The sequence below is a fragment of the Pieris rapae genome, chromosome 11, assembly GCF_905147795.1.
Source record: "Pieris rapae chromosome 11, ilPieRapa1.1, whole genome shotgun sequence".
NCBI classification, from domain to species: domain Eukaryota; kingdom Metazoa; phylum Arthropoda; class Insecta; order Lepidoptera; family Pieridae; genus Pieris; species Pieris rapae.
In genome coordinates, this window is record NC_059519.1 from 6,981,628 (window position 1) to 7,032,135 (window position 50,508).

The following is a 50,508-nucleotide window of genomic DNA, read 5'->3' on the forward strand; positions in this document are numbered from 1 at the left end:
TATAACTTGGAATTCGGTTAGAAATTAAAGTTGCGAGCAACAGGTGGGGATATAGGGTATGGAACGTTAATTACCCTTAGGATATTATAAATATGAAGTACAGAAGTTTCTAGAGTCGCTAATTAATGTTCTGTTCAGTGTGAAGCATGAGTCTATTTTATTAATTCCATTTTTTATTTGCTACGCTTTGATTTCTATATTAAACATAAGTATATTCACTTTGAGACTAATATTTAACGTTATATATAACAAAGCTGAAAATATGTGTTTTACGCATTTTATGTTAAAACATTTGAAGATATCTTAATACAGTTATAAAACACACACTGGCCCCTTCTCATCTTCATGGAACCAACAACAGAGCTGGTGCGGCTTGTTATGCGGCTGAAATAGCTAAATCCTGCAAATACAGGGGTCTAGGCTTTAAATATGATTTTGTCCCATTCGGTATAAGTTTGTGGTCCGTGGGGTCCTAGTGCTATAAGGCTATTTAGGGAAATATCAAAAAGGTTAGTCGACATCACAGGAGAACGAAGAGCTGGCAGCTACCTCGGACAAAGAATTAGTCTAGCTATTCAAAGGGGGATAATATATTTTAATTATTAAATTTTAAGGTAAGTATAGGTATATTAGAATTAACTATCTTTAATAACTTTTTTTTTATTTAACTATATTAAGTATATGTAACTTGTTATAAAACTGAATACAAATAAATTTACAAAATTTAATGAAAATCTTTGTATTTTGCTCATGCGTCTAAGCGATATTTACAAAAAGGTACATATGACCCGAGTCGAAACTAGTCACATCTTAAATTAACATGCTAATAGATTTCTAGAAACTTACGCTTTCCAAACATCTGCATTCCTATGCCGGTTTTGTTGAATTTTCATTTGTACTAAATGTTCTTTAAAATATTTGTGGTCTCCAAAGATTATAACCGAAAAGAAATGTTATCTATTTATTTATTAAGTTTACCACAGCATACATAATAAATCTACGGCATATCTTATATCTATATCTTATATCTATCTATCTATACAAAATCTTCCATCTAAATGTATAACAGATGAAGTATGTATACAAAAATAAAAGTAACAGTTACAAAAAAGTAGAAATAAAAAATACAATTAAAACATATGAGATAAAATAAACTCAAAACGATATATAATAAGATATATAACAGGAATAGTTGCTAAAAGTATTATAAAATTACATTCTTCTATAGACATCACCAATATCCAAAAACAGGGTGCAATCACACCTCAACCATAACCAATAAAGTGCTTGAAGATACAGTTTTCCTACATCGAACCACTGCACCACACGGCACTACCAATACGTAGACTACAATTATACATAATATCGGACGTGACTGCCTTTTTTCTTCAGTGTGACGAACTAGAAAATCTAGTGTCTGATTTTATTGCACTACAGAAGATTCAAATTACATTCCTATGTAGATGTTTACATAGAAAAAATATTAATACTAGAGTGTGTGTGTGTGATTATAAAGGTCAACTTTGTAAATCAACGAACAAATAAAACAAGGCCTTTAAAAATAGGTGACAAGGAAAATAACCTATTTTTCCGTCTCAGATAAACCAGGCCATAGAAAATGCAACTGACAGGAAGATTTTTATTGTTAGTCTGAAGCAACGGGGTGGAAAATTTAGAAGATGCTCGTATTTTATAGAATGGCGTCGTAGCAAGATATAACATAGAACTCATTAGTTATCCTAATTATTATTAGTATTCTGCAAGAACTCATTGTATTTGTACGAAACGCACTTGAAACGGCGGAAACGAATCTTATCCTCTCTTTAAAAAGACCTTTCGCGTGCTTAAAATATTTTAATATGTGCAGAAGAAATTCCCAAAACTAATTTGAAGGTATCAATAATAAGCCTATGCCATATGGCTATTACTTTTCTATGTTTTAAGATTGTTGTATTGTTGGTAATAAATAAAACTTCGACAAATCTAGAATTCGAACAGTAGGTTAGCTATGCAAACTCCTTGCATTATCTTGTTAAAAAGACATCTTAAGTATTTAATTAATAATAATAATAAAATAAAATCAAGGATTTGACCTCATGGATCACGGTTTACACACAGACTTATTAAATTATTTTACCAAATGAATATAACAAAGATGTTCTTGCAAAAGAAATATACTATATGCGCAACAAAAAAAGTTTGCAAAACAAACTCTTCTATGATAACTATTTTTAATACTTTATCTAACTAATCGTTTGTTATATTAATGGATCTTGTAAGACAGCAAGTTTCACAGACTGTCTAGACTCAAAAATTTATTCAGGTTCATTATTCAGCAGGTTAACATTATGTTAATAATACTTTTCTTTCCTGTGATATACATCAATTTAAGTTTATTTTCTGAATTCAAATACTTTCTTATTATGTTCAAATCTTATTATGTTCTATACTTGTACAACTTAACATCAATCGCCCCCGTGTTTTCTATTCCTGGCTAAGATCTCAAATGGAAATACCATTTTCCATCTTCGCCAGGAATAGAACAACCAATAAAAGGATTTGTATAAAATATAAGGTAATATATTTTGAATATAACAAATTGTACCTGGGCGGCTGAATATGATAGCTCAGAATATAATAGATATTGCTAGAGTACTGAACGTGGGCGAAAAAATTATTTTTACAATATAAATTTAAAAAAAAACATATATTTCTGCTAGTGAGAGGATTTAAAAGGACAAAACCATTAGAATTAGGGAATTAGTGTTAATGCACTTTATTGTTAAGTACTAAACAGCGACAAAATAGAATACAAGACCAGAGTGTCTTCCCCTTAATATAGACTGTAAGTATTATTGGACACTTTTTTATCCTAAAAATACTTGATAGTAAATTAGGTAATACTTGAATTACTTATTAATCTTAAGGCTAGAATTTTCCATGATGTCTCAGTTAATACACATATATTAAAAACGTAAAAAACCTTTTAATGATATATTTTAGTTAATATATTCTTTAAGTTTTAGATTAATTGTTCTAGTTTATATGAATAAACATCAGTAAGTAATAATATATTAAATTTGTGTCTTTGGTTGGCTAACCAAGTATTTTAAAACTGCAATACATTTAACGCAACCGCTCAACCATTAACCGCGAATCATTAAAATATAGTTCACCAAAATCTTATTCGTGTTTTATACTAATTAATATGAATTAATAAATATTTTTGATTTGATTTGAATTTACAATTTTAATGAACTACAATTTCGTAACAGTATAGTATTTTATTGAATGCTGCAATTATTATTGACACCGGCATTTTCAGAAGCCCAACCCTAGATCCGTCATCATTCCAAGGAGTCAAAAACTGTGACTTTGTAGAATATTTAATGTAACGGTTAAATTTAAGCTAAGTAATTATTTTCGGGACTATCCAGGAAAAAGCAAAAATGCTCTGCGGGTGCAAATGTGGTCTTCTCCTTTAATATTTTTTTTTTTAATTTGCCTTGACATTGAAATTGTTTACCACGAACAAGCCGAATGTCATACTTACATCGTCCAAATATTAATGACTATTAAAGTTACACGGCATGATATTGCGTGATGGAGGTAAGTATGCAATACTTGCTACAGGTCCTTATACAAAATTGAATATTTAGAAAAATATGCAAAAAAATTGGCGAAGACTATATAACGGCTTGTATATATGGAGGTCAAGAACCTTTTTTCTCAGTGAAGTCGCAATTCATGCAATGCAATGCGAGCCGTTCACTCGGTATCTTGTTTATTTTTAACCTTTTTGCTAGAATAGAATGCAATTGTGTCTATTAAAACTTTATTATAGATTTTACCGTGCAAATGTAGCCCCGCTGAGTTTGGTATTACTTCTAAATGCCAATAAGAATTATAGAGTAAGAAGATAAAAGTAAAAGATAAATTAAGAATAAGAGTTATTCAGTAAATAGTTGACTCGACGATTTCCGCGGACACAAAGCACACGACGTTAATAATGTAATCCGCGTTTACATCAAATAAAATCGTTTTAGATATTTCTATGCGGGTTGGTAATTCCTTGAAAATTGCCATTATTATAAATATATCATAGTCTTTAATTAATATAACAGGGAGCAAAGAAGCAGGTGGAGCACTTGATATATGATACCGCCTCCCATAGGCACATTTCCAGAGGACTCGCCACTTACTTTAAGTCTAGATTATATAAAAATAATTAGCTGACCTGGCAAACGTCGTTTTGCCATATATATCATTTATAAAAAAAATAGGGGTTGATCGTAGAGGGGTGAAAATTAGGGGTTATATGTATTTACTAATGCTATATCATAAAAAAATATTTTATCTAAAATTGAAAAAAAAAACATTTACAGGGATGAAAAATAGATGTTGTCCGATTCTCAGACCTACCCAATATGCACACAAAATTTCATGAGAATCGGGAAAGCCGTTTCGGAGGAGTTTAATCACAAACACCGCAACACGCAACACGATGGTGTTACGAAAACCATTATCGGTTTCTTTGATACATTCCTTGCACAGAATACTAAGGCCGTCGACTTTTGTTTCTCATACGGGGTTTTCTTACAAACGCTTTCACCGAATGAGTAATTAATATTGTTCACAGACCAAAATCCATTGGCTGGAATGTTCACCTTGGCTCTTAGTGTCGACTTCAGCTATTGATAACGTGGAATTGGCACTAAAAGCCTTTTCTCTCTGTAATCTCTGTGAATAGAAATTTCTGAAGCGAGCTTAAACCAGAAATTGTCAAAATTTATTTTAGATTTGTATAAAATTTTGTTTGTTTTTATTATGTTTGATATACATGTGATAAATTTAAAAATTTTATTTGTTGTTGTTATGTGAATCACTTTTTATGACTCTGGTTAAAAACTACTATCGTTTACTATAATATCTTATAACTAATATAAAATGAGGGTAGTAGAATTGCGACGCTACAACTAACCTTGCCTTTTATATGGTTCATGAATCTTAACTCAAAAGTTAAGTCTGAGCAAAGTGTAAGTGCGCTCTATAGATCTTGCCCTTAGTGACACTTAAATACAAATGCAGTTGAACTGTTTGCACATTATCGGAAACAATAATGTTGTATTACAATTTCATGTTATCTTACATTTGGTTTACGCTTCTTATTATTTACTTACATTATATATATAATGTTAGGTTACATGTCCTGACTCTATGAACTTATTGTGAAATGTAAGTATTCATTACCGTGGTTACTTTAAAGATAAAAATCGTAACAATCGTTAGTTATAGTTCATACCTAGTGACCATTTATTCTTTGACTTAAAAACCCTTAATTTAGGTCAAATAATAATAGGCATACCTACATATTATAAAAATTAGGTCGAATAAAAAAATACACTCTTATAAAGTTTTTTTTAAATTAGTTAAAAGTTACGAATCACAAAATCTAGGTATCCATAATGTTTAGTTACATTTATATTTATCAGAAGGACATATTTATTTTAAAATAGCTGGTGGTGATTTGAAATAAGAATTAAACTCTTGGTACGTGTTTTTATATTCCGCTGCTCAAATCTGTTTCAAAGTTCATCTCAGGGACACCGGGACTCGTAATTGGAAATGGAAAATCCCGTTCAAAACGTTATTGATACCTCTCTTAATTTATAAAAAGGCCCTAACATGCGTTATATCTGCGTTAAACCTTTTATTTCTAAACGCTTTCTTGTCTATTGAATTTGCAATACGTGCTTCTAATAATCATATGCATTCACGCACAATAGAAAGGTAAAAGAACGTTATAAAATGATTACTCAAGACCCTAGCAAGGTAACAGCATTATTATACATTCATCGTAAAAACTACAACCAAAAAACGTCTACTTTCACTTTCAACCACTGCGCATACAAAACTGAACGCGACTTTTACGATTTTATTACGACTGTTTTATTATTCACGTGCCTACATCTAGTAAATTGAAGTTATTAATCACACGAAAGGTGGCCAATGTAACTTGGGCATGCGACGTTTAAAACAGTGGTTTGTACTTGTTTTTATCAAGCTGATGCGATATTTGTTTTAAAACAAGTGTTATTTGATGATTTGCTATTTTAAAAGAGTACCAAGAGTTTTTTAAGATGGCTTTTTCTCTCGGCCTACACACTCTGTCTTTTTTGCCGATGAGTAGGGATGCCCATTTAAATTTAATGACATGGAACAAGTGATACCTTATATTCCAAAATAACATATTTATTTATTGATATACGACCACGAATCATGCTCAATAAAAAGATATTGTATATTTTTTTCAAAAAGAACTTAGAGAAAAAAGGATAACTTTTACATTTTAGTTGAATCTGGTAATGATAGAGCAATTTCGTTTTTTGTTGTGCTGCGCACAATAGAGGTCAATTGTGAATCGCTTAAAGTAATGAATGACAATAAAATACTAAACTTTTATATGATTCAGGTTTAATAGTTTCTATTGTTGAATTTTTTCTCGCGCGCCAGGTGCAGGCAGCGCTGTCTCGTTATTTAATCTTATCCTAAATACTACTCTCATGTGTTAAAACTTAAGATACAATTACTGCAACAAAATCAAATAACGTATACGTTACATACATACATACGTACATACATGTAATTACCATGATTTTACGTTTATACTACTATTATATTATTAATAGCATAGATAATTAACCATCTATTGTTAGCTACCATTTTTTAAAACATTTATACAACTACAGAGATTGTATGAATATGTTTTATAACATTGTTAACTTGATAATAGCAGTATGACGGTAAAAGTCAAGAGTGGGGCGCGTGGCGAGTGGCCATGACAGTGGAACTCTATCTGCGCGAGAGGTGACTGTATAGAAAAGTGTAGTGTTTACAAAATTGTGAGTGTTGTGTATTCGAAAGTGAATTTGGATTCTATTTTGCTATGGATCTTTTCTTAACTGAATAGGGTAAGTTTTATATTTTTTTTAATACATATAAATGTAAATACATATAAAAATTTAAAACTTATTGAGAAAGTTTAACATATTCAATGTTTTAAGAAAACTTTCTAAGGACTATTTTTACAAATCCGGTTTTGCAAGGAAGTGACCTCCATTAATTTATGAGCCAGATGCAGTACATACTAGAATTATATGTGAAGCTCCGACTGGTTTTCACCAGGATTTTCCTATTAAATGTGTGTACTAAGATAAATAAATATTGGGACCTTATTTCATTTTTATAATCGAGTAAATGAAATAAAAAAAGGAATCGGAAAAATGAAATAAATTATTATTTTCGAAATTCAAATGCACTAGTAAATAGATGTAAAAAATTAATTTGAAATCCAAACAGGACATGGTACAACAAAACGTCAATTTCATAACGACCTAGGAGGAGAAGTTTTGACCAAGAGGAAACTAAAGATGCAATCTAAAACTATATAAAACTAGTAGAATACATATACATTACAAGTGAATTCAATTTGTATTCTATTAACATAGTTTGTGTCTAATAAATAATAAATATAATAAGAAATTGTAAGAACAAGTTACTTCTATGTATTGAAAGACAAAAATTATCCTATATGTGTTTTTTACTTGGAATGGCATGCATACGCAATTGTCATCCCGAATTAAATTGAAACTATAATAGTAAGCTAAGCCCTGCTATTAAAACATAACGATTTAAACACTCGATTAATATAATAATACACATTAGATAACAATGTTAATAACTATAATTTAACACAATTATGTGCAATGCCATTGACAATGGCACACTAGCACAGATTACGGAAACATTGTGAGAAGAAAGTTAATATTTACTTGGCCATACCTGTTAAGTTGTTTGGTTTGCAGATTAGCTCGGACAAACATTGACTATTAGAAAATCGTTTCCTTTAACTTTCCTTTTAGTTTCAAGTACCATCAATTTTAATTATCTTTAATCTGCCTACTAACCTGACAAAAAAAAGTATACACTAACCCAGGGCTTTTGTTTAATCATCCGCAATACTTATGGGAACCATAAGCATCATTCGCCATCCCAATAACGCGCAACGGACCAATAATGAGTGTAAGAGCGGAAACTGGGTCCACCAACTAAACCATCCCAATCTATCTCGTGCAAGTTGCTTTAAATTATGAACATCTTTGTTTCGAGGTCAATGACCTTAAATCTACGAGTCAACCGGTAGCAAGAGAAAAAAACCATTTAAGTTATATTTGTGCCTTAGCTTATGTTTTACACAGGCAATTGCATTAGTTAAAACAGTGCAAAATATATATTTTATCAGCATATAAGAAGGCCCATCCCGCGAAAGTGATTTTTTGTCAAAGAGATTTTTTTAGACTAACTTATTTAAGTTTTCCTTGAATATATTCAGTAACGTAACACATCTGAGTGTATTAAGTGTATCGTACCAAGCATATCCCTTTATTGCACGGCTAACCATTTCTTTTTAAAATTTTGGTAATATATATCTATAAATCTAAATCGTTCCAGGACTTTTTTAGGGTATTCATGTAGATTGTACATACTAATATTTAATGTTTATAATACAAACATTTCCTGTTTATAATATTAGTTAGAATTGTAAATATTACTCCGGAACAATCTTACTTTAATTAGATTGCGTATAGAAAATCCAATTTCCGCTACTCCATTCACATATATTGAAAACAGGGAAACAGAGATGTTCATTTTGGTTTTCCATTACTGTAATTATCTAAGGTACTGAAACTGGTGATGACCAATCCAAAACTTAAATTAAAACGAATATTAAAGAATGCTTGAGATGTATGCCATTTTGTATAGGTTTTTTTTTGTACCGCAATATTTCAAGCACATCGTTATTATTGCAAAATTTTAAATAATGTCCTCATGTGTATCATCATCAGCTCTCATCAGCATAAATACATTTTGACAGAAGACGAAAGAGTAGCAAAAAGTTCTAGTGTTTAAGCTTTTACGAATTAGCAGAAAACTAATTATAAGTACGTAGTGATTAAGTTAGATTTAGTTTTTTGTAAATAAAAACACCAATTTAGTATTTATTATTTATTTAGCATTGTTATATCACTAGCCTGAATTCTGATTTACGATTAAAACGTTGAGTTTCTGTCAAGGGCCTGCTCGTTACGAGTCAAATTAAATTCGGCCATCTAACTGTATCTTTTTGAAAATGTAAGCTCATTAAATTAACAAAAGACTCCATCTGGTAATTAAAAAGTTTTCTTTAGGCTCTGAATATCGCACATAGAAATTTTATGCTAATTCTTTTATAAATTTTTTCAAAGAGACGAAACTCAACTAAATTACAAATAATTAAAAGTTTATAAAAAATAACGATCACTCAGGTAGATGGCATGGGTTTTTACATATTAGTAAATTTGAATCTGTGACGTTATAATTACGAACAAACAATATGTCTTTAGAACTACTAAAGCACCAAAGTTTTCTTATAAATAAAGATTATTTAAACAAATAGTTTTAAGAGACAAACATTACTCATATTTCTCAGTCAATTTCATTTATTTCGTCGTAAGTGAATTCTGTGTTCAAATTCGGACCCAGGACGTCTAGCTTTACCCAATATCAGTTGAGGCTCACCTATTTCTATTTCCACTACTGCAGGTGATAACTGACGATGAATCATGGCTTTTTAACTAAAGCTTGAGCATCTTATATCCTATAAAATTGAAGTCCCCAAGTATATTTGATAAATAAGAAAAACACAGAGAAGCTAAAATAATATGAAGATAATATTCAGTCGTAAAACTAAATTAATATATTCTGATATATAAAGATGTGTGTAAGCTGAAAAGAAAGTGCACACTTGCTATTAGTGAAGTTCATTAAAACCGGTGCCAAGTGTGTCAGGCAATACGGAAATGCTGAATCACGTTTTAACACTGGAGAAAATTGGATACAGAATTTATTGCTTTCCAGTATTGCCTGAGGGAAAAATGAGAAACAGACCACTTTGTTCAGGGCGTGAAATTTAATATCAACTTTGGAACTGACTCACTTAAGTCTTTTTACAATATCTGCAATTAAGTCTAAATTGCTTCTTTTTTGAGGCTTGTTTTTGCGAACCCTTTTTCGTGTTACTGTTTCATTTCGCTATTCGTGTCCATATTTTATATATACGGTACCATTTTAATATTTGTTCTTATAACAAATGTTCGTAATAGAATCATTTTTATTATCATAAAATTTAATGAGGTTCATGATTGATCCCAAAAATATTTTAACTCGGCTGATTCGCGCAATGTTAATGAGTCGTTGTTGAGCTTTAGTTGGGTAAAGTAAGATGCAGTTTTATATATAGTGTTTTTGTTATTGTAAGGCAAGGTACAGTATCAGTCTAACCTCTTTTTGTTCCCAAACTAACAATTTCTCCACATCCTTACGGCTGACGTCATTTTGTGCCTTTCGTCCTAATAAGGATCACTACATTGAGGTATGTACTCAGGGCTTAGTATAAGATTATGCATCGACGGCCACCGAACCGTTCTTTGTGATACAAAATGTTTGTTTTAATTTTGTGGGTTCAAAAAATAGAGATTTAAAGCTTAAATTAACTAATGCGTGCTGTCGCTTAGTGGTACGTAAAAAGTTCAGTTTCAATCTCTACGAGAAATATTGGTGGTTGGCTTTAAATTTTAAATTGTCCAACCTCGTAATCGTTTCGTTTGATCCATATAGATTATGCTACCCAAACAGTATTCATTTGTTCACATATTTACGTAAAACAAAGTTATCCTCTAATTTTTATTTCCTTACACAAAGACTAAGAATGTGAACAAAATTTATGTGTAATTCTGTATAAATTGTATTTTATTGAATCAGGGTCACAATGTTTAATTTGACACAATTTTAATGTAGCAACCAACAAAAGCTAATATAACAGTAACAACAAAACCCTGGACAGACCAAGGTAGGCCATAATGCCACAATGACACCTGGGTCTGCCTGTATCTATAGTCAAGATTATTAAAATAACTATTTGTCAAGCGCTTCTAAGCATAGCATATTTTATATACGTTGCATTCTTAAGAGGTAATTAATTTTGCTAAGTGTATAATTAATATTCCATACTCAGCAGAAATTACTATCTCTAGTGCTAAGAGGCATATAATAAATTTTTAAAATAAATATTATAAATGCGAATACTTTTCTCGGCCGTATTATAAACCGCATATTTATTTATTAACAGAAATAGTAAATGGTTTTACATATTATTTACCAATATTTACAAAAACTATTAGAACGTTGTATTTATTTTAGTAGTTAATACAACTTAAACAACGGCAACGCACTCGCGAGTCCTCTGGCATTAAGAGTGTCCATGGGCGGCGGTATCACTCCTGCCCGTTTGCCCCCTATTATATAAAAAAGTGCGTGCGTCAAAGTACACATGTCAGAATTGAAACTTCTTTGTACATTAATTATTACTAAGGTCAAAGCCCCAATAGATGATGATGTAATAGTTTATCACTCTATGTATTTATATATCTATATTCACACTGTTACATTATAAATACATAAAAATTGTAAGTTTACTGCACAAGACGTTACAGAATTGTCATCTAAAGTTCTATGTAACTAATAAACGAATACGTCAACAAATAGCGTGATTTTTTTCTCGATCTCCCTTTCTCACTCTGTCTCAATCAGTTTAATTCCACTTTCTTCGACAAAAACGCTGCCCATCTTCGTGACGTTACATGTGTAAAAAATTTACTCTCATGCACCTTAAGAAGTTTCACTTCAAAATAACTTCAACATTGAGGAGGCTATCTATACGACGTTAATTTAAACTAACAAAGCACACACAAACGTGTTCTAGTGGCTGTTAACAGTCAAGTAATAACATAACACATTTTACGCTTGTCGATGAACTTTTTAATAATTGGTTAAAATATATCAAATTGAACGATGGTTGTGATCAAGTAACAATTGTGAGCCTTATAAATTGCCTAGCTGAGAATAGACACGGAAACTGACGTGTACTGACAGATAAATAATAGTTTATTGGAGATATCAATTCCTTTCAATTAATAATTGTGAGCAATACCAGAGATTTTGGTCGAAACGTAAATTACCAAATATTTCTATTTTCCGAATATATACGCCTGAAATTTGACTTTGAAAATCATATCTCGCAGTAAAACTATCGCTGGGCTTGTGCAATGAATTCAACACAAGGGTCATAATCCTTTATCTGTTTTATTCTAAAGCGACATTTCACTCATAAACGTGTTCTGTGAATGCCGGTCAATGGGACGAGACTATCAAACCGGGTTAAGCTAGTTATAAGCGGTGGAATTAAGAAAAATAGCTAAATGATCATTGATTACTTGCAGATATGTAGTTTTATAAACGTGTTGTATGGAAACTGGATCATGAGTTGTTTACACGTTGTAATTGAAGCCATGTTTATTTAAAAAAAAATATTTTATTTATTTATTTATCACTACATTGGCTTGTAATGTCTGAATGTTAGCGCCGGTGAACAAAACCATATAACAGCAGCAACAAAATTTTGTTACGGCATTTAAAATATATACTATTTGTCATACTAAAATAGAGGAAGATGGATTTCTCAGAAATGGATGTGAGAGGTAACTGATATTGTTTATATGATGGCAAATGCGTCGCGAGGCGCGCGAAATTTGGGAATTAAACCCGATGTACACGGCCAAACAACAAAATTGTCCTTTATAATTACATATAGTATCAAAGGTAAAAACCTTATAACTAGTGTAACGTACTCTTACCGAAGTCATAGTTTGAATCCTTCTAAGAAAGCTTTCCAGGATGTTTTTAATATCGTTTTGGTTTCAACTCTTCTGCGATGACTCTTTCGGCTCACTGATATTTTGTGGATCAGGTTGCACTGATCTTACTTCCTTTAGAACATTCTAGACATGCTCAATTGGATTGCGGTCATGACTTAGAGCTAGTCAATTTAAACGAGGGATCTCAACTTCTTGCATGTCGTCCATAACAATGGAATCTTATAAACGCGTTTATATCTAGTAAATTATTTAATTTATTACATAATCTAATGGAATTTTTTCCTATTTCATAGCAATTCACAAAAACAAGACTGCTTATTTATTACAAAATATGAATAATGAGATCGAGGGTCAGATCTTTATTTAATATTCAGTTCTCGTTCTTAATATAAAAAATATCGCCTTACGTCGAGATAAACTGCCCAGGCATTGACTTTACGAGGTTAGTCAGCCTCATTAGAGCAAGAAATATTTTGAAAAGGAAGTCCGATGCTCCATTTTAATGAATAGCTTAATGATAAAATGTATTAAATTTTAGTTCTCATTTGAATGTAGTGACTCTATTTGTGTGCTTAAATGAACAATTATCCGCTAACAAATATTAATATTACGACGTGTCCACTAGAATCATCATTATTTAACCTTCATCTGTTTCTCTTCAGATTGACCTTATCAAAAATCGGCATGTACAAAAATATCAACACGTGTCAAGCACAGAGGATTGATAATTCACAATGAAACAAACGGAAATGTATCTATTCTATTGGGGATACACACAACTCGGACAATTCAAAAAGTAGCCGGCCGAGTAACGTTATTCTGTAACAGTCGATAACTTTTAAATTGCGCTGTCAATCCCGTAAACTGACACTTGTCTCGAATGAAAGTTTAATTGAATGTCTGAAAAGCAAAAAGGAATTTTTACCTTAAATCTGAATAAGTATGTTAGAACTTAGTTACTTATTGAGTTACAGTATGTATTAGTGGCTTTTTATTGATGGTTTTCTGAAATCTTGCTATTTTCATAGCAAGTATATTTGAAAAAGGTGTAGTCAGGTTTTTATATGAGTTTGTTGATTGCGTCTCATTAGAAGGCAAGCACATAATAATGTGCTTACATACGTCATATAATTGACGATAGTTTACTCGCGATTTTCATTATTGTTTGAGTATATTGAGAGTCTAAGAAATTATTACTCTTCATTAGTCACAAAATGTATATTGTAACATCAATGCGAGCTACCTGCACTTTTGTAAATAATATTGTACATATTGTTAGAAACTAATATTTTTATTTTATATAGCTTATCTTCAAATAATTTCCACATGTACATAACTGACCTACTCTAAATTTTCTCGTTAAGTGAATGTAATTCTTTGAGAAATAAAGTATGTGTGAACCGAACAAGTATTAAAAGCACAATTTCATAGAAAAATCTATTGCAGTTGGATTCGGATATATACGACCTCAAACTTGAGAGTTGCACTGCAAATTGCACTGCAAAACGGCGCTGGTCTAATTAAAAAAAGAAGTTGGCTTGCGAATTGAAAACCGAACACGAGGAAAATATTCGAAGAAAAGTGAAAGTAAACGAGTAAAAAAACAACCTATGAAATTGGATGTTTGTATGTAAATTTAAAAAAATACGTTTGTTATATCAGCTAATAAAGTACTGGCCTAATTTATCTAAACAATTGCCATATGATTGCAGTTTCTTTATCCCTTTTATACTTATATTTTCTACTACCTATATTTTCTACCACAATTTCATAAATACGATCGAAAACTTAAACCAAATTTAAAAACACGGCTCTCAAACAAAATTCATTTGAATTGCGAATTGCGCGCTAATCCACAGATAATTAAATCTGTAAATGTTGGAGTTAAATCTCCAATTACAGAGGACCATACCTTAGTCACGTATGACTACATGAAAACCAACCAACGATCTTTCCGGGTTGTATAATATGTTTTAACATACAACCCTTATCAGCGCATCTAATAATCGCTTTTACGGTAAAGCAAAACATACTGCGAAAACCGGAAGAATCTCCAACTTGTCAAAACTCGTCAAAAAAAGCCATATGCCCATGAATAATAATGATATCAAATGTTAGGTGAATATGTGAATTGGAAAACGAAGAAATTGTCGCCAATTAACGATAGCATTATTGCCAGTGAAAGTGTTGTTAATTTATCTTAAACCCTTTCAGTGCCAATTTCTCAATTTTGAATGTGAATAGGGAGGCTTGATGATATATATCCATGATTAATGATAGGCGAACGATCTGTTGTTAATTCATAAGAGTATTTTCCACTTTCCTGCCCGCTGTTAGCATTCCAATATCATGTGCTCACTCGACGAAAACCACCTTTCACTGACGCGTGACGTCACAGTCTGATCATTACATTGACTACTAGTGACTACTAGTTTCCTAGTACTCTGTAGATAAAGTTGCATGCCCAACACAAAGGGAAGTAAGTAAATAAATCTTTTCGAGGAAAATTTTGTTCCTGAAAATGTAGGCTTTTCAAAAACATCCATCGTCACATTAATAGATAATTATTACTTCACAATACTTAAATATATACTTTTTAATAACCTCCCGTTTTTCTATCGACAAAGTGTAAATAAATATATCATCTGATGCCGTCAGCAAAATATAATACATTCGGTACTCTGTCGTTTAAGTCGTATTTTGCATAATTACTAATAGACCAGTGTCGATAATTTTTGAAACCAAAAAAAATTACAGTAGGATGAAACCCATCAGAAATGCAGGGGAATATGATCAAAATGAAAGGAAAAATAAATTACGGTCGATCCGAGTTCGGGAAGTGGGAGGGGGGTGACTTTTAAGGGGGAAAAATTGTTTATCTTGATTTCCGGCGAAACTACCAGTCCTATGGAAAAAAGTTAAATGGCAAAGTTGTAGGTCATAAAAAGATCTACAACTTTGGTATTTACAATTTTTTCACATAACCTCAAAATTTAGGTGAAAAATTTAAAAAACCAAGTTTTTGGTTTTTTATTTATATCTTTTTTAAAAAGTTTTTTTTTTCTACGAAATTTGGTGAAAACTTACCTTATTATGTCCCAAATATACTGTAATTTATTTGATTAAAAATATTTATTTTTTCGCCTCATTTTTACTTAATATCAAAAAAGCACCCTTATTTTCAATCGAAAATTCTGACGTCAAAATTTCAGCTTTTTTCAAAAAGTTTGGGGGCTTTTTGTTCGTTGAAATATCTACTTTCTGATGGTGTAAAAAAAAATATACATTACTATAGGAAATATTATTAGAAATTGCAAAAAATTGAAAAAACCTCAAATTCGAAAATTTTCTTTTAATTATGTACAATTTTGAGGTATTTATTAAAATTTACACTTTAATTACTCAAAAACCGTAAGATTTCATGCTTCATTGATAAACGAAAAAATTGCAAATTAAAATATACTTCTATAATTAACAAACAAATAAGTTAATAAAGTTAATATTTAATAAGACATCTACAATATTTTGAAAAAGTTGTAGAATCTTCTGTAAATAATATTTGTAGATGCCTATTTATTGCTGTTTTAAGATAATTTATATACCTGAGTGACCTTCGGTGAATTTTAGCCCAGTGTAAGTTATTTCATTGAGAAGTGGGGATGGACCTAGGAGGGTCTGGGCCTTACTGCTACCTGCTATTTCGTAGCAGCTGTAAAAACCGTTAGCCAGTATTCGAGATACAGAGTAGTGTACAACATCGTTTTTAAAAATACACCTGCAGGCTGAGTTACTCTAAGTGATTTGTGAGAAATTTACTTTATTCAAAGAAAAATTCAAAATTCACCGAAGGTCACTCAGGTATATAAATTATCTTAAAACAGCAATAAATAGGCATCTACAAATATTATTTACAGAAGATTCTACAACTTTTTCAAAATATTGTAGAAGTCTTATTAAATATTAACTTTATTAACTTATTTGTTTGTTAATTATAGAAGTATATTTTAATTTGCAATTTTTTCGTTTATCAATGAAGCACGAAATCTTACGTTTTTTGAGTAATTAAAGTGTAAATTTTAATAAATACCTCAAAATTGTACATAATTAAAAGAAAATTTTCGAATTTGAGGTTTTTTCAATTTTTTGCAATTTCTAATAATATTTCCTATAGTAATGTATATTTTTTTTTACACCATCAGAAAGTAGATATTTCAACGAACAAAAAGCCCCCAAACTTTTTGAAAAAAGCTGAAATTTTGACGTCAGAATTTTCGATTGAAAATAAGGGTGCTTTTTTGATATTAAGTAAAAATGAGGCGAAAAAATAAATATTTTTAATCAAATAAATTACAGTATATTTGGGACATAATAAGGTAAGTTTTCACCAAATTTCGTAGAAAAAAAAAACTTTTTAAAAAAGATATAAATAAAAAACCAAAAACTTGGTTTTTTAAATTTTTCACCTAAATTTTGAGGTTATGTGAAAAAATTGTAAATACCAAAGTTGTAGATCTTTTTATGACCTACAACTTTGCCATTTAACTTTTTTCCATAGGACTGGTAGTTTCGCCGGAAATCAAGATAAACAATTTTTCCCCCTTAAAAGTCACCCCCCTCCCACTTCCCGAACTCGGATCGACCGTAATTTATTTTTCCTTTCATTTTGATCATATTTCCCTGCATTTCTAATGGGTTTCATCCTACTGTAATTTTTTTTCGTTTTTTACTATTTTTGAAGGCTTCGGCACTGGTCTATAATTAAATATTTATAATTTAAATTATAACAAATGAAATCTTATAAAATACTGTTATTAAAATACAAGCATTAATTTAAAATCATTCCTTTATTGTATTTGTTACCTTCACGTTTCCATAATGATATGAAAACACGGGTCTGAAAGTAAACATTACCAGTATGGTCAGTTCAGAAAGATATATATTGTTAATAACAACATTTAAATTACTAGTTAATGCATCAAAATTAAACTATAATTTTATATATTACTAGCTGACCTGGCAAACGTCGTTTGGCCATATATCATTCATAATAAAAAAATAGAGGATGATCGTAGAGGGGTGAATATTAGGGGTTGTATATATATTTTTTAATGCTGTATCATAAAAAATTTTTTTTATCTAAAATTGGAAAAAAAAATTAGGGGTGGATTATCCTTTACATTTAGGGAGATGAAAAATAGATTTTGTCCGATTCTCAGACCTATCCAATATACACCAAAATTTCATGAGAATCGGGAAAGCCGTTTCGGAGGAGTTTAACCACAAACACCGCGACACGAGAATTTTATATATAAGATTTTAATCACTTTAGATAACAAAGATTCATTATGGAGGTATAAACTAATATTCGAACCTCTTCGAATTACTACTGGCTCCAAATCTTTCCGGCTGTGTTTACCTGACCCGTAGCTCTGTAATTCGAAAAGTTAGATTGGGACGGATCTTATAAAAAGAAAATTAGTATAATGCATATATGCATTCAACGTGATAGGTTTATTAGCAACAGCCTTCTAACTGTAACATAATTGACTCAACTCATGGGCGGATTGTTAATTTGTGGGGCTCTGGGCTATTACGGGAAGTCTCCCTTATTAGCGCACACACGAAAAACTACACCGACCAAAAACGAGATTTGATAGACGGACATCGCACATTAATTAGTTGATCAGTACACCTTCCAGTTTATCACTTTCTTACTTTTAATATTGTAAGATTTGTAGAAACTGTTACCTGTATTTAATATTATATAATTCAACATTGTATTTACAACAAATACACAGAAATCCAATTTTGTGTATTTGTTCAGTATCTTGTGGAGACATTTCAGATATTAATTATCAAATAGATCCCGAAGCGTTTTCTCTTAATCAAAATTAAATATATTTAATTCATTTTGAATCCTACACGATCGCTGGTGAACGTCACTATTTCATGGCACGTTTTAGAGTTCAGAGAAATTATAAACTCTAATGGAAAATATTATTTAAATATACTTCCAATATTTTCTGCGTACAAATAACGTCGTTTAATTATCGTAGCAATACTCTCTTTTATCACGATCACGCATCGAAAAGAAATCTGTTTTATTGTATTAATTTATCGCGGTGGTGAATTAGTGATCCAATATAGAAAATTTCATTCATACAGATTCAATTGAATTGAATTTATAAGTGATAATTACTACTTTATTAATATTATTTATCTTACAATTGTACCGGTGTTTGGTGTGGCTTAGCGTAGCCACGAAGAGGCAAAGTAGTAGCATATTTCTTTAATTTACTCCATGTAAATAGCCATATGATAGAGTTATTTTACATTACATACATTTAACAGCGGAAAGTTGCGTTCCTGGTCCAAGTGTTGCGCCTTGACCGCTACCACCTCCTTCTGTATTTTTTTTTGTATACTTTCCAGGTGTACGTAATTAGGTGACTCGTGTATTTGCTTTTGGATAGCATTACGACATATTATATGAAGTCGGTAAGGTCGTCCCGACTCTTTACCTCTTCTGCAACTGTACGGCACGGCCAGGGTTTGCTTGGTCCGCTTGCAGGTTCCCATCAAGCGCTCAAACTTCTACACAATGCTGAAGGCATTTCTTATTAAAATAATACAGTAAAATCAAAATACGAAAGTACAGACTCTAATTATAAACTAACTCAGAAGTGACCAACTGAATTTTTTGTGAATTGTCTCTTTAATCAATTTACTAAAATTCCATAAGAATATTTCCATAAAAAAAGCCCATTTCCAATCAATTGCTTACGATATACAATTTACATTTATTAATTATATTCATTACTATTGATCGGAAACCCTTGAGGCTTTTAATGTATCCAATAACATCATATAGTCTATTAAGTCGAAGTCGCTCTATTCTTGAGTTCAGTTCCACTTACTTAGTATTACTTTAGCTTAATTACGTTTAGAACTTAGAACTAATCCATTCATTCCGTTTGCTAAATTCTCTCAATCGTTATACCAAAGGTTCTTGTATAAATGGTTGTCGTTGTGACTTCTTAAACAAATACGTTAATCGTCTACACTTACCATTTCTTCTTATAGTGCCATCTTACGAAGGTTGGCGATCATAATGGATCATAATTTAATTTTGGATGCTGCGCTTCTAAACACTGACTTGGTTTGGTCAAAAAACCATTGTCTCAAGTTTTTCAACCAGGACGTGCGTCTGCGGCCCGGTCTCCTTCTATCTTCAATTTGCCTTGTATTAGTCAAAGGAGCTCGTATTTTTTGGAGTTACGTAAAACATGTCCGAAATACTCAAGTTTCCTTTTAGCACATTGAATGCTTAAACAATTGATACAAAGTAATTTTTTGTGGCGAATTTTGATTAAGCAAAGAGTGGTCGGCGTACAGCAGATTGGTTGCGGAATACTCGGATCCGAGAGCTAGGGATGAGAATGGTTTAGAAAAGGGAACAGGACGCTCGGATCCGAGTGGGCGGTACCGCTACTATGACCCCTATCCACTCCGATCCGAGAAAATAGCAATTAGTGTGTTAACCGTCATAAGCACGACGTATGATTAAAATATGTGTCCAAGATATTTTAATCATACGTCGTACGTAATATAACAAAAAGTATTTTCCATTTGGCCTTTTAATTAACCAGGTATAAAAACAAACGAAGACTTAATGCCATACATTTGGGACTTAGGGTGGTCAAGGTTTGGGCTATAAAAGTAATAAAGGATACATAAAATACATTGCGAATGATCTAGTCGAAAAGTCCCTTGTTCTAGTATTAAATTGTATTATAATAAATATACCCTTTACGATCTAATTTAATAATGAATAAACGAAACCAGTCTTTACACTTGAATATTGATATTAAAAATAACAATAGCCTTTATTTCCAAAATTTAATTATGAACATAAGTTTCATTAATTTGAGTCCTATAAAATTAATTTTTAACAGCAGGTAAAATACAATGGTTACATTTAGAAACCATCATAATTATGCTTGCATTGTCTGCTTTTGGTTTGTCCAACGTTGGACATGGTCCTCCTCCATCCGGTTCTACTCATGACTGTCGTCGTCTTATACTAGTAACAAATTTTCATGTAATTATTAGGAAAAATATGAGGTGTATATCGCATTTAAGACTTAAACAAAGTCATATATATATATATTATTATCACTTTATTTTATTCACACTATTATTAAGGAAACAATTCCCTGAAGAAAAGAACGTACCAATTCTTAAAATGCCACCAACACACTCGCGAACCGTATGGCTTTGAAAGTGTCCATGGGCGGTATGAATTAACATCAGGTAGGCCTCCGGTTTGCTCCCAATGACTTATAAAAAAAACTATAATACCGAAAAAATGAAGGCAGGCGGCCACACATCAGTAATATATATACGTCTATTAAAAAGGGGGGGAAACAATCAGACAGGTCATAGGTGAGTCAGGTCATAGTGCTTTAAAGATTCCTAATTTTTCTTAGGTAAAATTTAAGAAATGTTAGGTAAATCCCAATGTATTGTAACGAAAATAGCCTAGGCAAATGCAAAGTTGTAGCCTTTTATCGATAAAATTTTACGGTAATAACCCTGGTTGGGATTCAATGGGCAATTGTGGGTAGCTGAGAAAAGAAATACACGCAAACAGATACTTTTTGTAATCTGCTTTACATTCGATACTAACAACAATTAATAAAAATGCTTATAAAATTTATAACGAGTAACAATATAACGTATATAATATGTAAACATCGATTCACGCCCGAACCCAATAATTAATCCACAATCTCAGATTGAAAACAAACTGAGATCAGACCGTGACAGTCGATCGTTCTCCTATCTACATCGCAATAATCAAACCCTACGAATGGTCCGAGATCCCACTGCAGGATTGGTGCGTTCATCGAGTTTTTGCTTAAAACCAAATTTTTGTGTTTATTTATAATTAGAAGAATATATATTTACTAGGTTGCCTATCAAAATTTGGCCGCCAATATTTTTAATTAAATTATTTTGAATTGATTTTTGGTAAAAGATAACGTTCATTTAATTTTTAAATAAAATAACGTCTACATCACGGTAATTAATATGAAGATTCTAAAAAATCACGGTTGCCGTTGCGCACATGGCCGCACCACTTTGCAGCCAAGTGTAAACAGGTATGATTTCGATATATTTATACGTTTATAACGGATATCTATTAATTATGTCAAATTGAAGCTAATTTTTTTTTCTATTAATTTTCATATAAGGGTGCCTAATTATATCTGGCCGCAAATAAGGGTTGCTGGCGGTTAAAGATGATAAATATTTGAGGTAGAGTGAAAGAGAGTTAGCGCGTAACGCGTTTGTCAGACAAGGACAGCGGTTGTTTTTTTTTTTTTTTTTTTTGAATGGAATCTCGCTGTTGGCCTGAAGGGCCTTTACAGCTCAGCACGGGCTGTTTGGCGAGCTTAGCTCAGCCGGAAAGGGGGGGTTTCCCGCGACTCGCGCAAGGGCGTCTCCTGTGAGACTCGAACCTCGGCTTGGGCCGTCGCGGGGGGGTCAATCGCCTGAAGGGCAGGACGGAAGCTCACTGGAGTGAGCGAAGTGCGAAGTAAAGGTCCTCGCCTTCCCCGGTGAAGGCGGTTTTTAACCCTAATCTGTCTATTGCTACTGCTATTATTATTGGCCGCGCGGGCGGCTTTTAATTTATCGTTAGCTACTGTGATTGGATCATCCGGATCCGTTAGTACGTGTCGGGGCCTCCTGCGAGCCTTTTTAGTCGGGAAGGGGTAGTAATTGATGCTTTTACGCACGAGTGGGTTGGGATGGTGTTTAGCCTTGTCGAAGTGGCGTTTGGACGCCAACTTCATCCATTGGGCTATGGTAGGGAGCTCCAGGTCATAGTGGAGATCGACGTTTCTCACGTAGAAGGGTGCGCCGGTCGCGATTCTCATGAAACGCGACTGTAGCACCTGTAACCGGTGGATATACGAGGGGGCACAGTGCGCGAAGACTACGCTAGCGTAAGTCATGCACGGTCGGACGCAGGCCTTGTACAAGGTTACCTTGTGTCTAAGGGACATGTGACTCCTTTTATTTAGGAGGTAATGGAGGCGAGAGAGGACAAAAGCGGCCTTCTTGCGAACGGCGGCTACATGCTTACGAAAATACATGCCGCTGTCGAGCGTGACTCCTAGATATTTGACGGACTTTTGCCATGGAATGGCTTGTCCGTAAAGGGTGACCTCTTTTTTGAGGAGAAATTTTTCCCGAGTATTAGCGTTAGCACCGGGGTTGCCCCTGGCAAAGAGAACTGCAACGCTTTTCTCGGGATTTAATTGGAAGCCCCATTTCCGGAACCATTCGCCTAGCGACGTGGTTGCGGTCTGGAGTCTATCCACGATGACACCTCTGTCTTTATGAGTGGTATAGAGAGCGGTGTCGTCGGCATAGAGGGCTAGCTCCACATTCGGAGCCCTAGGGATGTCGCCGGTATACAGCGTGAAGAGAAGGGGCGAAAGGACCGAGCCTTGCGGTACTCCGGCCCTGATTGGACGAGGAGACGATAACGTTCCTTCCACGCGATAGCGAATTGAACGGTCGGACAAGAAGTCGTGTACGATACGCACGAGTCTCAGTGGCACTTGAAGGTGGTAGAGCTTGTAAATCAAGCCGTTGTGCCACACCTTGTCGAACGCCTTCGCTATGTCGAAGAAGAGCGCACCCGTGGCTCTCGGTTTCAGTGAGCTGTTCATCCCTGAAAGGATGTGCTCCGTGATCCGATGGACTTGATGGACGCACGAGTGGGCCGGCCTAAAGCCAAACTGCTCATCGGGAATGAGCCCCTTCTCTAGGGCATAGTCTAGGAGGCGCTTTTTCACTACCTTCTCGTACAGCTTGCTCAGCGTGTTGAGAAGGCTGATAGGGCGGTAACTGGTGGGATTGTTACGAGGCTTGCCCGGCTTGTGAATACCTATGACAATGGCCTCTTTCCACTGCGCCGGGAAGGTGCAGTTTTCGAGTAGGCAATTGAATATGGCCACTAGCAAGCATATCAGATGGGGCGGGAGGCACCGGAGGACCTTATTCGAGATGGCGTCGAGACCTGGAGATTTACGAGGCAGTGAACTCTTGATTAGAGTTTTGACCTCGGCGATCGACGTAGGCGGGAGCGGCTCGGGAGAGAGGGGCAGTGCGACTATGCGTTCGACTTCGCGGTTCACGTGTTCGACGTGCGCCGGGTCGCTATGATCGAGATACGGCGTACACTGCTCCACTAGGTTGACGGCTAAGCACTCGGCTTTTTCGTCGTCATCGAATGCGTCAGGCAGATTTGGACGCTTGAGAGGGGGCATAGAAGCCACCGTATCGGTTTTGGACAGCGGTTGCCGATTGTGCGACGCTTTTAAGCCATTGCGCATGCGTCGAATGTTAGTGTTCTCAACTGAACAGATGCGGCATTTTTATTCTAACAGAAAATCCACGCTGTTTTGAAGTTCGTAATAAACAACGTTTTATATTTACATTGTTGTTTTATTTGTGCATCTAAAAATTATTATATTAATTAACGTAAAATAAAATTGATAAAGATGAAGTATTTTTATTATTATTATTAAGAAGGGTTCAGTGAACATTTTGGGTCTACAATCACAATGGTTTCTCATCAGCACTAGTTCATAGAAGTCTCACATGAAATCAAGGTAAGGACGTGAGTAACATTATCCCTGTAAATACGTTTTATATAAAATATTAAGTAACATAATTACATAGTGAAGGAAGTTTTCACATAATATCTCCTGTCTCATTAGAGCGTAATGTGTGTTCACAAAGCTAGCATAAAGTCGTTTTATAACTCTAGCCATAAAGGGATAATGTGACAGTAGTGTTGCATCTGTTTTGTAATAATTATCATAAATATTATATACACTGTCTTTCAACCCCACGTATGTATAGAGGAACTGGAGGTATTTTATGAAAAACCAAATACGATACAAAACATTTTCCTATTACGATGATCGATGCCAAATTAGGGATTAGACCGTCTTTAGTTAACCTTATTTCCAAGGTTTTCCAAAGTTCGTTAGATGACAATTGTTATTGCAACAATTTTCTATTTTTCGTTTAAAATAAATATTATTAATTTAAAAATGGCGCGATTATTGCTAACTGACCTTACAATTTTTAATACAAGAGGTATTCCGCGAAGAAAATCGTGATAAAATCCAAAGAAAGAGTATTATAATATTTTATAAATGAGAAAATTCCCGATGGAGAATTTGCAAAGAGATATTTGATGTCTCCTACTAAAAATACCTAAGGGATTAATCCCACTATCAAGGTATATTACATTAGTACAGATATAACTTTTATTACGGCCCTTTTATGTGAGAGGTATAACAGTGGGGCTAAATAGGCTATGGCACACCCAACTGCGTCGAAGTGCCTCAAATAATTAACTGAGGGTCTTAATAGTCCATATTTTATACATTATATATATACAGGGCATATATAAAAATTCCTCAAAACAATATTATAAAAGAAAGGAGATATGTTTTACTTAATAATTATGTTAACATCGCGTGATTAATGTGATCATAACAATTAGTATGATCTGCCCTACGATGCATCATGTTTTTAATTGGTGTTGCGTAATCTTCATTGAGTTGGTATTTTATATTTCAGTTTTTATTAATAGTAATGTATCTGTTTCATATGTGGTTGCATTTGCAGTAACAATGTAGTAATTTTTATTAAACATTGAAGTAATTATTAATATTAGGTTATAATTTAATTATAATAATCACAAACTGCATTCGGTGTACAAATTTGATTGAAATCGGTTAAGTGGTTTAGGAATCCATAGCAGACCAACAACGGACGCGTAATTTATATATAAGGATAAAAAGTGCATAACTATTAAAATAAAATCTTTATTTTTGATAGACGAATTGAATTTATTTAACTTTACCAGAATGCTTGCTAGTATAACTTTATCTTCAGCGATGTGAATGATTTTATTTCGTATATTTGGTTGTGCCTTGTGTATTCTTGGCTTCATGAGCGTCATCAGGAAATAAAAAAATGCCTAGGTAACAACTTACATAGCATTGTTTTTTCTGAGTAGCTACTCATAAATATCTATTTAAGCATTGCTAGACTCATTAGTTATGTCTTCTTTAGGAATGGCCTAATGGGATTCGATAGTTTAACAGTTATCTAATGCAATTCCACTGTAAAATGTCTTTTGTATTTATCATTTTTTGCACATTTTTATCGGAAATATAAGGATGCCATTAAAATAAAATTGCAGTTGCGTTGTTGCATTATTGCGGAAGTGCTTTTATAGAAATTTCTTTCGATTCGAACTATAAACTTCATATACTAAATTTAAAAATTCAAATTTGATTATGTCGAAACTCGAACCATATACATGCGCTGTTTAAGTAGATACAGATAACTTGTGACAGGACCCTGATATTTCATAGTTTATTCGGTAACTCGCCGTGCTCTGCGGTTCCACTCCCATAAATTCTATTATAATAATAATTATTATTAATCTTAGTTTATATTGTTTCTCAGTAAGCGAATTTTGTATACAATTCTTATGAGAAATGAAGTTATTCTTAACCTTAATTCGGTCGTAGCACGATTTTTTAGCTTAGCGATGTTTTGTTTTGAAGCCTAGCCTTTTTCGGAAAAAGACTTTATAATACTAAAATAATTTTAGTTAGACATGGTGTCGCGGACGTTTTTGTAGACGATGAGTTCAATAAAATAGTATATTACTTTAATCTATTTTCAATAGATTCCGTAGCATACGCGATTAAGGAATTTATACTAGACTTTTTCACACCTTTGGTACACACATCGTTATTTCATACCAAACTTTTTTGAAAATATTAGTATGTTCATCAGGGAAACCGTGTTAGGACCTCTAAAGATGAATTAACTTTTCAAATCAATCCCCTCGTTAAAGTCTATGGAAACAAATAGATAAAGACGTATATCATGTGACAATATGTGTGAGTGAATATGATAACAGCCAATTAAACTAATTTAATAAAAACAAAACATTTTGGCAATTAAAATTAAACATTAACAATAATAAATGCGGCTAAAGAAATCGTAACAAAAACCTATTTACAGAATTTAAATTTTATTAAACACACGCTTAAATAAATTTACTTTCTAGAAAACGCTTAAGTGGGTTATTTGTTTAGGTGGTGTTTGACCTGTCGCGGTGTATGAACGGCAACCTGTAGTTACACGTGCCCGTCATTAACCACAATGCATTCGCTATACTCTAGATAAAATATTGCTATCTGCTTGTAATTCCAAGGAAAAATGTATGGGGTTATTTATATTTTGTTTATTGTAGCTATAAAACTATTGCAATGAAGCTGTTTTATCGTTTGTGTGTTTTAAGTTGATCAACAAATAAATATAGTATAACTAACCTACACGTTTTTAAGTTGGATTGCGCATACCAGCTTTAACAATTCCCCAATTACGTTCACATTTTAATAGTATTCCCGACTCTGCCGAAATATTTCTATAGCGTATAGTATTCTATACTATGATTTGTAAAGTACTGAGAAAAGATTAATAAATAGCAAAATATTTTCAGGTAATTTTATAAAATCACTTAATAATGTTATAGTTTTATATAATTCCTTTTGTAATAGGTGGCAAACGGGTAGGAGTTGATATAAAGTGATATCGCCGCCCATGGACATTAACTTTATCAGGAGGCTCGCAAGTGCGTAGCCGGCCTTTTTTAAATTGGTATGCTCTTTTCTTCAAAGAGCTTAAGTCGAATTGGTTCCGAAATACTTAATTGGGCAGCTGGTTCCACGTAGTAGTGTTCCATTAGTGCGCAAAAACTGCCTAAAGAAACGCTCAGTTGTGGAACGACGGACGTCGAGGTAATATGGATAGTATTTTGTATTCTGCCTTGACGTCCGATAATGAAACTCAGCTAACTATATTTTTGTTGAAATAAATACGCAAGATTCAAGAAACAAATTCACTGTCAAAAGTATTGTCATTTTAGAAAAATAATCTTAATAATTTCTATATTAATTATTCGTTTAAGGGCCTGTTTCACAATGTCCGAATAAGTTCCAAATATGCTATTTGTTACTTATTGGTAGGATAAATAGTATTTTTGCGTTTCACGACTGTCAGATAGCGCTATACGTCATAAAATTCGAAGTATCTTATTTGGAACTTTTATCTTTCGAATAATTAATGTCTTGCATAGCTATTTGGCACTTTATCCATACATTGTAAAACAGGCCCTTAGTCATATTAAATTGTGACTTATTTAGAATATGGTATATTTGTATGTAAATGTATGGTTGCAGTTATGAGTTACCTACTGATCCATAGGTTAAAACTTTCTCTGTTAAGCATATGTTTTAGACATAAACTTAAGCGAGATATATAATATAGTTTATAAAATGGGAACAGCCAGGTAAATCAATACTAAAACATGGATTATTATATAAACAATCACAGAAGCCTTTAATTTAAACATTATTTAATTCAATTTAAATTTTAGTATAAAGAAAAATTCCCAAACAAATCAATAGGTACTATTTTTTTAATATTTTGCACATCTTAGCTTAACTTCCGTTATCTTCAGGTAAATGTATTCCTAAAATTTAGAATAATGCTTTCTCTTCTATGTTATTTTTACTGCTAATTTATGATAATATATGTATGGACTTGAGACCCTTTTATATTTCAAAGGGAAAGCTTAATGATGTTACAAACTGTATCTTATGTACGCAATGTCTTAAAAGGTTGATAATCGGATATAATGATAATAAAAGTTTTTGCACAGAACACTATAAGGAAGAAATTTTTTTAACCATTTCTTAAAAGGCTGCCAACGCACTTGTGAAACTTCTAGCAATGCTCATCCTGTCCGTTTGCCCGCTGTTACATAAATGTCAAAAAATTTAATGGTACTAAATCTACTCACAGTTTATCGAGGGCGTATGGACGATAAGAATTTTCAAGAGCTACCACACTTGTGAACACATTTGGTATTTCGAAGTAAATAAAGGAGATCTTAAAGGTGCCGCTCGCCTTTTGTTCTCCAACGACGTGCTATCACCAGACACCCCTGACACCCTTCAGGCTTTACGGACAAAACATCCCTCAGCTCCAATAAACCCATATTTTCTCGACCCACCAACAGCAGGTCAAGCATGCCTACACATTCAAAATAAAGATGTTAATTATGCCATTTTATCATTTAAACCTGGTTCGGCATCAGGATTGGATGGGATAACACCCCAACATTTAAAAGATTTAACATCGCATTCTGTGGGTGATGCAGGCGAGCAACTAGTAAATTCGTTAACAAAATTAATCAATTTTATGTATTCAGGTAAAATCAATGCAGAAATTGTTCCCATTCTTTTCGGCGCGAACCTCATTGCCCTCACAAAAAAGGATGGAGGCGTGAGACCAATTGCTGTTGGTTCAACACTAAGACGTCTGGCTTCAAAAATTGCTGTTCGACATATTTTACCAAAATTAAATTCAGAATTTGAACCCGTACAGTTAGGTTTCGGTGTAAAAGGAGGGTGTGAGGCAGCCGTCCATGCCCTACGCTCTTTCCTAACTTACGGAAAGCCAGACGTGTTGCTAAAAATTGATGTAAAAAATGCTTTTAATTCAGTTAATAGGGATACCCTGTTGACGGAAGTAAAACAACATATACCTGAAATATATAATTATCTTCTTCTCAGTTACGCTGATCCAACAAAATTGTTATATCGTACAAATGAACTGTCCTCAGAAGTAGGTTGTCAACAGGGTGATCCCCTTGGGCCTGCAATTTTTAGTTTGGCAATAAATAAAATAATCAAAAATTTAAATTCAAATTTCAACGTTTGGTATTTGGACGACGGCACACTAGGAGGTGATGTGGACACTGTTTTTTCGGACCTATTTTTAATAAAATCTAAATTTGAAGCCATTGGTTTGCAGCTAAATCTCAGCAAATGCGAACTGTTCATAAATAACTGCGACTTAAATTTAAATACAGTAAAACAAAAATTTCAGATTTTGGCTCCAAATATTAAAATAGCTAATAGTAATTCCCTTTACCTTTTAGGTTCTCCAATTTTTGATGAATCTATTTTTGAATATATTAATAATTCTATTAATAAGTTTAAAAATTCTGCTGATCGTCTCCTTGAAATTAGTCCGCATTATGCACTTTGCATCTTAAAAAACTGTCTTTTTGTCCCAAAATTTACATATGTGCTCCGTTGCTGCTCCTTTTGGAATCACCCAGATCTTTTGACACAAGTAGACGAGGTAATCAAAATTAGCTTAGAATCGCTTCTTAATATACAGCTGAACGAGCAATCGTGGACCCAAGCATCATTACCAATCCGTTATGGTGGTTTGGGGATTCGCAAAATTTCCAGTGTCGCTTTACCAGCTTTCCTATCTTCTGTCCATAGTTCAGCAAATCTCATAAGTCAAATTTTAAGGGCATCCCCTTCAAACTTTGAGATTGCTGGCTTGGAAGAAGCTAGAAACGCTTTCTTAATTGCATGCCCAGGTCAAAATTTTCCATTTTCTCTAAATTCACAGAGGAGCTGGGACGACATAGACAGTAAAATGACTTATGACAATCTTTTGAGCCGTAGTACAGGTTCAGCACGTGCTAGGCTTTTGGCCGTGGGTACGCATGAGGCCGGCTATTGGCTTCACGCTTACCCTTCGTCAAATACAGGAACATTTCTTGAACCTGACACGCTCCGAATCGCAACCTGTCTGCGGCTTGGGGTACCGGTCTGCGCTCCTCATACTTGTCCCTGTGGCAGTGATGTCGACAAACTAGGACATCACGGACTATCATGTCAAAAAAGTGCTGGCCGCTTCTCGAGACATGCCGCACTCAACGATATCATACATCGGTCCCTTGCCACCGTCAACGTGCCTAATCTACTTGAGCCGACTGGAATTGCTAGAGACGATGGCAAGAGACCGGACGGTATGAGTTTGATTCCATGGAAGATGGGTCGGGTTTTGGTATGGGATGCCACCTGTTCAGACACACTGGCCCCTTCCAATCTTCATGGAACTAACAAGAGAGCTGGTGCGGCTTGTGATGCGGCTGAAAAAGCTAAAGTCTGCAAATACAGGGGTCTAGGCTCTGAATATGATTTTGTCCCATTCGGTGTCGAGACCCTTGGTCCGTGGGGTCCTAGCGCATTAAAGCTTTTTAGAGAATTATCAAAAAGGTTAGTCGACATCACAGGAGAACGAAGAGCTGGCAGCTACCTTGCACAAAGAATTAGTCTAGCAATTCAAAGGGGGAACGCTGCTAGTATCTTCGGAACCTTGCCTAAAGGGACTCCTTTTAATAATATTTTTTAATAATTAAATTTTAAGGTTAGTTATTAGATATATTTTTAGTTTGTAATTGTATATTTTTATATAGGTAAATATATGAACAAATAAAGGAAAATTTTCCAATAAACGTCGTAGTATTGTGACCAGTGCTCCTTGAAATCGTCTTCAAGTAATGTACTCGTGTATTCGCGGAGAACACTTTAAGTGGACCCTACTTCACCTCTATTAACCTCTACTTTTAAGGATACACACATAGTTTATTAGAACGGTTTTGCAAAGAAAATATGTGTGTTATAACTTAAGTCGTAATATCTTATTGAAAGTGTTTATACTTAAATAATAAAATAAATAAAAGAGAAAATTTGTAAGAAAAGAGGAAGTGCCTGGTGTCATCTGTGTAATTCTTGCGGTCGTAGGATCGATTCCCGGCTGTGCAACAATGCACTTTCTATGCGCGCATTTAACACAACTATGGGAAACCATCCGAGAGAGTGTTTCCTTCAGGATTTCGGGAAACGACCGCCTTAGATCTATTTAACTTGATGGCGCGTGTGGCTGATCTCTTGTGTATTACTAAAATTGATCTCAAATTAGAAACATATATATTAGGCCCTAGATAGTTGTAATATCACTGTTTATTTCTTTTTTGTTAGTTGACTCCTACACTATCCATTTTTAAAACATTAGAAATAACACCAATAGTTATCAAATAGCATGTTATTATAAAAAAAAATTAAAATAGAATAATGTGACATTGGTGAAATAATATTTGAAATCTCTCTCTTTTGAGTTAATTTGTTAATAAATAAATACAAAAAGTAACTCGTTATAGTATGGATTGGTAAAAATAATAAGTAATGATATTATTCATACAAAATTATTTATTAATAAAAGAAATATTTATTAATCTATTTCTTACTACTTTTACTTCTTACACAAGACTCTCATTACTTACAATGCGAACTTTTACTACTTTTTTCTTTGTACTAAGTATTAGTATTAATATAGTATAGTTCTTTGAAAGAAAATAAAAGTTATCTGTCATCATTTTTTTAATACTGTTATTTTGTTAGTAATAAATGTTATGTCTGTGTCTAATAACAGCGCAAACTGATTTGGTTATTATGGTTGTAATATGCATTTATAATAATTCTACTAAACCAACTTGTACAAAGAACTTCTATGTAAAGGGGCCTTAAATTGTACTTGGACTTGTTAAACGGGGCGAACATGAGATATTCAGGTTTCCCATTTACGGAAATAGGTACTAACAGTACTAGCTATATATATAACTGTAAATATATATTCGCTTGTGAAACAGCAATATAATATAAAAACCTTACACAGTATAGTTAATGTTTTTAAAATTTAACGCTAAATTTAAAGAAGATTTACTGATAATAAACACCTCTAACATACTTATTTAAACGCAAAAATATATGTTGCATTAAAATAAATTTATTAAAAATACTTTTTAATTGACAATAATAGTTTATGTTTAAGTTTAAAATCTTCCACACAAAGCATATGCATTAAAATCTAATTGCACTGTATTCACTAATTACTCAGTCTCTTTTCGTCAGCGTAAACTCAATTTGATAGAAAGAGACAAAAGAGTTAACTTAAACTGATTTAGTTTAAAGAGATACATTGTAGTTGCAAGAAAACATCTTCAAGATTTGTGTCAAACATAAACGAGGTCCACATATAAATATCAGAGGATGTATGCATGTTTTAAATTTCCCCTTTATCTATAACAGGAAACCACTGGGGTAGGGTAGGTCTGAGAAGTTGCTTCATAAATCTTTATAAGTATCGGCATGCATACTGTTATGCGAGGAAAATTGAAAAATATTACCTCAGGCGCTTCTAAAGGCTTCTACATATTTGTATATATGTAAATCTGTGATATTTTACGCTAACCACTATTTCTATAATATATGTGATTATGATGGGTAAAATGAATCTATGTATGTTGCAGCGCATACATTTTGGAATCTAATGTAAATATTTTTTTTAATATGTAGTTACAATAGGTTATAGAAATGTTTTTCTTATCTAGTTGATAAAAGGGCCTAGACAGTATACTTCTAATTAATTTGCGATATTTGTTATAAAATAAGCGTTGTTTGATTGATTTGCTTTTTTAAAAGAATACCGAGTTTTTTACGTCGGCTTTTTCTCTCGGCCTACACCCTCTGTTTTCTTTGCCTATGAGTGGGTAGATGCCTACATAATCAAATTAAATGACGAATAATAAGTGATACCTGTATCTTATGTTCCATAATAAACATTTTTTTTAAATGTAAAACCATTTTAATTATCATGATCAGACCTTGCTTGAAGTCAGGCCATAATTGTTAAATTACTATAAACATTTAAATGTTTAATAAGTGTATGGATTAATTTAAAGCCTTGAACGATAATATTAGAATATTCAACGAAAACTTACAGTATTTATATTAATATATTACTATATAATTACATCTTTATATTTTCTTTTGAGGTGGCATAACCATAATACCTCTCTTGCTTCGTCCAATTTCATGACTTTCCCATGCGTGCTCCTTCGGTGATGGTTACCTACTTACTTGTGGTACTTATTTCTATAGACAAAAAGCTAAACAAAGCGGCAGAGACGGGCATACAAATTTATTATACATTATTGACAAAAACAAATGAATACAGTATAGCAATATGACGACGCCTTAGCGTTTGTTTATTTGGGATTTCAGAAGTAGAATGTGTTCGCTAGATTGTATTATAGATATACATTTCCATATACGTGCGTAAAACTGGATAGAAATATGTATCGCTAAATACAAGGTACAAAAAAATAATATTTAAGGTCTTAAGATATTGTATATATGTTTTTATCACCACGATTGCTGAAGAGCACTGAAGCATTTTTTTTAATAATGTAATAATTGCGCGTTTATAGATATATTCGAACATAAAGTTTTATTTAGATATATGTCATTAATTAATGGTCTATAATAGTTGTTGCGATGTTGTTAGTGTCTAAATCCACCGTAAGTTCTTCTTTTCCGCGGAAAGTATTTATTGCAAGTAGTAAATACTTGCAATATATAACCTTGGAATTTAAATTAATTCGACTTAGGGTCCTTCAAGAAAAAAGAGCCGGCAATGCACTCGCGAGCCCTCTGGCATCGAGAGTGTCCATGGGCGGCGGTATCACTTAACATCAGGTGAGCCTCCTGCCCGTTTGGCCCCTGTTCTATAAAAAAAATTTCATCAGAAATATTCTTTATTAATATGTTCGTTAAGATTAGATTATATAAAGGCATGCGTGAAAACTCATGTTACTAGAGTCGGCATTTTATAAAAGTCTAATATTACTGAAACTGAATTTTCACATAAAAATATTTTATTTTTTTATGTTAATTTCTCAGACTCAGACTAAGTTAATAAAAACTCGCATGTGAAAATTAAATTAATTATCTTTAGCCAGCTTAGCAAAAACTTGATATTATTTTTTATCCGTACATATTATATTTTAATTTAACTGTGAATAATTTTAATTATTATATATTATTTGTAAGTCAGTCATTACATTATATTATAATTAAATTATTACTTTTGAACGTAAGCTCAAAGCCTCCCATTTTTTTCCATTTTAAATTTCTTAATCATTCCGAAATACTAGTCTCATATTATTTCATATGATATGGAGGATATATAGCTGTGACTTATTAGCAATTTGAATAAAAAATCCAGTTAATTTTATAAACATTTTGAAGTGAAAACTTCTTGGTACACTTAATTTAAAGTTTACTTAATTAAAAGTTTGTAAACTGTATAATGATTACTCATTTTCACCCGCGTTAAATCTTATGAATTTATTGTCTGTCTTTTTTTAATGTCGCTTTTTTTATCGAGTTTCAAACATTCATTATTTAAGTTTTACCAAATTATAATTTTTTAAATTTATTAATATTTATCTTTGAAATATATTTTTAAAGAACAGTTTAATCCTACCTGTAGAAAGTGAAAAAAATCTAATTTACAGTAAATACAGTGAGGTATTACATACTTAATGAGATTGCCCCGGGCGAAGTCATGCGGGACATAAAAAAACAAATGAACGTCGTCGATTTGAAAAAGTCTATTCTAGTAGTTTCCATCGAGAAATGTTTGTTTTACTTTTAATGCGGGATTTTTTGCATTGGCTGAGATTGGAAATATATTTCATTCTAATTTAAACAATTTAAACTATTCGCCCGGTTTATTTCATTACATGTAATATTTTGACAACATTTTTTACGACCTATACAATCATAATCGTTAAATCAGTACTATACTTAATACCACAATAAATCACATTGGTGAAAACTGTAAAATAGATTTTGAGTTGAACGTTCACACGGATTCCATTTATCTCCTTTTACAGGAGTAAGCAGAATGCAGAAATCGCCAAACCAGCAAATGTGATTTACGGATATGTCGTTAGATACGTCCAGAGAGATGTATTATGCCATTCTCGGAATAAGGGTTTATGCATTTATAGATTTTTAAAGTAATTTCAAACAAATGGGTAAAAAAATAGAACTGTCACGGTTAAATGATCAACTTATATTCTTTGACCATGAACCAACAAAATACAAAACTAACATATGAACATATTACAGTAATATGTAGTATATAATACAGGCAAATGTTTATATTTTTTTTAATTATCGGTACACCGCTTAAGTTTAGAATCGTCATCCTATCGTGCATGTCAAATAAACACAAGATAAAAAAATTCTAAAATGAGTGATTAGATCATACATTACGAACAAAAAATAACGCTTATTAATGAAAACATGCCGCCTTTGACATAAACTCCTATTACGCAATTTTCAACTCAAAGGATAGTTTGAGACGCGGTCAGTCAGATCGAAAACTTCGACTATCAAGGGTTTTGGTTCACTTGCCAACTTGGAAATCGTGCATCTTGAATTACGCTAACGAACTGCCTGTTTACTAAAATAGATCATTCACAGAATAGCCCAAAACGTTGGAATAATTTATCCCATACTGTTGATAGAAATAATAGCGTGTTTCTTTTACTGGGAAATAATTTACATGTATATTTATGTCTATTATGAAGAGTGCTTTCAAATAGCTTTAGCTTTCAAATGCGTGATAAAAATAACTACTTGGATATTATTTGTATATATTATAGATTTTTCTACCGTCTCAAATATAAAATGTAAAAAATATTCATAAAATATTATGCTACACTCATAACAGAGTGCAATGAGGACATTTTCTCAATCAACATAACAATTGTGAGAAGCAATTATCTCGATTCACAATTTTCTTTAGGAAATTTAATACTCTTCCTCTTTGTTGCAGATTTTCACTATAAATTACGGGAAATCATCCGGTGATGAAGTTTAGAAGACAATATGGAAAATCAACGGATTTGCAGACAAAAACGAATCATAAAGAGGACGATAATTATTTTTGTGATGTTTCTTTCACAAACCAACTGCACTGACATTAGAAATGATAATACCAATACTTTAGATAATGTACCCACCTGCCATAGCTGTCTAAATAGTCAAGATGTAAATAAATCAAACGATGACAGTATTGTAGGTAATATAATAGATACAGTTAGTGAATTTTGTGAGAAATATGTATTTGTAAATAATACTGAAAGAGATTTGAGTCACGTCTTAGAGAAAGCAATAGACGAAGCATTGAAAAAAGACAAATACGAATTATTTGAAGGAGTCGAAATTAAATCTGTGAGTGTGAAGTCTGATCAAAGTAAAGAAGATAACGACGGGAGGGCGCTATTTAGTTCGTACACTTACGAATACAGATTGTTCAAGAAAATTAAAGATTTTGTGGACACGCATATTCTGTCTATAAATTTGCCTAAAGCAGCCAGACTTATTGGATTTAGATGTAAGTATTTTTGTTAAAATAAAAACTTTTACTTATGGGAAAGATTCCCGAGCAGAGATGCGTTGCTGTGTTGTTTTACCCTTACTCGTAGGCGGAGGAAAACATCGTGAGGAAATCGGCACGTGTAAGACCCAAGAAGTCAACCACGAACTACTTACCTTTTAAAGAAAACAAATGTCACGACACAGCCACAGATATCTAAGGCCCATATCTAAAAGATTGTAACGACAGTTTAGTTCAGTGGCGGTTGTATGTAATATATTTATTCATAAAAAGTTACACTTTCAATTCAACCATACCCTGCAAAACTGCATACGCAGTTTGTCTGTAGGTAACTCGCTTTGTATATACATAGCTTATAAATTATTAAATAAGGTTACATTAACACAAATAAATTACGTTAATAGTTTCAAAGTGTTTTTTTAATAAACTTTTCTCCATAGTAATTTTGTACCATGGGTATTTCAAATTTACCTTTGGACATAGACCTTGTGCCAGTTTTATGATGCACCAAATCAGTTAAACGCTCCTGTTTACTGGCCAGTTTCCAGGCTGGCCGGTAAAATTTTACATATTTTATATAGTAATCCCCTTCACATTTCATCTTTGTATTTTTATTTACAAGTAATGTAAAGTAAAATATATGTTCAGATATAATATGTATATTTAATGAAACACTTTGCTAGGTAACAACTGACTATAATCTTTTAAAATATGAGCTAACAGAACTAGCTTGGTTAATCGAAGGGTCATAAATATGATGATTCAATACATGTGTAGATAGATGACCTTTTTGGACATTATCGGAAACGAGAATGTTAAATTAAAATTTATTAGTGTGAAATAAACAAAAGGACTCTATTATTATATACATTGGCTTCATGTATGCGAAGATTGTTGATATTTTATTTACGCTTCTAATAATTAAATAAAACTTAACAAATCTTAGGTTACATATCTCGGCGATATATTTATTTTTAATGATTTAAAAAGTTTTATTTAAGTTTTAACAATTTATTTGGATTATTTTTTATTGTAACAGTAATCCCCAATTATCATATTATGTATTACATTACAGTTGGAATAAGAAATATCTTACAACGCAAACACATCAAAGTTACATTCGAATAAAGATATTATATCCATCAATATTAAATCAGTGTTGAGACCATAACTTCTGGATTAATGTAAATAATTTGACCAAAATTTATAAGATTTTACATGAAAACCCAAAAAACTTAAATATTACTAAAGATTTGTTTCGTTGCCTGAACGTGTATAGCTTTGGATCCTCTGGATGTATGGATTGGAATGGTACAACATATGAATATATAAATAAAACAAGAGTAAATAGAGTAGATTATATTGATATACATATAATAGTATTTTGAACTTGCATAGAAATATGACAGCTATTATAATATTTAGTTTATTGTTAATAGGCTTCCGATACACACAATGATAGACACAAAGGGGAGTAATATAATATCTAATAACATATACACCATAATGGCTACAGTAAGGGTCCACTGATCTTGTAATGGCTTCGTTACAATAATTAATGCTTAATCCCTTGCAATAAATAAGATAAAATATATAAGATATTTTTCGGTTCAAATTTGTTAGCTTGGCGAAGTTTTACCGCTTAATATGTACATTGAAAATTTGTTCTTTGTTATGGGATTTGCCTGAAAACTAACATCTTCTTAATCTTGAAAAATAGATCTGGATTATTAAATATACTTTCTATTTGACCCCTTCCACCTCTCTTACAGGTTCGTATCACTCTTTATCATCAACATTTGTTAAGAAGTTATCATTTATATTTCTCTATTAAATCATATATATATATATATCATATTCCGTTAAACACTGTCCACGTGCTAATTTTAAAAAGTAATTCATAGTCTACGTAACATAAGCAAAATGCTTCGGTAATTATCCTGATAATATTTTCTGATTATTATTTTTTATTCGACTAGCAAGCAACACATATATTAAACTGTAGAAGTTATAAGTCACTGCGATTACTATACTTACCTTATATTCTTGTCTAATATCTTAGGAATAAAATTATCTCCACGATTTTAAATCACGATTAAGTTATTATACAATTGTCATTAGACGTAACCTCTATTTAATACATGGTTCACTAATATTCTTTACAAAATTGTGAGGTACTGGTAATTACGTAAGTTGTTAAAATGTTTCAGCATTCGGCCTTAAGAAGTTCTTCCTTCCCTTGCTGATTGGGATGCAGGTTTTCAAGAGTATCCTCTTGGCGATGTTTTTACCCAGTATTTTGGGAAGTTTTGGCAAAATACTCGGGAAAGGTAAGTTTGCAAACTTAATAAACATAAGTTACTCATAAGGATGTACTTTACGCAATCTTCTTTATGTCCACAAGAGTAAGTTTTATAATAAGGGCCTGTTTCACAATGTATGGATAAAGTACCAAATAGCTATTCAACACATAAATTATTCGAAAGATGAAAGTTCCGAATAAGATACTTCGCGTTTCATGACGAATAGCGCTATCTGACAGTCGTGAAACGCAACAATAGTGTTTATCCTACCAATAACTAATAAATAGCTTATTTGGAACTTATCCGGACATTGTGAAACAGACCCTAAGTCTAATAAAAATCATTATTTCAATAGAATTACCTAAATGCATGCTATTCATTGTAGTAAAATTATTATAAATCAAATCTTATAAAATGTTTGCTATGCGTAGCTTAGTAATTCAGGAATTAATTACAATATCAATTGTGTTTACTTTGAGAATATCTCACATTAAATTATGTACGAAGAAGGGTATATCCCTTTATCCTGAACCGTCTTGATATTAATTCAGGCGCGTAATTCATCAACAAAGGTGGCTCAAGTCCGCTGTCAACACATTAAATGCTCTTCCCTCGGATCCGAGTGGAGCGGGGTCATAGTCGTCGGTGTCGCGTGAATTTTTTTAAACCACTCCCATTCCTAGCTCTCGGTTTCGATATTTCGGCACCCAATGTTGCCGACCACTCAGATCCGATTTTTTTGAAATAAAAATAATAATAAACATATTTTCAAACATTAAATTACTTAATCAAAATTCGCCATAAATAGTTTTGGTTTCCGGCTATTACTTTGTATCCATCACCTTTGGAACCCAGTAACTAAGTCATATCTAAATGACGTCATAATGAAGCTATAAACGTAGTGTTTATAATATTTTATATATGTACTAATAATATTTATAATACTCAAATATTCTATAAAACTTTTCATTATAACCGTATACCGTTTTCAGGTATATCCACACTATCGGCCACGTCAAGCCAGGCCAGCTACCCACCAGCGAACAACGAAGATCCTGGCTACGATAACAAAGAAGCATTCATGGGATACGAGACAAACAATGCGGGTCAATTCGCTTTACAGGATTATAATGGCGAAACTGACCCCAATGATAGCGCAGATGATATGTCCAGGTGAATATTATGCATACAATAATACTGCGACTAACCCCGAGATTGTGAGTTCGACCCAGTTCTGTCAGCGAGTTTTTGCTTGTTGTAGGTACAGTTGAGAAAAGTATGTCGCGCCAAAGTACATATACATGTAAACATAGAACTTATAAGATTTACTTAGGTAAACAAAATTTCTACTTATTTATTTTAAAAAAACTATTTTCTGAGGATATTTGATCCCCTTCTACCCCCCCATATACGGTAAGTTTGGATCGTACGTTAAACACTACAACAGTATATTTAATATTTAACAATTAATATGCACTTTTACAGCAGCACCAATAAAAAAGAGTGGCGGAGATTTGGGAACTGGCAGTAAATGTAAAATAATAAGCATTTAATGTATATTTTATTTTACGTTCATAAGTGTACATTAAGTTAACTAAATAAAAATAAATGATTTTGAATTGAATTGAATTGACCAACAAAGCTACAAAAAAATAAAGAAATACTAATAATTTCTAGAAATAAATAAATAATAATACTATTAATTACGATTAGGCCATATACTCGTGGTCTTCTTATATTGTAAATTATTTTCTTCGTTCTGTCTTCTCAAAACAACCTAATTTCATATTATTACATTTTTTATATAGGACACATGACAAATATGTATGCTATTTATTTTGTGTTTACATAATTAATTTTATTTTTTCGTGTCTCATAATACAAATTCACTTTCCGTTAATTCAAGAAATATCTGTTAAACTCTGGTAGCTATTAAAATCAGAACCAATCTGATTTACACAAGCTCATTTTCCTAATGATTCATCTCGAATCACGTCTTTAAATTCATTAAGTGACAAATATAGCCAATTTCGGCTTCCTTCAATCACTGATTGAAAGGAAATTGTACTTAGCAAGCTTTCCAAGAGCACAGATTAACATGAATCGTTGGTATCGCTTACTCTTCGCGCTAGCAAAATCAATTACAGACCGATTAACGCCCAAACCCAATAACATATCTAATTCCATTTTTGACCATCTGAGATAGACCTTTTAATCCATATACTGATAAAAGTGTGCTAATTACCAATCGACGGTTTGTAATAGCCATCTGTCGATACAAGCTATCCATGGTAGGTCGAATCGGTGTACGTGTGTACTTTGGTAAGAAAATGACAGTTCAACTGTGCCAATATCCTATCTTAAGATTATAAATTATAAGAGTATTAGCATTCAAATGAATGCTAATACTATAGACTGTTTAGTCATAGTTTTTATAAAAAAAAACTATGACTAAATAGTCATAGTTTTTTTTTATAAACCAACACAAAGAAAGCGTTTATTTTTGTCCTACTGCGAATTTAAAATCAAATTTACAGTCTGAATAACTTCGTCACGCGACTTAATTTCGGAGTCCATTTCACTCAATTTGATTGCAGAGATTTTCGCTAACATTCAAGTTTTATTGATATCCTTTCAATACAAGAGGCCTTTATTTGAGATCAATTTAACAAAAAAATTCCATCGAATCTACCGTTTTTTTATTGCGGAAGTTATACTTAGAAAATACATTAAACGTCTGTATGATAATTATATTTGTGATCAGTGCCGGATTAGCCACGTAGCAAGAGTAGCAAATGCTACGGGCCCCGCGGATTTAGGGGCCCCGCGCTCGAACGTGCCCGTAATAAAAAAATATTAATTCATATACTATATCACTATATCACATACTATATCATAAAACTATTTGTCACGTTAAATCGTAAAAATAAGAAGGTATTTTACAAACTTTTTACCGTAATGTTCTAAAGTTTAATAATAATCGATATATTTAGACTAGCATCTATACCACATCTACCTTTCCAGCGACCAGATTTTTATTTTTTTATAAGAATGTCTTAATCACTTTGTAGGTCATAATTTGCGTAAATAAGTCTTAATTGAACGTGTAACTATTTCTATATTTGCCGATATTAAATTCAAAAATATTTGTTTTATTTAATACCCTTAACTTGAGAAAGGCCCCTTGATAGAATATGCTACTGTCCCCATGCTGGCTTTATCCGGCTCTGTATGTGATTAGTCTTATGAGCCTAATATCGCTATATTTTAAAATAATTCATTTCGTCACAAGACAGATAAGATCCGAAATTACAAGAATAGGTTAGGCAATTCTTATTCTTAATCCGTCAATTCCAAGTCTTAACACGAACAGCGACTGATCAAGTCAGAGCCATTCACATATATACAATATGTTCTCAGGCATTTACGTACAATTCCCATAGCAACACAGCATTAATCTTGTATCTGCATATATTTGCTGTGTTATAATATAATTCCCCTCGCCTGGGATATATTTAAACATATCGAAGATTACGCTGTAAAGGTTCATACTTTCGCTAAGTTTATTAGTTGTTCGATGATATTCGATACTGTTTCAAAGTATAACTTTCGCTTACTCAAACATCAATTGAATAATTTATTACTCATTTAATATGAAAATACAGATTTAATCACGAGGTAGTGAAGTGGTATTTTTTCCTTAGTGTTTGTATCAATTATTCGGATTATCTGGATAATAAATACAATAATAAATAATGGAATAATTGATACAAACACTAAGGAAAAAATACCAAAAGAACGCTAATGGAAAATTAAACCAAGACATTTAAACGATTTATGTTCAATTAACAGCAAGATTAGATGAAATCTTAATCCACGATTATACTAATCTTTAGTATACAATGATGTAGCATTCGATCTGTCATACAAACACGCCATTCTATCATTTTTAAATCATGTCACCACTTATATAAGAGTAATTATTTAAAACGGAAACGATACATAAAGGAACCTAAAGTAATTAGGGTTTCTCGCTTCGACAGGGTCGTTTGATAAAGTGGACTGTTGAAAGAAGAATCTTTTTTAAATATCAATATCGGAATTACGAAATTCAATTCGATTAATGCCATCCTGGTAAGAATCGAAATAGTTTGATTTCACATTTTCCGTTCTATTTCAGTTTTGTTGGATGAGTACAAAGCACGATAATCTTCACGTACGATTAATAATACAATTAAGCAACAGTTCCTTTTCTGTAACGATTAACGATTACGATGACGTTAACAATTTTTTTTCACAGTGGTAAATATGGTTAACATAACATTTAAATATGGTTATTTCACAGTGGTAATTATAAAAGAACCTTATGGTTCTTTTATAATAACGTTAACAAAGTAGCAAAGATTATTTATCAATGTGCAACAAAAATTTAACAAATGTTGATTATGGTTATATCATTTAAGATTAAATTGATTATGATATATATTTGAAGTGACTATAAAAGCATAATTTTTTGGAGCTAAGTAAATAAGTCATATTTATTTATTATGTCATGTCGCCTTAAAAACCTTTTTAGATCCAGATCTAAAGCCCAGGCTTTATACATCTGTTCAAGGCTTCTAATCCCTGTCTATCTATCTATCACTAATAGGCAACACTGTCGACTTTTTGAGGTCTAAGGCTTGCCTTGCTCGAGTGAATGTTAAGTGCGCATATAGACAAAAAGTCCATTTGTACAAATCCGGGGATCGAACATACGACCTCAGGCCTCATTATATAGCCAAGACTGCTTAGGTAGCCTATGCATCGTATGAAAAGGAGGGTAGACTTGTTGAGGTGTATTAACCTACCCACCTAGCTTTACAAAGACTGAACCATCGTATATTAACAGGATTTTATTTCGAGTCTTTGTTATTACGTACTTGAGCTTTCCCCAAGTAAAATGCGATTTCTTTGTATTACAGGTTTGGGCCAGGGGGCCAGAAAGTCTCGTATCTGCCATCCAAGAACAGCTACTACAAGAACCAAATGACTAACAACTATAAGGTAAATATTTTGATACTTAATGTGGAAATTTTACAATACTTTGATGTTATCTTTAGTAGTCGTTGTTAAAGGGCGACCCTCAGGCGGATCATCACTGAGCTACGTCCAAGCTTAAACTAGTTAAACCAATTGTAAATATTAGTAGGATAATGGGGCTTCATTAGGAAATGCTAATTGAAGCCTGTCATAGCTTTGTTGTTAGTAAATTTTCTCGCGCTAGGTTCTAGCTAGAATTTTTTTACGTGTAACAAGAGTTTTAAATTCCGCCAATTTACAAAAAGAAATGACAAATGATTGCAATATACTATATTAGGTTACCAAGAGTTCTGAAATTGAAATTCAAAAAAGTTTTTACTAGCAATGTTTCTAACTGGCCAGTTCTAAACATTTTCAGTGTTATATGTATTTCGGACTTAGAGTCGTTAATGAAGGGTAATTAATGTTTACTCCAGGCATATAAATATTTTAATAAGGAAATCCCAACCGGAAGGCAAAATGTTATAAAAATTCCTAACTCATTACCCAATCGAGTATTAAATTTTGCTATGGAGTCTCTCTAAAATAGTATAATTAATGTTTAGTAAGAAATTATGAATACGACAATTAAAGTCCAATATTTGTTAGCCTACCTCAGCGAAGATAAATTAACTTGAATTAGATTGATAATTACTGTTAATTTATTTGAAACACGACCTAAAAATTTATGGGAGCGTGACATTAAATTGTCTTATTTAGAATAATTGACATTAACAAGGGTCTTTTATGACTTTAATTAAATTAACATAATCAAATGTTTGCATTCATATAGTAGTTACACTTCAATATTTATATAGAACAACTTTCGAATACATCAACAACGGGAGTTGCAACTCCTTGGTCTCTTTCTGTCAAATTGAATTCTCGCTTGATCAAAAGAGACAGCTCAACTCATGTAGAAACTTAAATTATGAATAAGAAGGTTAGACTGATAATTGAAGTTAGAGAAGAAAAGTATGACAGATAAACCCGTTATAACTATAACTTTTTTTAAAGTTTGACAGGTACGTTTCACTGGTCAGAAGATTTAAAAAAAACATAACATAATTTGATATGTTTATTTAAGTAAAACCTAAACATAACAATACAATATATAGTATTTAGTATAATAAAAATAATTAAAAATTAAAACAAATTGAAAAAGTTCGGTCCTTGTGGGAGCGTTAAAGAATTTCTATATGTATTGCGATACTTACACAATGAGCGAGGAAATCCACCATCTCTGGAGTCACCTATCTACCAGGCGTCAACGTAAATCTTGATCTTACACTTGAACCCTACGGCCCAAGAGTCTCTACTCAAAGGGAACAAAATCGAAGTTGAGAGAAAGCGTCCTTTATTATTTTTTAACATAATTTACATTGACCTTAAGTGCTTTACAAAAGTCGTAGTCAACGAGACTGTAACGTCAAGCAATATTGAAATTCGTCTCATAATGTACAAAAGTCTACTATACGTACCTACGGCTCGCTTATCTGCTAGTTTTAATGGTCCAGTGAATAGGCTATCTCGCTCTTACAACTTTATTACAAACATTGATGAAAATATTGATGTGTTTTACAACAGTCTACCAACATTCCGTAACTTTGTTTTGCAGGCTCTTAAATCTTAATTTGGTTTAAGTTTGAATTTTTGTTTGTTTATTACTGTTATTTTTATCTTTTTAGTTTTAGTTATTATTTATATTATTAGTTATTATTTATAATTTGTTTTATTTTTGTTTATTTTGTGGCCTTTTCTTTTGTTCCTTTGATATATTGCTTCAGTTCTAATGTAATTGATGTGTATGTGTGTGTTAAATGTGATGTCATAATTTCTTGTATTTTTTAGGCATACACATTGTTTTAGAATGTATATATAAATAAATAAAATGCCCTATATATACCATTCTTTCAGAATTTCCAGAAGATTCCAGCATCATCGATGATCCTGAGTAATTATGACCCGTTCTACTCACCCCTTCTGTCGAGACTGGACGGCATCTTCGCGAGTCTCGGTAAAACTTCCCAACTCGTTAAAAACTATAATGAGATTATGATCAATCAGACGTCTTAGTACTTCGGAACTGTATTTTAGAGTATGACGGAAATGACGTACTTTGTTGAGTGGAGTTTTAAATAATATTTTTACGGATAGGAATTACTTTTTTTTAAAATATATTTTCTAGACAATTCCCCGACTATGTAGTCGTCGGAGGCATTAAGTATCTTACTAAGTCGTATTGGTGAGAATTACTTTTAGAAATATTGGAATTGAAACTGATTCAAATCGAGCCCTCGAATGTTAATGAATATTATTTATCTCTTTATTATTTATTAGTATTGAAACACTAATTTTCTTAGTTTGGTTTTGTCAGTATCTCCAGTAAAAACCACAAGCATGTCTAAACCACCTATTAAGAAAGTATAATTATTTATTTAGTACTGTAGGTATATTCTCAACAATACATACAAAGTCATTTATATCAGTTATATAGTATATTTCTTCTTACAACTGTAAAATAAGCAAGAAAATTAAAATCCGGCTTGAAGTTACCTTATAATACATCATAATTAGAAATGATAAGAAAACCGCTAAGAGATGTCGCTTTAAAAATATGTTCGCACTGTCGATGTCTAGGCGAGTTTGTCAATAACTGAATAGCAAATATTATGAGATCTAGCACCTAAGATTTATAAAAATATGCAAAAGCAAGAAAGGTCCCAACAGTGACGCAATTTCAAGTGATACTTATGTACAAACGATATGTAATAATTCTCATAAAAAAATCACTATTTTTAGTGTACAGTAATAATTTAACTTTAACTGTCTCTATTGCTATTAATATTTTGTAAATGTTGCCGAGTTACAAATTATAACGTACGGAATCATTTGCAGGTTTAGCCCCGAGCGAGACATCAACAGACGCCCAAGGACAGGCTTTGAGTGACGTGAAGTTGGAAGCGTGTCGAGAGCAGCTAATCTGCCTGATGTATGCTAATCCAGCGAAATATGCGCCCTACAGTAATTTGGTCTCAGCCCAACTCAGCAGGTACAAATATGACTGAAATATTATAAACTCTTTATCTAGCTGTGGAGGAAGGAAATGCCTAAACAGTCAACCACTTATTGTTTTTACCAAAGTAATTCTGGAAGAGAAATGGCATATACCCTTAGTGGTTGGAATAAAGCGTTTTGGGGTATAAAGTCATCGCAGGGATTGAAAATGTCGCTATATAGATAAAAACTGATGTTTGCTCAAAACAAGTTGAGTAAGGTGCTAAGTTTAAATAAAACTACGCAAAAAAGACGAAGCGATTATAGGTATTAATTTATAATGTTAGAGCTATATAAATCCTAGGGACTAGCGATATGTAAATCTTGTGATAGCCCTTTTGTCATAAATAAAGTTTGTTTTTATAGAACAGGGGGCAAACGGGCAGGAGGCTCACCAAATGTTAAGTGATACCGCCGCCCATGGACACTCTCAATGCCAGAGAGCGTTGCTCGAGTGCGTTGCTGGCCTTTTAAGAATTGGTACGCTCTTTTCTTGAAGGACCCTAAGTCGAATTGGTTCGGAAATACTTCAGTCGGCAGCTGGTTCCACAAAATATATTTATTATTATAGTTTATAATTATGGCGAAAAAACCAGTTGTTATTTTTTACTAATATCAATTTTGTTACAGGGAACTAAACGAGCTACGACGCCCGGTATCGGATAACCCAGAAATACTCCGTTTCTTCAGATACATGAGATCAGCGCGGAGGGGTCAAGAAGGCACCGACTGCCTGCAATTTAGCACTGGGTGCACAGTCTCCACTCCCACTCACACTATGATCGCTGCCTACCACGATATTAACAAGCTCGTAACCGCTAGACGGCTCAATTTAGGGAACTGACAGTCATATAAGCACAGAGAGCAAATCAATGCTCCATTAGGACCAATCATAATCAACCAAGACTTCATATTTCATCTATGCAGATCATTAGTACATAGTTGTATCTACTTCAGCAACTATCTCTTGAGAAAGAAACGTTGAATTTGAAAATGGTGGATTGTCGAAGTAGGTTACAGATTAAGAAACTTGTCATTTTACTATTACATTTACGACAGTCAATAAAGTTGTAATTTAAAAATGCTGAATCTAACACAGCAAACATTACATTGTAATTTATAATAATTTTACATACAATTAAAATGGCACCTAGATTGTATTTATTGCGATGGAGTTTGAATGTGATTAAATGGTTTCATTTCAAGATTACTATTAAATTGAATGAAAATAAAAAGAATGGTACTGTTTGAATAAAAAAAATGAGAGTGCTTCACGACACTGGAGTACACTTAAATTTGGAAAGCCAGACAGAAAGGCGAGTAACAAACGCTTTGATACATAATGGTAGTCTTCAAGGTCAAACATTTAGTTATATGTAAATAATAATGTGTAAATAAATTTATTTATTAATTACTTAGTATTAAGATGTTATGCATGTTATTTATTGTGTGGATGTGAACCTTTATATTTATAGACTTATTGAATGTTGTTATAAAATTATATATCACTACTTAAGAAATATACTTTTGTCATACATCTTGTTCTTTCTTGATAAATAATTGTAAGAAATTATCAGACACGATTAAGAACAAACACAAAAAAAAATCCTAACCATTGAAAACAATCTACGTATTTATTTATTATTGTTGTTTATGGTTTTAAAATATGCTTAACCTTAATAATAATCATCATAAGAATCATCACCTCATCTTAATAATAATAATCATCACCTTAGGTAATAATAATAAAAAAATGAAAAGTTTGATCCCACCGAGTAAGAGAAAGGTACATTACCACTTACTTACTTACGTACTTATTCGTTAAACAACGAAAGCACCAGTTCTGTGGTCACCGGTACTATATCCAACTAATCAGACACCAACTTAAGTATTTAATTATGGCCTGTGTGATGGTTTGGTCTAACTGGTTTTTAGCTGCCCGAAACTGCAAGGGAAACCAAAGCAAAGTTGGAGGGAAGACTCTTATATTGAAAATCAATATCTTTTAGAGTTTATTTTTAAATAGATTGAAATAAAGGAATTGTATCCTTCTTGTAAGCTGATTATAGATTCTATTCAATGCATTTTATAACGAAGTTACTTAAGCTTGATTATAGCCACAGTAGATAGTTTTGATACTTTGCAATACTAAATATAGACTTGATTGAACGATCAATACACCAAGATTTCCACCTATTAAATACCTTGTTCTTTTCTTCTTTCTTATTAATCTCAATGTATATTTATAATAAATAAACGTGACAAAACATTTTTTGAAAAATTATTAAAAAAGCTTACTGCTAGTTGTCATTGCAGCTCAGTCGTTCATCTCCTTTTAGAAAGTGAAAAAAAGAGTTCCACCTAAATAGATTTGGTAAATTGAAGGGTTTCTCTAAGGCGACACCGGGGAAAAGTGGGAAACAAGGCCGCATGCTACAAAGTTAAAAATGTCACACATTGTGGCAAGGACCGTGCGGCATGGTATAACGTGTATAAGTTATCTGCGAACCTCGCTGGAATGCGCTTCCCCTGGCGCTTCCCCGCACCCCGCCCCGTTTTCGCCTATCCAGTACCGTTGCCAACGCAATCGCCGACGCAGACAAAAATATTGACCAATCAGAAAAAGATATAGAAAGGTTAACAAAGGCAGCAGTTTGTATGACGTCATTAAGCCAGGTTCGCAGATATTTCCGACGTGTAATAAAACCTTGCGTCAAGTGGCAGACTGCCGTAGCTTGTATCCGTGCATAATGGATTCGAAGACAAACGTACGTCAAAAAAGGTTATAGGTTATGTTTTTGTGTTGCAAAGTTAGAATTGTCGGTCATGGAGTGATGTAAAGAAAAATGTTTATTTATTTATTTATTAAGTCTACAACGTCATACATATTACTAAATCTACTGATAATTTTATAAAATCTTATATCTAATATGTATGACAATACATGTAAACATTAGTTATGCTAAAAAAATACA

At 32.6% G+C, this 50,508-nt stretch overlaps 1 protein-coding gene across 1 annotated transcript; it reads left to right on the forward strand.

Annotated features, from left to right (window-relative positions):
• Positions 1–6,828: 6,828 nt before the first annotated feature.
• Positions 6,829–49,070, forward strand: LOC110994075. Its single transcript, XM_045630153.1, has 8 exons — positions 6,829–6,971; positions 36,549–37,109; positions 39,323–39,442; positions 40,408–40,588; positions 44,380–44,461; positions 46,394–46,493; positions 47,375–47,528; positions 48,164–49,070. The coding sequence occupies exons 2-8, from the start codon at positions 36,602–36,604 to the stop codon at positions 48,375–48,377; spliced, it is 1,359 nt and encodes a 452-aa protein (XP_045486109.1). The 5' UTR covers positions 6,829–6,971; positions 36,549–36,601; the 3' UTR covers positions 48,378–49,070.
• The last annotated feature ends 1,438 nt before the right edge of the window (positions 49,071–50,508 follow it).

Bases quoted from the DNA above. Each gene is read 5' to 3' on its own strand.
- LOC110994075 (XM_045630153.1), top strand. From the start codon at position 36,602: ATGGAAAATCAACGGATTTGCAGACAAAAACGAATCATAAAGAGGACG. The intron at 37,110-39,322 runs GTAAGTATTTTT...AAAATGTTTCAG, and splicing joins CAGACTTATTGGATTTAGAT to CATTCGGCCTTAAGAAGTTC. The intron at 39,443-40,407 runs GTAAGTTTGCAA...TACCGTTTTCAG, and splicing joins TGGCAAAATACTCGGGAAAG to GTATATCCACACTATCGGCC.